Source organism: Ovis canadensis, chromosome 20 (genome assembly GCF_042477335.2).
Source record: "Ovis canadensis isolate MfBH-ARS-UI-01 breed Bighorn chromosome 20, ARS-UI_OviCan_v2, whole genome shotgun sequence".
Classification (NCBI taxonomy): Eukaryota; Metazoa; Chordata; class Mammalia; order Artiodactyla; family Bovidae; genus Ovis; species Ovis canadensis.
The window spans coordinates 43,460,041-43,532,129 of record NC_091264.1 but is presented as its reverse complement, the minus strand read 5'-3'; the positions used below and the strand labels follow the sequence as shown (position 1 = coordinate 43,532,129).

Here is a 72,089-nt window from a genome sequence, read left to right as displayed (position 1 = left end):
TCTAGATATCTGCTACTCCACGGTGACTCTGCCAAAGATGCTGGAGAACTTCCTGTCTACCCACAAAATAATTTCTTTCTTGGGATGCATAAGCCAGCTTCATTTCTTCCACTTCCTAGGCAGCACAGAAACCATGTTGTTGGCCGTGATGGGCTTTGACCGCTTTGTGGCTATCTGCAAACCACTTCGTTACACTCTCATCATGAATCATCAGGTCTGTACCCAGATGGCTGTCACTATCTGGATCACTGGGTTTTTCCATGCCCTACTGCACTCAGTAATGACCTCTCGCTTAAACTTCTGTGGCTCCAACCATATCCATCACTTCTTCTGTGATGTTAAGCCGTTGCTAGAGTTGGCCTGTGGAAACACTGACCTCAATGAATGGCTACTTCATTCTGTGACAGGGACCATTGCCATGCGCTCATTCTCTCTAACCCTTCTCTCCTATTTCTATATCATTATCTATCTTTTCTTCAAGACCCGTTCTTGCAGCATGCTTCATAAAGCAGTGTCTACATGTGCCTCCCACTTCATGGTAGTTGTTCTTTTCTATGCTCCTGTTATCTTCACTTACATTCCTCCTGCCACAGGTAGCTCCATGGACCAAGAACGGATCATTGCCATTATGTACAGTGTGATCACTCCTGTACTAAACCCACTGATCTATACTTTGAGGAACAAGGAAGTAGAGGGGGCTTTGAGGAGGGCGATCAGAAGGAGACTCTGACCCTAAGAAATCTAGAGAATTCTTCCAAGGCATCAGTAAAAAGGCTATGAGAAAGTTGAGATGTGAAATTATACTGCTTTTCTAATTGTTTACTGTTTGTGAAGCAGAAGGCATTATATAAAGAAAAATAAACGGGAAAGTCCAGTTTGGTTGTGTTAACAGTATGCGACTAGGTAATGTAAGGGAAACTTGAACAAATAGGACATTATCCACAAAACCTTTTTTTTTTTTTTTTTTTTGGCTGTGCTGAGTCTTCATTGCTGTGGCAGCCTTTCCTCTGGTTTCGGCAACTGGGAGCTTTCATTCATGGTGCTCAGGTGTCTCCGTGCAGTGGCTTCTCCTGTTGTGACAAGTGGGCTTAACCGCTCCATGGAATGTGGGATCTTCCCGGATCAGGGATCAAACTGGTGTCTCCTGCATTGGGAGGCAGATTCTTTACCACTGAGGCACTAGGGAAGCCCCCTTGGAATTTTAATGTTGAATTTGTGTGGGGGATATAAGTTGATAAAACTATTTGTTTACATATTCTTGTGTGTTCTTGAATAAAATCAGATACCGAAACTTGCCTCAAATATGCATATATTGTATAGTTGGATAATACTAAGGCTTGTTAATCTGCATGTTTCCCCGTAAATTAACATATTATAATGTGAACAATAAAGTTATTATGTTGTTTTATTTTAAGAATTTGAGTGTAGGGCTATGGTTACTTAAATAGAAAAACAAATGTTAACTCATATATGAGTTAAGGGAAATTTTTAAGCAGTGTATCATGACTTCTTTTTCTCCAAGCAAGGAAGCAAGTAAGTAATTAAAGCAAATAATGCTTTGAGTACTAATTAACAGAGATAAATTGTGAACTCTGATTCCAAAGATACTTCATAATTCAAATGGACAACCTGTCAAACATTACCTTAAAATATTGCTAAAAATGGAGGCAGAATGAAAAAAAAATCTCAGGAATATCGCTCTTGCTCGATATGTTATTTTCCCTTCAATTTCTGGTCATAGAAAATTGAGCTTCAAAATTCTTCCTTATTATTTATTTTGTTTTTTATTTCTATACTTATTTTCACAGATTGTACTGTGATATAATATGATATAATACCAGTGAAATATGAAGAATTCATCAAGTTTGTTTTCCTTACCTATCACCAAATTTATACTAAGTGAAAGCTATCAAATAGTAATTCAATTCAGTTCAGTCATTCACTCTTATCCGATTCTTTGCAACCTCATGAACTTCAGCACACCAGGCTTCCCTGTCCATCACCAATTCCCGAAGCCTACTCAAACTCATGTACGTGGATTCAGTGATGCCATCCAATCATCTCATCCACTGTCATCCCATCCTACTGGCTTCAATCTCTCCCAGCATCAGTAGGTTTTCCAGTGAGTCAGTTCTTTGCATCAGGTGGCCAAAGTATCGGACTTTCAGCTTTAACATCATTCCTTCCAATGAATATGCAGGACTGATTTCCTTTAGGATTGACTGGTTGGATTTCCTTGCATTCCAAGGTACTCTCAAGATTCTTCTCCAACATCACAGTTCAAAAGCATCAATTCTTCAGCACTCAGCTTTCTTTGCGGAAGTATTTTTGGAGCTAATAGACAAGAATTACTATGTTCCTCACTTTCTATGTTCTATGAAGTGTCACTGACCTGAAACAGCATTTCCAACTATTTAGAGATATAGGATTCCCTGGTGTCCAGTGGTTAGCATTCTGCACTTTTGCTGCCAAGGGCCTAGGTTCAACCCCTGGTTGGAGAACTAAGATCCCACAAGCCAGGCAGTGCAAACAACACATAAATAAATAAATAAGACTACTAAATAAACAATACAGATACAGACTGAAAAGTTATAAAAGGATATTTTGAGTTCATGAACAAACTATTCAAACTGTTTACGTCCACTTTTGTAAAGCAAAGAATTTGGTTTTAAACTAGCTCACATAGTTCTTCCATCTTCCTACTCTATCTTCTTTGGTCTCTTAATTCCAGTTTTGTTTATAAAAGAATGTATGGGGAGATGGCATTTTATACCCTGAATTATCTCAGACTAGAATTTCTATTGATCAGAATTTTTCCTGTAATCCAACATACATAGATATTGTCACCCTGCTTATTCAACTTATATGCAGAGTACATCATGCAAAATGCTGGGATGGATGAAGCACAAGCTGGAATCAAGATTTCTGGGAGAAATATCAATAACCTCAGATGCGTATATGACACCACCCTTATAGCAGAAAGTGAAGAACTAAAGAGCCTCTTGATGAAAGTGAAAGAGGAGAGTGGGAAACTTGGCTTAAAACTCAACATTCAAAAAACTAAGATCATGGCATCTGGTCCCATTGCTTCATGGCAAATAGATGGGGAAACAATGGAAACAGTAAAAGATTTTATTTTGAGGGCCTCCAAAATCACTGCACATGGTGACTGCAGCCATGAAGGTAAAAGACACTTGCTTCTTGGAAGAAAATCTATTACCAATCTAGGCAGCATATTAAAAATCACAGACACTACTTTGCCAACAAAGGTCTGTCTAGTCAAAGCTATGGTTTTTCCAGTAGTCATGTATGAATGTGAGAGTTGGACCATAAAGAAAGCTGAATGTCAAAGAATTGATGCTTTTAAACTGTGGTGTTGAAGAAGACCCTTGAGAGTCCCTGTGACTGCAGGGAGATCAAGCCTGTCAATACTAGAGGAAATCAGTCCTGAATATTCATTGGAAGGACTGATGCTGAAACTGAAATTCCGATACTTTGGCCACCTGATGCAAAGAATTGACTCATTGGGAAAGACCCTGATGGTGAGCAAGATTGAAGGCAGGAGGAGAAGGGGATGACAGAGGATGAAATGGTTGGAAGGCATCACAGACTGGATGGACATGAGTTTGAGTAAGCTCTGGGAGCTGGTGATGGACAGGGAAGCCTGGCGTCCTGCAGTGCATGGGGTTGCAAACAGTCGGACATGATAGAGCAACTGAACTGACTAACTGAACATACTTGGAGGCTGTAAATTATAGAAGAGTACACGGTTACCTATTGCTGCATGACACACTATAACACAGATGGTTAAACATTTATTTAATTAAATTGCATTATTCAGTGATTCAGAAATTGGCAAGAGTACAGCAGAGAAACACTGACGCTGTTTAATGTTTCAAGTCTCAACTGAGATGACTTTATCAACAGATGTATGAAACAATTCGTTAAATTTCAGTATATTTGTATGTCAAACGTTCTCAGAAAAATAAAAACAAAAGGACACACATAACATATTATGGATGGCTGTATGTTAGTCTTTGCAAACTATTCTCATATAAGGAGAAAGGGCAGTGACTAGACAAAATTGTGAGTTTTAAGTCAGCTTTCTAATTCCACGTCCAAATCAATGTTAGACTTCTGTTTAATTGTTGATTTCATTCCTCAACCCTATCTATAGGAAATTTTCTCAACAGAAAATTCCTACAGGTTTTTTTCTAATGAGTAACTTTGGGCACTGTCTCTAAGGCCAAAATGATTTCTTCTGCTGCTAAAATCTTTCTGATCCCAAAAGAGATAAATATTGATAACACTCAGCTTCTAAACTACGTTTTCTTTCCCTGGTCTCATCAATGTATGCCAAGGCCCTGGATTCTTTGTTCTTTCCCATCTACTCAGCAATATCACTGGATAGAATGAATATTTCTAAGGTCACCGTTTATAAAGATTAGGGAAGCCAGAAGCAGGAGCTGAAGACATCATTTGGCAAATGGAGTAATGGGATCAGCCTTCCAAGTGGACCATAAGTTCTGCACTTGATGGACTGCATAACGTTTTGTGTATCTGTTTCCAATGTGGTACATAAATCAAGCCATCTGTAAAATATATTAAAACGTTAAAGTGCTACTGTAGAACTGTGTAGTTGGGAGTTAAATATGTAAGTCTAGAGTTAGGAAAATAAGTTGAAATTAAAGGTATAATTAGAGAATTATATCTTTATATATCTATAAACAAAAGAAGAACTAGAAGACAGAGAAGAGGAGATGCACAAAAGTGGATAATAAGGAGGAAGAGCAGTAACCAGCCAAGGAGATTGGAAAGGAGTCAACATGGTGGGTCTCCTGAATGCAGATTTTTTAAAATTAAAATATAATTGCTTTAAATGTGTTTTAATTAGAATATAATTGCTTTACAATGGACTTCCCTGGTGGCTCAGAGAGTAAAGCGTCTGCCTGCAATGTAGCAGACCCGGGTTCAATCCCTGGGTTGGGAAGATCCCCTGGAGAAGGAAAGGGCAACACACTCCACTATTCTTGCCTGGAACTCCGATGGATGGAGGAGCCTGGTAGGCTACAGTCCATGGGGTCACAAAGAGTCAGACATGACTGAGCAACTTCACTTTCACTTTCTTTCACAATGTTGTGTTAGTTTCTGCTGTACACAAATGTGAATAAGCTATATGTATGCACATATCCCCTCAAAATTTGTTTCAGATGCTGATGGCATGGATGCCAGTGGCGTGGATTTTAGTTACTAGAGAATAGGAACAGTGAAGCATGTTAAGCTGCTGATGAAACGTGAAACTAACCGGAAGTGAGTTGATTAGAGAAATCTCAAAAAGGATAACAATTTAAAAGGTGAGAAAGGGTCTGAAATGAAGGACATTTTATAGGAAATAAAATTTCTAGCCATGGGTCTAAAGTTGATGGATGAAGGAATTAGATGGATCAATGTTTCCAACCCATGTTGCTAGGACAATATTTTGTTGGTAAAAAGTTTTATTCTTAAAATGGAGAGGACTTCTGGGGGAAGACAATGTATCGTCCTCTCCTGCCTTCACTTGTCATTAACCAACTTATTCATTTTCTGACAAATACCGTATTTAGCATTCCAAGTACTAGAGATACATAAGAGAGGAAAACATTGTTAGGGAGACCAACATTAACTAAATAATTTAAATATTTAAACAAAATAAATGTGATTACATCCTCCATATTACAACTTCAGCAATTGACCAAGGTGCCATGAGAGCCTAGAAAGGAAGGGTTGTCTTTGTCAAAGAGGCTATGGAAGACTTTCCTAAGAAAGTCACCAATACAGCCAAGGTTAGAAGGATGAGCAAGAGCTGACTCAGCGATGAGAAGGAACATGGTCCATACGTGGCAATGCAGTGCAGACAGTGTTGCTGGGAGCAGATGATAACGGACTGTGGTGTGAGATGGAGCTGGTGACATGAAGCTCAAAACCAAATGAGCTTTGTCAGACATGGTAGGGTTTTTCATGTATAAGTGATATGATATGGTATTTATCTCTTTCTGATTTACTTCACTTTTTTTGCTGTTTAGTCACTCAGTCGTGTCTGACTCTTTTCAACCCCATGAACTGCAGCATGCCAGGCTTCCCTGTCCTTCACTATCTCCCAGAGTCCACTCATACTTATGTCCATTGTGTCGGTGATGCCATCCAACCATCTCATCCTTGCTTCACCTAGTATGATAATATATATAAGTTTATATAACACATCTTCTTTATCCATTCATCTGTCCGTGGACTTTTAGGTTGTGTCTATATTTTGACTGTTGTAAATAGCGCTGCTGCTATGAACATAGGGGTGCATGTATCTTTTTGAATCAGAGTTTTGTCTGAGTATATGCCCAGGAGTGGAAATGCTGAATCATACATGCTATAGCAGCTCTATTTTTAGTTTTTTGAGAAACCTTCATACGGTTTTTCATAGTGGTTATACCAGCTTACGTTCCCATCTACAATGTAGGACAATTCTCTTTTCCCCATACCCTCCTCAGAATTTGTTATTTGTAGATTTTTTAGTGATGGTCATTCTGACCAGTGTGAGGTGATACCTCATTGTAGTTTTAATCTACATTCCTCTAACAATTATAGTGGTTTCAAGTGTACAGCAGTGTAATTGAGTATTTTTACAGATTATGCTTCATTAAAAGTTATTTCAGGATAATGTAATTCTTTGTTGCTACACAATATATCCTTGTTGCTTATCTATTTTATTTTCTTCATTTTCTTTTTTAAACTTTTTATTTTATGTTGCACTAAGAAATGGCAACCCACTCCAGTATTCTTGCCTGGAAAATCCCATGGACGGAGGAGCTTGGTGGGCTACAGTTCACAGGTTGCAAAGAGTCAGACACGACTGAGCGACTTCACTTTATAGCCTATAAACAATGTAGTAGTAGTAAAAATGGACAGTAAACAGACTCAGCCATAAATACCCTTGTGTCCATTCTTCCCCAGACTCTCATCACATCCAGGCTGCCACATATTGAACAGAGTTCCATGGGTAGAAACCATTTTTTAAATAAAGAAGTGACATGATGAGATTTTATTTATTATAAAAAAAAGATCACTCTGACCGCAGTATGGAGAACGTATTGGATGGGGCAAGATCCATGTTAAAATAGTTAGGAGGATAACATTTCTCCAACCAATCACAAACCTTGAACTAGAATAGTCACTGTGAGGGTGGGTGGGAGTATTTATTGAGCCCTTTTTTTGTGCCAGGCACTGAGCTAAGTACTGAAATGTTGTTTCTGCCTTGAAAGACTCGTGGTCTTGAGAAGAAAACAGATTCACAAGCAAGTAGTTAAGTACCAATCACACAAAATTTTATTAAAGAAACTTGTTTATGCCACATAACTACAGGACGTCTCTGTTGTTTCTTTCATTCTCTTACCTAGATGTCTCCTTAATTGGACCATCTTTGTGAGGTACAACCTTGTCCTCCCCATTGCTATTTTAGTTGTTTATCCATTCCTCACATTGGTAGTATAAGTAAAGCCCATTGCCAAGAGAAAGGATGCAAGGTTCTAGCTAACTGTAGTGAATCCTCTTCATGCTGATTCTTTTCCTGTAGCCCATCAAGACCTGAAATGAACTGCAGCAAGAACCCTGACTTTGTCCTCTCAGGACTGTCCAGTGACCTGACAAGCCACAGCTCCTCTTTGGTCTCTTCCTGGCCCTCTACTTGCTGTGTCTCTTAGGAAACTTGCTACTGCTGCTGGCTATTGGTGCTGACATCCACCTCCACACCTCCATGTACTTCTTCCTCAGCCAGTTCTCCCTGGTCAACCTCTGCTCACTACCACCACAGCCCCCAAAATGCTGGAGACTTTGTGGGCCAGCAACAGATTGACCTCCTTCTCTGAGTGTCTGGCCCAATTAAATTTCTTTGCAGTTTTTGCTGATATGGACAACCTGTTTTTGACGGCCGTAGCTATCGACTGCTATGCTGCCACCTGCCATCCCCTGCACTATGGACTCCTAATGACTCCTTGCAGATGTGCACTGCTGGTGGGTGGGGCATGGGGAGTGGCCCACTCTGTCTCTCTTGTCCATGCCGTGTTGCTATCCCAGCTCTCATTCTATAATAATCAAGAAATTCCCCACTTTTTCTGTGCTTTTGGACCACTCTTTAGACTTTTCTGCTCTGATACCCACCTCAGTGAGGACCTGATGATGGTTCTGACAGGACTCTTAGGAATTGTTCCTCTCCTCTGCATCATAAGCTCCTATGCCCATATTTTCCTTGCTATAGCTCAGGTTCCATCAGCACAGGGCAAACAGAAATCCCTGGCCACATGCAGCTCCCACCTCTCCACTGTCATCCTCTTCTACAGCTCAGTCTTTGCCACCTACCTGAAGTCCCTGTTAGCTTCTCATGCCTCTGGGGAGCTGGTGCTGCTATCATGTATGCCCTGGTAACCCCCACTCTCAATCCTTTCATTTATAGTCTAAGAAATAAGGATGTGGAGAGTTCCCTGAAAAAGGTTCTGGGCATAGAGTTCATGGCATTAGGAATAATTCCAAGAAACAAGTGTTTTGGGGAAAAAAAAATCACACTCTTCACCACCACACTGTTAAATGAGTCAATTAACACCAAGGCTATTGCACAGTACAGATATGCTATAGCATAAAGAACACTAAATAGAAATAGGAGAACTACTTTTTAGAACCCACTTCAACTGTTAGCTCTAGGTTTATATATTATGTATTATCTATATTACTATATCAAAATATATCAGTAGTATCTCAAAGTGAAATTGTTAGTCACTCAGTCATGGCCAACTCTTTGACCCATGGACTGTAGCCCATCAAGCTCCTCTTGTTCATGGAATTCTCCAGGCAAGAATACTGGAGTGAGTTGCCATTCCCTTCTCCAGAGGATCTTTCTGACTCAAGAATCCAATCTGGGTCTCCTGCATTTGCAGGCAGTCTGATCCACTAGGGAAGCCCACTTCAGGTTGTGGTGGTTTAGTCACTAAGTCGTGCAGGACTGTTGCAACCCCATGGACTGTAGCCCTCCAGACTTCTCTGTCTGTGATATTCTTCAGGCAAGAATACTGGAGTGGGGTGCCATTTCCTTCTCATATATACAAATATATACATATATATATATATGAATACCATAAACATTATATATAATTAGGTATTAGCTAAAAATAGTATGCTTAAGAGTGGATTGGATGAGCTGTTCTTTAAAGTTGACTTATAACACTAATAGTATTGAAACTTAGTCATCTGTTCTCATCACTACCACCATTTTGACCATCATTTCCATGGCTATCACTGGTTTAATAATGAAGATTCTCACCATCAGCTTTACTATAGTCAGTATCATCTTTTTGTCATTAGAATTATGTTACAAATTTCTATCTGCAGCTCTTTCCCCATCAATACTGCCAGTATCATCACCATGAATAAGAGAGTGGAAACTGGTTCTATGCATTTTTTCATTTTTAATGCCTCATTTTTCAGAATCTTCTATTTATTTGTGTTTTTGTGCTATGTTGATAATTATGGGAAGTATCATAATAGCATGGTGGATATGTTTTATAAAAATGTCTTCATAAATTTGAGAGCATAATAAATATTTACATTTGAAATAAATGATTGCATAGTTTATATAACACAATACATACACAATGTCTAAAACTTTCTTTAAATTATTCCAGAAAAAAAGGAATTATAGATATTTGGCACAATATTGGCAAAATGTTGATGTCAAAGCAGGGTGATAGCTACAAGAGGGTTTTTACACCACTGTCTGCAATTTTCTGAATATTTAAAAATTTTCTACATTAAACATTAAAATAAAAAAGTAAAGTATGTTCAGCTTTAAATATTTTTTAAAATATCAATGTCTTTAGGCACAGCAATCAATCCATAAAGAATGTATAAAGGTAAATTCTGAATATAAATAATGCTTTTAAAGAAAAAAATTAAATACAACTAAAAATTCCCAATGATAAATGTTTATTTATTTGTAATTCTCCAGACCACACTATTGGAGTGGGTAAGCTTTCCCTTCTCCAGGGTATCTTCCCAACCCAAGGATCAAACCCAGGTCTCCCACATTGCAGGTGGATTCTTTACCAGCTGAGGACACTAATTTAATAATACATTACAATATCAAACAACAATGCAAAAACCACAATTATTTTGGCACCAAAGATACAGCAGAGTTTCCCCAATGGCCCAGCAGGTAAGGAAACTGCCTGCAAAGCAGGAAATGCAGGTTTGATCCCTAGGTTGGAAAGACCCCTGGAGGAGGGCATGACAACACACTCCAGTGTTCTTGCTGGGAAAATCCCATGGACAGAGGAGACTGCTGGGTCCATTGGGGCCTAAAGGGCCAGACGTGACTTGAGCAACTGAACACAAATGATACAGCAAGAAGCGAAGATACTTTGGAGAGGCAAGTCTCATTCTCTTCGAGAGAAGTATGAATTTTTGGGACCCCAAAATTAAAAAAATATTTTGACGTTATTACTAACTGTGAAGAGTCAGATTTAGAAAGAACAAAAGCAATACTACTTCTCCCTCTTCCTTTTTTTTTGTTTTCCATAGAACCACAGTAATAAATTAGTAGAATATTTAAAAGATGATCATCTTTCTGTATGGATCCATGGGATATGACTGGCCCTCATTCCTTAACTGTCATTGCCCAATTTCCTAGCATTTTATACAAAGTTTTTCCAGGGATTTCCCCAAGATGAGTAAGTATATCCATATCTCTGTCCCAGGAAATGAAAGGTAATTTAAGAATTCCTGAGGCCCTTGAAACTGTACTGTCTATGGTTCTGAAACTGAGAAAGAAACAAAATAAGGAAAGAAAATAGGACCAATGAAAAAAACAGAACTCAAGATAGGAATTCTCCAAGGAGAATTATCTTACATTGCAAGTATAGAAAGGTAAATTGTTTATTCTTTCAATAATCCTCCCAAACCCCAGGGACACTCTCTCACAGGGTTTGAGTATCTAAAGACCTGTGGATCATGAAAGACAGGCAAAATTTTAGAAAGAAGAGGTTTCAGCAGATGAAGACCTTATACTGTAATTCCAATATAAACTATCGTGTCAAATACTTTTCTACTCTATTCATTCAAAGTTTTTTCTACTATTTACTTTTCAGAAATGTCAACCTGAGAAGCCTTCTTAACTGTGGATTTGAACAATCAGGCAGGAGAATAAACCAGGAGACAGGCTGGAGAGTTGCCCATATTTTCCGTTTTCCTGCCTATATTAAATTTACATGCCAAGGATTTAGAGCTGAATTCCTATCTTATGATGGATATTGTGTTTGTGGATTATGAAGACTTTTTCCTAGCTACATTTTTATTGCTATATCTCTAGATACTTTTCAAAGTAAATATATAGTTGATAAATATTCAGGATGCAGTGGGATAAGTATTTAGTACAGAAAGTCTCATTGCTCTTTTCTTTAAATGTTAGGAAAAATTTTTTTACCCCAAGTGAATTTTTGGTACAATTTTGTTTTGTAAGTAGAGAACCAAAAGCAGTGCTTGTCATATGTGTATCATAAGCAAGAATGATTAAGTTTAACTATATACAATATATACATGGCTATCAAGGAAAGTTACTCTTAATTCCTTAAAGCCAGCCTTCAATAAACATGCATTAACATTAAATAATTGGGATTTCTAGAAATGTTCCCTACTAAATTCACTTTTTTATTCTAGTCACAGCATATCTTTGTCTTCTTCTTTCATGAGTTTCCCAAATATTGAATGATTTCTTTTAATAGCAAGCACTCTAATGTTAACATCTCCATTCAGAATTCTTTATAGCTTTTATTATTCCCTCACTGTCCATTTTTCTTAGGTTAAAAACCCTTCAAATGATTTTGTACTAACTCAAGAGACAGTAGTGTGGTGGAGAGCTTAATAATTTACCCTCTGTTAGATCTTAGGATGATAAAAGATAAGTCTTTATCAGAGAAGGTGGTAAGCTGGCAATTTGTTCTGAATCCCTGGAAAAAAGAAAAGATTTTCTCTTGAAAAGATGTATATATATATGTATATATATACATATATATATACATTTGAAAAGATACGTCAAATAAAAAACAAAAGTGTTTGAGTAACAGTCCATAAATAGCATACAATGTTAATATTTAATAATCTAGTGGTCCAACTATTGTATAAACTGCGCTTCTGAGACTATTTAAAATGTGACTGCTCTTCCTCTAAATTGTCTAGATGGGAAATCCTCAGCTGCAGGACACTGGTTCCCATCAGAGATAGCATTCCATATGTTGTTTTCTCTCTTTCAAGTGATGCTGAATCAAACTTCAGTCACTGAATTTCTCCTTCTGGGAGTGACAGACATCCAAGAACTGCAGCCTGTTCTCTTTGTGGTTTTCCTTGCAACTTACATTGTCAGCTTGGCTGGAAATGGAGCCATCCTGATGGTTGTCATCTCTGATTCAAGACTCCATTCTCCTATGTATTTTTTCCTGGGAAACCTGTCATGTCTAGATATCTGCTATTCCACAGTGACTCTGCCAAAGATGCTGGAGAACTTCCTCTCTACCCACAAAACAATTTCTTTCTCGGGATGCATAAGCCAGCTTCATTTCTTCCATTTCCTGGGCAGCACTGAGTCCATGTTGCTAGCCATGATGGGCTTTGACTGCTTTGTGGCTATCTGCAAACCATTTTATTATACTCTTATCATGAGTCATCAGTTCTGTATCCAGATGGCTGTCACTATCTGGATCATTGGTTTTTTCCATGCCCTGCTGCACTCAGTAATGACCTCTCGCTTAAACTTCTGTGGTTCCAACCGTATTCATCAATTCTTCTGTGACGTTAAGCGTTGCTGGAGTTGGCCTGTGGGAACACTGAGCTCAATGAGTGGCTGCTCAATACTGTCACAGGCACCATTGCCACGGGTTCATGCTTTCTAACATTCCTGTCCTATTTCTATATTATTATCTATCTTTTCCTTAAGATCCACTCTTGCAGCATGCTTCATAAAGCACTGTCTACATGTGCCTCCTACTTCTTGGCAGTTATTCTTTTCCACATCCCTGGTATTTTTGTTTACATTCATCCTGCCTCAAGTAGCTCCATGGACCAGGATCAGATCAGTGCCATTATGTACAGTGTGGTCACTCCAGTACTAAATCCACTGATCTATACTTTGAGGAACAAAGAAGTAAAAGGGGCCTTGAGGAGGGTGATGTGAAGGAGGCTCTGATTTGAAGATATCTGAAGAACTCTTCAGAGGCATAAACAAATAGGTAAAGAGAAACTGGAGATAGCGAGTTTATACTTCTCAAATAGTTTACTCTTTGTGAAACAGAGTGTGTGTGTGCTAAGTTGCTTCAGTTGTGTCTGACTCTTTGCAATGCTTAGACTGTACCTTACTGGGCTCCTTTGTCCATGGGATTCTCCAGGCAAGAATACTGGAGTGGGTAGCCATTTCTTCCTCTAGGGGGTCTCCTGACTCAGGGATTGAACCCACGTCTCTTATGTCTTCTGCATTAGCAAGTGGGTTCTTTACCACTAGTCCCACCTGAGAAGCCTATAAAACAGAAGGAATAGTATAAAGAAAAAATAAATGAAAAAGCTCAGTAAGTTGTGTTCAACAGTGCATTTCTAGGGAATATAAGGGAAACTTGAATAAATGTACACTATTCATGGAATCTTAAAGTTGAATTTGTTTGGGACATATTGGTTGATACAACTGATCTGTCATGTTTGTGCTCTTCAATAAAATCAGGTACAGAAATTTGGCTCAGTTGCTCATACATTGTATAGCTGGAAAGTGCTTAGGCCAGTTTATCTGTGTGTTTCCTGCAAGTTAACATATTATAATGTGAACAATAAAATTATTATGCCATTATATTTTAAGGATTTGAATTTAGGATCATGGGCACAAATGGAAAAGTAAATATTAACTCACACATGAGTGAAAGGACATTTTTAATCAGTATGTCATGATTTCTTTTTCTCTCAGCAGGGAGGCAAGTAATTAAAACAAATATTGCTGTTAGTTCTAGTTAACAGAGGTAAAGTAACCAATGGTTTATCTAAAGAGTTTTGTGAACTCTACTGCAAAGATGTATTATAAGTCAACTGACAACCTGTCAAAGATTCCTGTAAAATATTGTCAAAAGTAGAGTCACTTTGAAAAAAATCTCAGGAATACATTTTTAGCTTTTAGCATGTTATTTTCCCCTCAATTTCAGGTCATTAATATTGAGTTTCTAAACTTTCCCTATCATTTATTTTGTTCTTTGATTTCTATACTTATTTTCAAAGTGTAACGTGATATAATATGATGAAATTCCAGTGAAATATAAAGAGTTCATCAAAACTTTGTCTTTCTTTCCTTACCTGTCACCAAGCTATACTAAGTGAAAGTTATTAAATAATAATTGCTGAAGTATGTTTGGAGGCTAATAGACAAGAATTACTATGTTCCTCACTTTCTAAGTTCCTAGATGTGCCGCTGAATATGAAACCATGGTGGCTGCCAATACTTACAACTATTTAGAGATACAGAATTCCCCGCCATCCAGTGTTTAGGACTCCATATATTCCCTGCCGAAAGCACAAGTTCAGTTCCTGGTTGGGGAACTAAGATCCCACAAAACAGGTAACACAGTCAATAAATTAAAAACAGGAATAATAAATAAAATAGAGATACAGACAGATAAGACAAGACTATAAAATGATGTTTTGAGGTCATGCACGGACTGCTCAAATTTTTTACATTCACTTTTGTAAACCCAAGAAATTTGATTCTAACCTTACTCACATGGTTTTTCCATCTTCCAACTCTACCTTCTTTGGTCTCTTGATTCCAATTTTGTTTATAAAAGAATGTGTGTGGGAGAAGGCATCTTACATCCTGCACTATCTCAGACAGAATTTCTATTGAACAGAATTTTTGACATAATCCAAGCTTCATAGAGGCTGTAAACTATAGAGGAGCACATGATTACCTATTGCTTTATGACACGCTGTCACTCTAAACACAGATGGTTAAACACCTATTTAACTGAACTGCATTTTTCGGTGATTCAGAAATTGGGGAAAGTACAACAGAAAAGCAATGACTCTATTTAACGTTTCAGGTCTCAACTGAGATGACTTTATCAACAGATGAATGAAATAATTTGTTAAAATTCAAAGTATTTGTATGGCAAATGTTCTCAGAATAATAAAAATAAAAAGACACATATAATGTGTTATGACTGTATGGCAGTCTCTTTGAGCTATTCTTATATTAGGAGGCAGGGCAGTGACAAACAGGAATTGTGAGTTTTAAGTAATCTTCCCGATTTTATGTTCAAATCAGTGATAGACTTCTGTTTACTGATATTATTCCTCAGCCCTATTTATAGGAAATTTTCTCAAGAAAAAATTCCTCCAGGTTTTTCTCTAATGAGTAACTCTGGGAACTGACCTCTAAGGCCAAAATGATTTCTTCCTCAAAATCCTTCTGGTCACAAGACAGATAAAGATTGATAATGCTCAGCTTCTAAAGCTCGTTATTTTTACCTGGTCTCATCAGTGTATTCCAAGGCCCTGGCTTCTTTGCTCTTTCCCATCTACTCACCAATATCACTGGATAGAATGGATAATTCCAAGGTCACTGTTTATAGAGATTGGGGTAGCCAAAGGCAAGTGTTGAAGATGTCATTTGGCAAATGGAGTAATGAGATCAGCTTTCAAAGTGGACGATAGAGAGTTCAAGTTCTGCACTTGGTGGACTGTATAAGGTTGACAGTCTATTTGATTTGTGTATCTCTTTCCAATGCAGTATGTAAACTAAGCCAGCTGAAAGAAAATATCTAAATGGTTAAGACAGCTACTGTAGAACTGTCTAGTTGGAAGTTAAATATATAAGCCAGAGTTAGGAAAATAAGTTGAAATTAAAAGTATAATTTGAGAGTTATCTGTTTATAGATATATAAAGCACAGAACTAGAAGACAGAGAAGAGGAGATGCACAAAAGTGGATAACAAGGAGGAAGAGCACTAACCAGCCAAGGAGACAGGAAAGGAGTCAACATGGTGGCTCTCCTGAATGCAGTTTATTTTTTTAATTGGAGTATAATTGCTTTACAATGTTGTGTTAGTTTCTGCTGTACAGCAACATGAATCAGCTACATGTATACACTTATCTTTTCAAAATTTGTTTCAGATGCTGATGGCATGGAAGCTGATGGCATGGACATTAGTAATAGAGGGTAGACACAGTGAGCCTGCTAAGCTGCTGATGAAATTAATAATTAAGAAATTTTTAATGTGATAAATATATTATGAACTTTGGCAAAATGAAACACAGTTGAAAGGTGGACAAAGTAGATTGCATTGTAATGGTAATTAGAAAGCTTGGATAGATGTTGGATTGCATATAGATATCCCTTGGATGAAGCAGATACAATACTACTACTAAAGCAGAGAGCAAGAAGTGAAGAAGACACACACTGGAGATATTGGAGATATCAGCCTCATTCTCCTAGAGAGAAGTGTGAGGTCTGGGATACCAAAATAAAAGAAAATATTTGAGTGTTAATACCAACAGTAGGAGAGTCCTGGTGGTCCAGTGGTAAGAATCTGCCTGCCAATGCAGGGGACACAGGTTTGATTACTGGTCTGGGAAGATCTTATATGCAGCTGAGCAGCTAATCCCGTGCACCGCAACTCTTGATCCCAAGCTCTAGAGCCTGCGAACCACAACTACTAAAGCCCCCATCCTCTAGAGTCCATGCTCTGCAACCTGAGACACCACGACAGTGAGGAGCCCGTGCACCACAATTAGGGAGTAGCCTGGGCTCACCACAGCTGGAGAAAGGCCATGCATAGCAGTGAAGACTCACTTCAGCCAAAAATAAACAAATAAAATTTTTTTAAAAAACACCAACAGTGAAATGTCAGACTCAGAAGGAACAAAAGCAATACCGCTTCTCGTCATTCCTCTCTTTTGTATTCCATAGAACCACTGTAATAAATGAGTAGAATACCGAAATGATAATCATCTCTCTGTGCAGATCAATAGCATGTGACCGGCGCTCATTCCTTAACTGTCATTGCCCAATTTCCTTCCATTTTATATAGAATTCTCCCAGAGCAGTCCCCAAGATGAGAAAGTGTATCCATAGCTCTGTCACAGGAAGTGAAAGATAATTTTAGAGAGTGCAATACTAAGGGAAGCAAGTCAGAGAAGGAGAAATATCACATGACATCCTTTGTATGTGGACTCTCAAAGGAAATGATACACATGAACTTAATTGTGGGACAGAAAAAGACCCACAAACCTAGAAAGTGAACTTAAAGTTACCAGGGGAAGGGATAGTTAAGGACTTTGGTATGGTCATGTACACACTGCTATATTTAAAATGTATAACAACAAGAACCCATTGTATAGCACATGGAACTCTCTCAGTGTTATGTGCTGGCCAGGATGCAAGGGGAATTTGGAAGGGAAGAAGGGATACATTTCCATGTATGACCTGAGTCTCTTCACTCTTCATGTGAAACTACCACAACATTGTTAATTGGCTATATGCCAATTAAAAATAGAAGGTTTAAAGTTTGGGGGAAAAAAAGAAAATGTAGGCCATTGAGACCTATACTGTCTGTGATTCTTAAATTAAGAAAGAAGTACAGTATGGAAAGAAAATAGGAATGATGGGAAAAACAAAAATAGAACTCAAGATAGGACTTCCCCAAGGAGAATTCTGTCATACTGCAGGTATAGAAAGATCCTCCCAAACCCCAGGGACATTCTCTCTCGGGTTTGTCTGAAGATCTGTGGAACATAAAAGACAGGCAGAATTTCAGAAAGAAGAGGTTTGGGAAGATGAAGAGCTTATATACTCAGTCTCAATATAAGTTGTCACTTCAAATATATTTTTACTCTTTATTTTTCTTAATGTTTTTTGATTATTTACTCTATAGGAGTGTCCACCTGGTAAGCTTTCTTAGCAGTGAATTTGAACACTCAAACAGGTAGGAGAATGAGCCAGGAGACAAGCTCGAGAGTTGCACTTATTGTCTATCTTCTTGCGAGTATTCAAGTTGAATGCCCAGGATTCAAGGCTAGTTTCCTATTTTATGATGGACTCCCCAATGTGTTTGTGGAATATGAAGGCTCTTTACTACGTACATTTTTATTGCCTTTCTCTAAGTGTTCTCCAGAGTAAATATGTGATTTTTAAATATTCAGGATGCAGTGAAATAAATCATTTGGTATATAAAGTCTGTTTACTATTATCTTTAGATGTTAGGAAACAGTTCTCTTCCCCAAGGATTTTTTAAACAGTTGTGTTTTGAGGGTAGAGAACCAAAAATGATGTTTGGCATATCATGCCTCTCTTAACCAGGAGTGATAAAGTTTAATAATATACAAAACATACATGGTTATCCAGGAAAGCTACTCTGAACACCTGGAAGCCAGCCTTCAATAAAGGTGAATTAATGGTTAGATATTTACTCAAAATTTTTTCTAGCTATAATGGTGAGAATCCCAGGGGATTGCTAGAAATGTTCCCTACTCAATTCACTTTTTAATTCTAGTCACATCAAATATTCTCAGAATAATAAAAATAAAAAGACACACATAATGTATTATGACTGTATGGCTGTCTCTTCGAGCTATTCTCATATAAGGAGAAAGGGCAGTGATGAAACAGAAATTGTGAGTTTTAAGTAATCTTCCTGATTTTATGTCCAAATCAGTGATAGATTTCTGTTTATTGATTTTTATTCCTCAGCCCTATCTATAGAAAATTTTCTCAAGAAAAAATTCCTCCAGGTTTTCAGCTAATGAGTAACTCTGGAAACTAATCTCTAAGGCCAAACCGATTTCTTCCTCAAAATCTTTCTGGTCACAAGACAGATAAAGATTGATAATGCTACATTATTTTCACCTGGTCTCATCAGTGTATTCCAAGGCCCTGGCTTCTTTGATCTTTCCCATCTACTCACCAATATCACTGGATAGAATGGATAATTCCAAGGTCATTGTTTATAGAGATTAGGGTAGCCAGAAGCAAGTGTTGAAGATGTCATTTGGCAAATGGAGTAATGAGATCAGCTTTCAAAGTGGACGATAGAGAGTTCAAGTTCTGCACTTGGTGGACTGCATAAGGTTGACAGTCTATTTGATTTGTGTATCTCTTTCCAGTGTAGTATGTAAATCAAGCCAGCTGAAAGAAAATATCTAAATGGTTAAGACAGCTACTGTAGAACTGTCTAGTTGGAAGTTAAATATATAAGCCAGAGTTAGGAAAATAAGTTGAAATTAAAAGTATAATTTGAGAGTTATCTGTTTATAGATATATAAAGCACAGAACTAGAAGACAGAGAAGAGGAGATGCACAAAAGTGGATAATAAGGAGGAAAAGCACTAACCAGCCAAGGAGACAGGAAAGGAGTCAACATGGTGGCTCTCCTGAATGCAGATTTTTTCTTTTTTTTGGAGTATAATTTCTTTACAATGTTGTGTTAGTTTCTGCTGTACAGCAACATGAATCAGCTACATGTATACACTTATCTTTTCAAAATTTGTTTCAGATGCTGATGGCATGGATGCTGATGGCATGGACATTAGTAATAGAGGTAGACACAGTGAGCCTGTTAAGCTGCTGATGAAATTAATAATTAAGAAATTATTAATGTGATGGATATATTATGAACTTCAGTAAAAATGAAACACAATTGAAAGGTGGACAAAGTAGATTGCATTTGTAATGGTAATTAGAAAGCTTGGATAGATGTTGGATTGCATATACATATCCCTTGGATGAAGCAGATACAATACTACTACTAAAGCAGAGAGCAAGAAGTGAAGAAGACACACACTGGAGATATCAGCCTCATTCTCCTAGGGAGAAGTGTGAGGTCTGGGATACCAAAATAAAAGAAAATATTTGAGTGTTAATACCAACAGTAGGAGAGTCCTGGTGGTCCAGTGGTTAAGAATCTGCCTGCCAATGCAGGGGACACAGGTTTGATTACTGGTCCAGGAAGATCTTATATGCTGCTGAGCAGCTAATCCCGTGCACCGCGACTCTTGATCCCAAGCTCTAGAGCCTGTGAACCACAACTACTGAAGGCCCCATCCTCTAGAGTCCATGCTCTACAACCCGAAATGCCACCACAATGAGAAGCCCATGCACCACAATTAGGGAGTGGCCTGGGCTCACCACAGCTGGAGAAAGGCCCTGCATAGCAGTGAAGACTCAGTGCGGCCAAACATAAACAAATAAAATAAAATAAAATAAAATAAAGAAACCAACAGTGAAGAGTCAGACTCAGAAGGAACAAAAGCAATACCACTTCTCCTCATTCCTCTTTTTTGCATTCAATAGAACCACAGTACTAAATGAGTAGAATACCTAAACAATAGTCATCTTTCTGTGCAGATCAATAGGATGTGACTGGCGCTCATTCCTTAACTGTCATTGCCCAATTTCCTTCCATTTTATATAGAATTCTCCCAGAGCAGTCTCCAAGGTGAGATAGTGTATCCATAGCTCTGTCACAGGAAGTGAAAGATAATTTTAGAGAGTGCAATTCTAAGGGAAGTAAGTCAGAGAAGGAGCACTATCATATGACGTCCTTTGTATGTGGACTCTCAAAGGAAATTATACACATGAACTTACATGTGAGACAGAAAAAGACTCACAGACTTAGAAAATGAACTTATGGGTGCCAGGGGAAGGGATAGTTAGGGACTTTGGTATGGTCGTGTACACACTGCTATATTTAAAATGTATAACAACAAGAACCCATTGTATAGCACATGGAACTCTCTCAGTGTTATGTGCTGGCCAGGATGCAAGGGGAATTTGGAAGGGAAGAATGGATACATTTCCATGTATGACCTGAGTCTCTTCACTCTTCATGTGAAACTACCACAACATTGTTAATTAGCTATACTCCAATTAAAAATAGAAAGTTTAAAGTTTGGGGGAAAATAAGAAAATGTAGGCCATTGAGACCTATACAGTCTGTGATTCTTAAACTAATAAAGAAGTACAGTATGGAAAGAAAATAGGAATGATGGGAAAAACAAAAATAGAACTCAAGATAGGACTTCCCCAAGGAGAATTCTGTCATACTGCAGGTATAGAAAGATCCTCCCAAACCCCAGGGACATTCTCTCTCAGGGTTTGTCTGAAGATCTGTGGAACATAAAAGACAGGCAGAATTTCAGAAAGAAGAAGTTTTGGAAGATGAAGAGCATATATACTTGGTCCCAATATAAGTTGTCACTTCAAATATATTTTTACTCTTTATTTTTCTTAATGTTTTTCTGTTATTTACTTTACAGGACTGTCAACCTGGTAAGCTTTCTTAGAGGTGAATTTGAACACTCAAACAGGAAGGAGAATGAGCCAGGAGAAAAGCTGGGGTGTTGCACTTATTGTCTATCTTCTTGTGAGTATTCAAGTTGATTGCCCAGGATTCAAGGCTAGTTTCCTATTTTATGATGGACTCCCCATTGAGTTTGTAGATTATGAAGGCTCTTTACTATGTACATTTTTATTGCCTTTCTCTAATGTTCTCCAGAGTAAATATGTGATTTTTAAATATTCAGGATGCAGTGAAATAAATCATTTGGTACTATAAAGCTTGATTACTATTATCTTTAGATGTTAGGAAACAGTTCTCTTCCCCCAGGATTTTTTAAACAGTTGTGTTTTGAGGGTAGAGAACCAAAAATGATGTTTGGCATATCATGCCTCTCTTAACCAGGAGTGATAAAGTTTAATAATATACAAAACATACATGGTTATCCAGGAAAGCTACTCTGAATACCTGGAAGCTAGCCTTCAATAAAGGTGAAATAATGGTTAGATATTTACTCAAAATTTATTCTAGCTATAAGGATGAGAATCCCAGGGGATTGCTAGAAATGTTCGCTACTCAATTCACTTTTGAATTCTAGTCACATCAAATCGTTTTCTTCTCCTTTCAAGGATTTCCCACACTTAAAATGTTTCCTTTTTATAGAAAGCATTCCACGGTTTGCATCTCTATTTCAATTTCCTTAGAGCTCTTACTGTTCTCTCCTTGTTGATTGCTCTTAAGTAAATCAAATGAGTTCTTACTTTGTTAAGAAAAAGCAGCGAAGTGGAGTATTTAAAAATTTACCCTCTGTTAGATCTTAGGATGATAAAACCAGTGTTATTAGAGAAGATGGTAGGCTGGCAACATGCCCTGAATCCCTGGAAGAAAGAAAAATATTGATAAATCTAGTTTTTAAAAAGTGTTTGAGTAACGATCCACAAACACCATGTAACTTTAATATTTAATAATCTAGTGGTGTAAAACTCTCACTCTTTGCAGATGACATGATCCTCTACATAGAAAACCCTAAAGACTCCACCAGAAAATTACTACAGCTAATCAATGAATATAGTAAAGTTGCAGGATATAAAATCAACACACAGAAATCCCTTGCATTCCTATACACTAATAATGAGAAAGCAGAAAAAGAAATTAAGGAAACAATTCCATTCACCATTGCAATGAAAAGAATAAAATACTTAGGAATATATCTACCTAAAGAAACTAAAGACCTATATATAGAAAACTATAAAACACTGATGAAAGTAATCAAAGAGGACACTAATAGATGGAGAAATATACCATGTTCATGGATTGGAAGAATCAATATAGTGAAAATGAGTATACTACCCAAAGCAATCTACAGATTCAATGCAATCCCTATCAAGCTACCAGCCACATTTTTCACAGAACTAGAACAAATAATTTCAAGATTTGTATGGAAATACCAAAAACTCGAATAGCCTAAGCAATCTTGAGAAAGAAGAATGGAACTGGAGGAATCAACTTGCCTGACTTCAGGCTCTACTACAAAGCCACAGTCATCAAGACAGTATGGTGCTGGCACAAAGACAGACATATAGATCAATGGAACAAAACAGAAAGCCCAGAGATAAATCCACGCACCTATGGACACCTTATCTTCAACAAAGGAGGCAAGAATATACAATGGAATAAAGACAATCTCTTTAACAAGTGGTGCTGGGAAAACTGGTCAACCACTTGTAAAAGAATGAAACTAGATCACTTTCTAACACCGCACACAAAAATAAACTCAAAATGGATTAAAGATCTAAACGTAAGACCAGAAACAATAACACTCCTACAGGAGAACATAGGCAAAACACTCTCCGACATAAATCACAGCAGGATCCTCTATGATCCACCTCCCAGAATACTGGAAATAAAAGCAAAAATAAACAAATGGGATCTAATTAAAATTAAAAGTTTCTGCACAACAAAGGAAACTGTAAGCAAGGTGAAAAGACAGCCTTCTGAATGGGAGAAAACAATAGCAAATGAAGCAACTGACAAACAACTAGTCTCAAAAATATACAAGCAACTTATGCAGCTCAACTCCAGAAAAATAAATGACCCAATCAAAAAATGGGGTCAAAGAACTAAATAGACATTTCTCCAAAGAAGACATATGGATGGCTAACAAACACATGAAAAGATGCTCAACGTCACTCATGATCAGAGAAATGCAAATCAAGACCACAATGAGGTACCATTACACACCAATCAGAATGGCTGCGATCCAAAAGTCTACAAGCAATAAATGCTGGAGAGGGTGTGGAGGAAAGGGAACCATCTTTCACTGTTGGTGGGAATGAAAACTAGTACAACCACTATGGAGAACAGTGTGGAGATTCCTTTAAAAATTGCAAATAAAACTGTCTTATGACCCAGCAATCCCACTGCTGGGAAACCAGAATTGAAAGAGACACATGTACCCTGATGTTCATTCCAGCACTGTTTATAATAGCCAGGACATAGAAGCAACCTAGATGTCCATCAGCAGATGAATGGATAAGAAAGCGGTGGTACATATACACAATGGAATATTACTCAGCCATTAAAAAGAATACATTTAAATCAGTTCTGAGATGGATGAAACTGGAGCCGATTATACAGAGTGAAGTAACCCAGAAAGAAAAACACCAATACAGTATACTAACATATATGGAATTTAGAAAGATGGTAATTATGACCCTGTAAGCGAGACAGCAAAAGAGACACAGGTGTATAGAACGGACTTTTGGACTCTGAGGGAGAGGGAGGGGGTGGGATGATTTGGGAGAATGGCATTGAAACATGTATACCATCATGTAAGAAACGAATTGCCAGTCTATGTTCAATACAGGATACAGATGCTTGGGGCTGGTGCACGGGGATGATCCAGAGAGATGAAATGGGGTGGGAGGTGGGAGGGGGGTTCATGTTTGGGAACTCATGTACACCCATGGCGGATTCATGTCGATGTATGGCAAAACCAAAACAGTATTGTAAAGTAAAATAAAGGAAAAATAAAAATTTTTTAAAGAAAAAATAATAATATTTAATAATCTAGAGTCCAAATATTGTACAACCTGTGATGCTGGGACTATTTAAATAGCAATGCTCTCTCAAAATATTATTGTCTGGGTGAGAAAATTCTCAGCAGGAGGACTCTGGTTCCCATCAGAGATCGCATTCCATATGTTATTTTGTCTTTTCTTTCAAGTGATGCTGAATTGAACATCAGTCACTGAATTTCTCCTCCTGCCAGTGACAGACATCCAAGTATTGCAGCCTGTTCTCTTTGTGGTTTTCCTTGCAATTTACATTGTCAATCTGGATGCGAATGGAGCCATCCTGAGGGTTGTCATCTCTGATCCAAGACTCCATTCTCCTATGTATTTTGTCCTGGGAAACCTGTCATGTCTGGATATCTGCTTCTCCACAGCGAGTCTACCAAAGATGATGGAGAACATCCTCTCTACACACAAAGCAATTTCTTTCTTGGGATGCATAAGCCAGCTTCATTTCTTCCACTTCATGGGCAGCACAGAGGCCATGTTGCTGGCCGTGATGGGCTTTGACCGCTTTGTAGCTATCTGCAAACCACTTCATTATACTCTGATCATGAATCCTCAAGTCTGTATCCAGATGGCTCTCACTGTCTGGATCATTGGTTTTTTCCATGCCCTGCTGCACTCAGTAATGATCTCTCACTTAAAATTCTGTGGTTCCAACCGTATCCATCACTTCATCTGTGATATGAAGCCATTGCTGGAGTTGGCCTGTGGGAACACTGAGCTCAACCAGTGGCTGGTCAATACTGTCACAGGCACCATTGCCACGGGTTCATGCTTTCTAACATTCCTGTCCTATTTCTATATTATTATCTATCTTTTCTTCAAGACCCATTCTTGTAGCACACTACATAAAGCAGTCTCTACATGTGCCTCCCACTTCTTGGTAGTTGTTCTTTTCCTCGTCCCTGGTGTTTTTGTTTACATTCATCCTGCTTCAAGTAGCTCCATGGACCAGGATCAGATCAGTGCCATTATGTACAATGTGGTCACTCCTGTGCTAAATCCACTGATCTATACTTTGAGGAACAAGGAAGTAAAGAGGGCCTTGAGGGTGATTTCAAGGAGTCAATGACTTGAAGAAGTCTAGAGAACTCTTCTCAGGCATAAATCAACAGGCAATGAGGAACTGGAGACATGGAATTATACTGCTTGTCAGAGTGTTTACTATCTGTGAAACAAAAGGAACTGTATTAAAGAATAATAACTGGAAAAGTCCAGTAAGTCATGTTAAACAATGCATTCCTACATAATATAAGGAAAACTTGAATAAATCAGACACTGTCCATTTAATTTTATTGTTCAATTTGTTTTGGACATATCAGTTGATAAAAATGACTTGTTATCTATTTTTTGTGTTCTTGAATAAAATCAGATATAGAAATTTGCCTCAAGTACTCATACACTGTATAGTTGGATAGTACTTAAGTATGTTTACCTATGTGTTCCCTGCAAGTTATCATATCATAATGTGAATAATATAATTATACTGTTTTAGGGACTTCTCTAGTGGCCCAGTGGTTAAGACTCCAAGCTTCTAGTGCAGAAGATACAGGTTCAGTCCCTAGTCAGGAAAATATGATCCCACATGTTGCACGGCACAGCCAAAAAATAAATAATTTTTTAAAATTATTACACTTTAAATTAAACTGTTTTCTTAAACTGCTACACTTAAAGGATTTTAATTTAGGGCATGAACTCCACAAGAAAGTCAATGTAAAGTCACATATGAGTTAAAGGACATTTTTAAGCAATATGTCATTATTTCTTTTTTCTCTAAGCAGAGAGGCAAGTAATTAAAATAAATAGTAGTCTGAGTTCTAATTAATACAGATAGTGTAACTAATGGTTTAGCTAAAGAGTTTTATGAACTCTGACTCCAAAGATATTTAATAATTCAATTGAAGTAACTCAAAGATTACTGTAAAATATTGTTCAAAGTGGAGTCCGCTTGAAAAAAATCCAGGAATATCTTTCTAGTTCATTATTAAGTTATTTTCCCATCAATTCCTGGTCATGGAAAATTGAGTTTCAAAATTCTTCCTTTTTATTTAGTTTTTTTTATCTCTAAACTTATTTTCACAGACTGTAACATGATATATTATGATGTAATACCAATGAAATATGCTGATGCTGCTGATGCTAAGTCACTTCAGTCGTGTCTGACTCTGTGCAACCCCATAGACGGTGACCCACCAGGATCCCCCATCCCTGGGATTCTCCAGGCAAGAACGCTGGAGTGGGTTGCCATTTCCTTCTCCAATGCACGAAAGGGAAAAGGGAAAATGAAGCCACTCTGTCGGGTTCAACTCTTAGTGACCCCAAGGACTGCAGCCTACCAGGCTCCTCCATCCATGGGATTTTCGAGGCAGGAGTACTGGAGTGGGTTGCCATTGCCTCCTCTGATGAAATATGAAGAATTCATAAACATTTTTTGTCTTGTTTTTCTCATCTGTCACCAAACTTACACCAAGTGAAAACTATTAAATAGTAATTGCAGAAGTATTTTTGGAGCTAATTGACAAGAATTACTATGTTCCTCCCTTTGTAAATTCCTAGCAATGCCACTGGACCTAAACCATGGTGGGGCAACGCCTAAAACTACTGAGAGATGCAGAATGATGCAGCAGTTCAGCGGTGAGGAGCCTGCACTTTCCCTCTCGAGGGTCCAGGCTCAGTCACTGGTTGGGAAACTAAGATCCCACAAGCCAGGCAGCACAGGAAATAAGTAAATACTGTAAATAGAGTACAGACAAATAAGACTGTAAAAGAATATTTTGAGCTGATAGACAGACTATTCAAATTGTTTACATTCACTTTTGTAAATCCAAAGGATTTGGTTCTGATCTTACTCACATGTTTCTTCTATCTTCCAACTCTACCTTCTTTGGCCTCTTAATTTCAGTTTTATTAATAAAAGAATAAAAGCAATAAAAATGAAAGGACATATGCAACAGTTTACACCTGTATGTCAGTCTCTTCCAACTATTCTTACTTAAGGAGACAGGGCAGTAATTAGGCAGAAATTGTGAAGTTTTAAGGAATCTTTCTAACCTTATTTCCAAATCAATATTCAGCTTCTGCTTAATTGTTGATTTTATTCCTCAACCCTATCTATAGGAAATTTTCTCAAGAAAAATTTTCTCCAGGTTTTTCTCTAATGAGTAACTGTGGGAACAACTGAGATCTAGTTTCTTAGCAAGCTTAATAACTTTTATCTTTTTTAAATTGAATTATGGTTTATTTACAATATTATCCTACTATCAAGCGTACAGCATACTCATTCATTATTTTTACAGATCATGCTCCATTAAAAGTTATTACAGGATAATGGCTATAATTCTTTCTGCTACACAGTGTATCCTTGTTGCTTATCTCTCTTCTTTTTTAATGGATAAGCAATAAAGATACATTATGTAGCTAAAGAATTATATTATTATATGCCTTTCCTTTTTCTTTTTATTTATTTCTATTTATTTATCATTTTTTTAAGGCTTCCTTCATAGCTCAGTTGGTAAAGAATGCACCTGCAATGCAGGAGACCCTGGTTTTACCCTTTGGTTGGGAAGATCTGCTGGAGAAGGGAAAGGCTACCCACTCCAGTATTCTGGCCTGGAGAATTCCATGGACTATATAGTCCACGGGGTTGCAAAGAGTCTGACACGACTGAGCAACTTTCACTTTTTTTTAAAAAGTTTTATTTTTGTTGGAGTATAGCCGACTAACAATGTTATGTAGGTTTCAGGTAGACAGCAAAGGGACTCAGCCATACATATATCTGTATTCATTCTTCCCCAAACTCTCCTCCCATTCAGGCTACCACATAACACTGAGCAGCAATCCATGCGGTAGAGACCAGTCTCTCTCTCTGTCTGGCCCGGTTATATTTCTTTGCAGTTTGCTGACATGGACAACCTGCTTTTGACTGCCATGGCTATTTACTGCTACACTTCCATCTGCCATCCTCTGCACTATACACTCCTAACAACTCTTTGCAGCTGTGGACTGCTGGTGGACGGATCATGGAGAGAGGCCCACTCTGACTCTTTGACCCATACCTTGATGCTAACTTATCATTCTATACTAATCTAGAGATGCTTCACTTTCTGTGTGATTTTAAACCTCTCTTAAGGGTTTCCTGCTCTGATGCCCACCTCAGTGAAGACCTAATGATGGTTCTGACAGGACTCTGAGGAATTGGCCTTCTCCTCTGCATCATAAGCTCTTATGCCCATATTTCCCTTGCTGTAGCTCAGCTCCCATCAGCACAGGGAAAAAAGAAAGCCCCCACCTCTCCACCATCATCCTCTTCTACAGCTCGGTCTTTGCCACCTACCTGAAGTCCCCATGCCACTGGGGAGTGGAAGAAATGAAGCTGGCTTATGCATCTGAAGAAACTTTGTGAGTAGAGAGGGAGTCTTCCGGCAATTTTGACATCCCTTTCAACATGTAGAGATTGTCAAGGAAGGACAGAAATACGAACATGTGAAATCAGAACAATAACTTAAATAATGAGTACACAATAATTATTTATTTATATTATATTCATGGCATACTATAACAAGCAATTATTGTGATGAATATATAATGAACTGCAATGCAACAAAAATGAACTGTAATAGATGGACAAAGTACATGGCATTTACAACAATAATTAGAATGCTTGGATCCATGTCAGATTGCATATAGGTATTCCTTGGATGAAGCAGAAAGAATATTGTTACCTAAAGGGTACAGCAATAAGTGAGCATACCCATTGGGGAGACCAGCCTCAGTCTCCTAGAGATAAATGTGAGCTTTGGGGATCCCCGAATTAAAGAAAATTTTTAAATGTTACTACCAGCAGCAAATAGTGAGATTTAGAAGGCACCAAAGCAATACTACTTCTTCCTAGTCCTCTTTTTTGTTTTCCATAGAATCACAGCAATAAATGAGTATAATATTCTAATGATGATCAATTTTCTGTATGGATCAATGGGATATGACTGGCCCTCATTCCATAACTGCCATTGCCTGATTTCCTTCCATTTTTCCATGCAAGTTCTCAACGTGAGAAAGTGTATCCAAATCTCTGTCCCAGGAAATGAAAGGTAATTAAAGAAATCTTGAGGCCCTTGAGAACTGTACTGTCTGTGGTTATGAAACTAAGAAAGAAACAGAGTAAGGAAGGAAAATAAAGGAAAACCTGGAACTCAAGATAGAAATTCCCCAAGGAGAATTCTCTTATATTGCAGGTATAGAAAGGTAACTTGTTTATTCTTTCAATAATCCTCCCAAACCCCAGGGACACTCTCTCTCAGGCTTTGAATATCTAAAGATCTGTGGATCATAAAAGACAGGCAGAATTTCAGAAAGAAGAGGTTTCAGAAGATGAAGAGCTTATGCTGTAATTCCAGTATAAACTATCACATCAAATATTTTTCTACTCTTTATTTTTCAAAAATTTTTCTATTTACTTTTCAGAAGTGTCAATCTGATAAGTTTTCTTAGCTATGAATTTGAACACTCAATAATCAGGTAGGAGAATGAACCAGGAGACAGGCTGGGGAGTTGCCCATATCCTCTGTCTTCTTGCCTGTATTCAATGTACAAGTCAAGGATTTAGACCTGTTTCCTATCTTACCATGAACCTTGTCTTTGTGGATAATGAAGACTGTTTGTTGCCTACATTTTTATTGCCATATCTCTAGATAGTCTCCAAAGTAAATAAGTAATCAATAAATATTCAAGATGCAATGAAATAAATATTTGGTACAGAAAATCTCATTGTTATTTTCTTTAGATGTTAGAGAAAGATTTTGTCCCCAAGTAAATGTTTTTAATGTAATTTTGTTTTGCAAGTGAAGGACCAAAAACGATGTTTGATATATGTGTATCTTGATCAGGAGTGATAAAATTTAACAGTATACAAAATAGACATGGCTATCAAGGAAGGCAACTCTGAATTCCTGAAGCCATATTTACAAAAAAGATGTGCAGCGTCGAGCACAGCCGGTGAGAAAGACCTGAAACCTGGGGGTTGAGGGGGGCGTGTAATGAAATATAGATATACATAATTTGGCAAGCGAGAAGTCAGGGGACCTTCTTGCTCGCCATGGCAGGAAGACAAAATGGCTCCTTTCAGCCCTCACTTTTATTGGCAGAAGTCACATGAGCTCATTCAGTTCAGTTCAGTTCGGTTCGGTTGCTCAGTCGTGTCCGACTCTTTGCGACCCCATGAAACGCAGCACGCCAGGCTTTCCTGTCCATCACCAACTCCCTGAGTTCACTCAGACTCATGTCCATCGAGTCAGTGATGCCATCCAGCCATCTCATCCTCTGTCGTCCCCTTCTCCTCCTGCCCCCAATCCCTCCCAGCATCAGAGTCTTTGCCAATGAGTCAACTCTTCGCATGAGGTGGCCAAAGTACTGGAGTTTCAGCTTCAGCATCATTTCCTCCAAAGAAATCCCAGGGCTGATCTCCTTCAGAATGGACTGATTGGATCTCCTTGCAGTCCATGCAATCATTAGGAAATAGCTATACTGGGGAGTTTGATCAGCGCACCATCCAGAAGGAGTAAAATTAAGGCTCTGTTGTTAATCAGGAATATCTTGCTTTGTTTCCATGAGGACGGACACAGGGGCAGCCAGTGAAGCTGACAGACAGCAAGTTCAGCTCCATGTATGCCCTTTGGCCACGCTTACTAGGACAATCTCGGGGGGGGGGGGGGGGGGGGCCGGGGGGGCGCGGTTTGCCGCACACTCCTGTCATGGGGCAGGTTCTGATCCCTGCCTTGCCAGGCTGTAACAAAGATGTAATCAAGGTTAGATAATTTCTCAAAATTTTTCTAGCTACAAGAGTGATAATCCCATGGGATCTCTGGAAATGTTCCCTAGACATTTTCTGGGAATGTTCCCTGGGAATCTGGAAATGATTCACTTTTTTATTCTAGTCAAATCAAATCTTTCTCCTTTCATAGATTTCCCAGACTTTGAATGATTCCTTTTTATAGCAAGTGCTCCAATGTCTGCATCTCTATTCAGATTTCCTTATAGCTCTTATTATTCTCTCATTATCTATTTTTCTTAAGTAAAAACTTCAGATGGTTTCTTCCTAGGTCAAGAGATAGCACTGTGGTGGAGTGCTTAAAAATTTCCCTGCTTTTGGAGTTGATTTAGGATGATAAAGGGCAACTTGTATCAGAGAAGATGATAATCTGGCTAAATCCTAGATGAAAGACAAATATTAATGATAAATCTAATTCTTAAAATATTTCAGTAACAGTCCATAACCAACACGTGACCTTATTTAAATAGCAATGTTCCTCAAAATATTATTGTCTAGATGGAAAAATCCTCAGCTGTGGGACTCTGTTCCCATCAGAGATTGCATTCCATATGTTCTTTTGTCTTTTCTTTCAAGTGATGCTGAATCAAACCCCAGTCACTGAATTTCTCCTCCTGGGAGTGACAGACATCCAAGTACTGCAGCCTGTTCTCTTTGTGGTTTTCCTTGCAACTTACATTGTCAGTGTGGCTGGGAATGCAGCCGTCCTGATGGTTGTCGTCTCTGATCCAAGACTCCATTCTCCTATGTATTTTTTCCTGGGAAACCTGTCATGTCTAGATATCTGCTACTCCACGGTGACTCTGCCAAAGATGCTGGAGAACTTCCTCTCTACACACAAAGCAATTTCTTTCTCGGGATGCATAAGCCAGCTTCATTTCTTCCACTTCATGGGCAGCACTGAGTCCATGTTGCTGGCCGTGATGGGCTTTGACCGCTTTGTGGCTATCTGCAAACCACTTCATTACCCTCTTATCATGAGTCATCAGGTCTGTTTCCAGATGGCTACCACTGTCTGGATTATTGGGTTTTTCCATGCCCTGTTGCACTCAGTAATGACCTCTCGCTTAAACTTCTGTGGTTCCAACCATATCCAACACTTCTTCTGTGATGTTAAGCCATTGCTGGAGTTGGCCTGTGGGAGCACTGACCTCAATGAGTGGCTGCTCAATACTGTCACGGGGACGTTTGCCATTGGCCCATTTTTTCTAACACTTCTATCCTATGCCTACGTTATTATCTATCTTTTGTTCAAGACCCACTCTTGCAGCATGCTCCATAAAGCACTGTCTACTTGTGTCTCCCATTTCATGGTAGTTGTTCTTTTCTACGCTCCCGTAGTTTTCACTTATATTCGTCCTGCCACAGGTAGCTCTGTGGAGCAGGAACGGATCATTGCCATTATGTACAGCGTGGTCACCCCTGTACTAAATCCACTGATCTATACTTTGAGGAACAAGGAAGTGAAGGGGGCCTTGAGGAGAGGGATCAGGAGAAGACTCTGACCTGAAGTCAAGAGAATTCTTCTGAGGCATAAAGGGGCAAAGAGAAAATTGACATGTGCAGTCATACTGCTTTTCTAATCGTTTACCATTTGTAAAAACAGAAGGAAGTGTATAAAGGAAATGTAAGTGGGTAAGTCCAGTATATTTTGTTAAATAATGCATTTCTAGTAATATAATGGAAACTTAAACAAACAGACGTGGAATCTTAATGCTGAATCTGTTGCGGGATATCAATTGATGAAACTGATTTGTTATGTATTCTTTTGTGTTCTTGAATAAAATTAGATACAGAAATTTGTCTTAGTTACCCATGTACTCTGTAATTGAATAGTATTTAGGTCTGTTTACGTGTGTGTTCCCTGTAAGTTTATATATCAAAATATGAACTATAAAATCTTATGCTGTAATATTTTAAGGTATTGAATTAATGGCCCTGATTACTCAACTGGAAAAATAAATGGTAACTCACTTATGAGCTAAAGGATATTTTTAAGGGATAAATAATATATGTCATGATTTGTTTTTCTCCAATCTGGAAGCAAGTAAGTAATTAAAGCAAAAAATATTTTGAGTATTAATTAACAGAGATAAAATAACCAATGGTTTATCTAAAGAATTTTGTGAACTCTGACTCCAAATACGTTTTATAAGTCAATTGGACCACCTGTCAAAGATAGTTGTAAAATATTGTTATAAGTGGAGGCAGCTTAAAAAAAATCTCAGGAATAACTTTCTTGCCCATTGGTATATTTCATCCTCAATTTTGGGTCTCTTGAAAATTCAGTTTCAAGACTTTTCCTTTTAATATATTTTCTTTTTTATTTCTATATTTACTTTCACAGATAACAGTGTGATATAATATCATGTAATATCAGTGAAATATGAAGAACTCATCCAAAATTCCTCTTGTTTTCCTTACCTGTCATCAAGCTTATACTAAGTGAAAACTATTACACAGTAACTGCTCAAGTATTTTTGGAGGTAATAGACAAGAATTACTATGTTCCTCACTTTCTAAGTTCTTAGAAGTGTCACTGGACCTGAAACCATGGGGAGTGCCAGCACGTACAACTATTAGAGATATAGGATTCCCTGGTGTCCCTGCAGTGGTTAGGAGTATGCACTTCCACTGCCAAGGGCTGGGGTTCAATCCCTGCTTAGGGAACTAAGATTCCACAAGCTGGGCAGCACAACCACAGATAAATAATAGTAATAATAAATAAGTAAAAGAGAGATATATACAGGTAAGAATATAGGAGGATATTTTGAGGTTATGGACTGATCATTCACACTATTTACATTCACTTTTGTAGATCCAAAGAATTTGGTCCTAATCTTACTCACATGGTTTGGTCCAGTTTTGTTCTAGTGACAAAACAGTGACAATTCCAGTTTTGTTTATAAAAGAAAGTGTATGGGAGAAGGCATCTTAACCCTGAACTACCTCAGACCAGAATTTCTATGGATCAGAATTTTTTACATAATCTAACCTTCATGGAGACTAAACTATAGAGGAGCACATGGTTACCTACCACTGCATGACACACTGTTACCCAAAACACAGACGTTTAGACACATTTAATTAAGCTGCATTATTCTGTGGTTCAGAAATTGGGAAGAGTACAGTAGGGAGGCACTAACTCCATTTAATATATTTCAGGTCTCAACTGAGATGACTTTATCAATAGATGTATGAAAATAATTTTATAAACTTCAATATGTTTTATGACAAAAGTTCAGAGTACTGAAAATAAAAGGACACATATGACATATTGTAGCTGTATATCAGTCTCTTCAAGTTACTCTTACATAAGGAGACAGACCAGTGAATAGTAAAAGTTTTGCGTTTTAAATAATTTTTCTAAGTTACTTCCAAATCAATGTTAGGCTTCTGTTTAATTGTTAATTTCCATCCTCAACCCTATCTATAGGAAACTTTCTCAACAGAAAATTCCTCAAGGTTTTTCACTAATGAGTAACTTTGGGAACTGAGTCTCTAAGGCCAGAAAGATTTCTTTTGAGGCCAAACACTTTTTGGTCCCAAGAGAAATGAAGATTGATAATGCTCAGCTCCTAAATGCATTGTCTTTAGCTGGTACATCAGAATATTCCAAGGCCCTCAAATTCTTTGTTCTTTCCCATCCACCTACCAATAACATTGGATAGAATGAATATTTCTAAGGTCATCACTTACGGAGTAAAGATTAGAGAAACTAGAGGCAGGGGTTGAAGATGTCATGTGGCAAATGGAGTAATGGGACTTTCAAAGTGGACCATAGAGAGGTCAAGTTCTGTACTTGGTGGGCTACATAACGTAGAAAGTCTCTTTTGATTTGTGTATCTGTTTCTAGGGCAGTATATAAATCAAACCAGCTGAAAGAGCATATCTTAAATGGTAAAACTGCTATGGTAGAAATGTTTAGTTGGAAATTAAATATATATGTCTAGAGTTAGAAATATAAGTTGAAATTAAAGGTATAATTTGAGAGCTATGTGTTTATAGATATATAAGCACAGAAGACAGAAAGGAGGAGAGGTACAAAAGTGAGTAAGAAGAAGGAGGAGCAGCAAGCAGCCAGTGAGGCTGAAAACAAGTCTGCACTGGAAAGTGAGAGCTGGGTGGGTATTCTGAAAGCCAGGTTTTTTTGTTTTGGGTTTTTTTTTTTTTTAACGTTTGAGGTAAGAAAAAAAAAGCATCAAGTCTGTTAAGTGTTACTGAGAGGTCAAGTAATTTAAAGACTGAGAATTGAACTTTGACATTGACAAGAGTGAATTCAGTGGAATGGTGAGACCAAACGTTTGATTGAACTCAGTTCAAGAGAAGATTAAAGGCAAACGGTTTGAAAAGTAATTGGCAATAAGCAGTGGAGACCTGGCGTGCTGCGATTCATGGGGTCGCAAAGAGGTGGACACGACTGAGCGACTGAACTGAACTGAGTGGAGACACTGAGTTTTTTGACGACTTTGCTCTAAAATCAGAGAACAGGGCCATCATCTGGAGAAGGCTACAGGAACTCACCAGGTTTCGGGTATGCTCTATCTGAGGCTAAACTTTTAAAGATGGTTAGAAAACCCTCATTACTTTGAGGTGTTAAAACAGTATTTAGGTAATTTCAATATTGAGCCACACTTATCTTGAGACCTAAGGTAAACCATATATTCTCTAGAGTTCTAAGTATATGTACATATATATAATAGTATAATTCTATCATTTATACTATAATTGAGAGATGGATATAAAATATAAACCTAGAGGTGGGTATAGTAACAGTGAGGCTATTCAGTAATAGTCAAGAAGGCATAACCTGAGAGATTTGGAATGTGAGAATTACAGCCCTGTCTGAGCTGAAGAAGTAATATTCTAAAGCGGTAAGTGGAGAAGGAAATGGCAACCCACTCCTGTATTCTTGCCTGGAAAATCCCATGGACAGAGGAACCTTGTGGGCTAGAGTCCATGGGGTCCCAAAGAGTGGGACACAACTGAGTGAATGAACTGAAAGAGATAAAGGAGTACATGAAGACTTAATCTTGTAAAAAGTGGGAAATCTTTCAGTTCTCAATGAAAAAGGATAGAGAAAATGAAAGCAAAAAAGAGCAATACAGATGATAAAAGAATATATTTTGCTATATTTGAATTCTACACAGCACATTAATGATATCCACATCATCTGATGTTGGAGAATGATGGAAAAGCAAATTCTCATGTCCCACCTCAGAACTCTTCAATCAGAACCTCTGGGTGGATCCTAGGAATCTGGGACTTCCCTGACTCAGTAAATGATCCTTAAGCATGCTAAGGTTTCAGAATCTCTGTTCTCACGTATTTAAAAATGCTTGGCTTGAAGAAGAAAAGTGTTAAGTCTCTTTATCCTGAGTCAGTTAACACTGGAACATTTAAAGTTTGTTAGAAAAAAGGGAGAAATGATACTATCAGTGGAAAAGAAAATGTAACTGTGCCTATCACAAGATTCCTTATAAGGCTTTGATTATGGATGCCACAGACTGCAAAAATGTTGAAGAGCATCTGCCTTACACAACTTATTATTAGCAGACACAAATAAAACTTTTATTCAGGTGTAATTGATTATTTCCAAGAAGCAGAATATAGTTCATCTCTTCACAGTAGTTGACACAAAGGGCATTTTCTCCTCTACTCACACATGAGAAATACATAGATGTCTTCATGTTTTGAGAGCAACTACTGAACAATAATCCTTGGAAACAACCATATACTCATGACCTAGGTGGTGCTTAAAATAGTTTAAAGAACCATCATCCCTACTGGGCTTCCCAGGGGACACTAGTAGTAAAGAACCTGCCTGCAAATGCAGAAGATATAATGTATCTTCAATCCCTAGGTCAGGAAGACGTCCTGGAGGAGGGCATGACAACCCACTCTGGTATTCTTGCCTGGAGAATCCCATGGACAGAGGAGCCTGGCAGGCTGCAATCCATAGGATGCAAAGAGTCAGACATGACTGAGCGACTTAGCATGCATGCATTCATGCATGGTCCCTACTCCCAGGAATTTATACTATAATTGAGAAAAGGAGAATGAATGCTGCTGAGTAATGGAAAATCCTATCTTACTGATAGGAGGATGCAGATGCAGAAGTTCTTGATATAGAGGCACCAGTGGATATGTGATGCAACACGAAAAAAGATATTAGAAAAATGTAAACCAGGGAGAACCAGGCCCAAAGAAGAAAGCCCTAAAATTTATGGCAGATGCTGATAGCTTGGAACTTAGCAACTAGAGGTAGAGACAGTGAAGCCTGTTAGCTGCTGATGAAACTAACTGGGAATGAGTTGACTAGAGAAAGTTCAAAAAGAATGACAATTTAAAAAGCAGGATACAGCATGCTTGGGGCTGGTGCATGGGGATGACCCACAGAGGTGTTACGGGGAGGGAGGTGGGAGGGGGGTTCATGTTTGGGAACACATGTAAGAATTAAAGATTTTAAAATTAAAAAAATAAAAAATAAAATAAAAAAATAAAAAGTGAGAAAGAGTCTGAAGTGAAGGACATTTCATAGGAAATAAAACTCACCGTACTTGGTCTCAACTTGAAGGAATTAGATGAATCAATCTTTCCAACCCATGTTACCAGGACAGTTTTTGTAGGAAAGAAATTTTATTCTTGAAATGGAGAAATACTTTTGGGGGAAGACAACCCATCATCCTCTCCTACCTTCACTTACCATTTATTTCATTATCTGACATATATCATACTTTGATTTCCAAGCACTGGAGAGGAAAACCTGATCCAATCTCAACCATAATGATCATAGCATTTTGTTAGGGAGACCAACATTAACTAAATAACTTCAGTATTTGAATAAATGTGATTACATCCTCCATATTACAATTGCAGTAAACTACCAAGGTGCCATGAGAACACAGAAAAGGAAGCATTGTCTTAGACAAAGAGGCAATGGAGGACTTTCCTAAGAAAGTTAGAGGTTAGAAGGATGAGCAAGAACTGACTTGAAGCAGAGAATGAACGTGCTATATGTAAGGTGGCACAGTGCAGCCAGTGTTGCTGGGGAACAGACGATGAGTGGACAGTGAGACACCTCGAGGTCAAAACCAAATGAGCTTTCTAGACGTGACAAGGTATTTTTCATAACAGCAATGGTTCTCTGGAGATTCATTTTTTAAAATTTAATTGAAGTACAGTTGATTTACAGTATTGTTTTAATTTCTGCTGTACAAAATAGTGACTCAGTTATACATCTTTTATTTTTCATGTTCTTTTCCATTATGGTTTATCAGAGAATATTGAATATGTTCAGTGTGCCATATAAGTAGGATCTTGCTGTTTATCCATCCTATACATAATACTTTGCTTTGCTAATCCTAAATGCCCGATACTTACCTCCTCCACCTGTTTCCTCCTCTTCCCCCTCCCCCTTGGCAACCACAAGTCTGCTCTTTTTACTTCCCTGACCAGGGATTGATCCCCAGCCATGGCAGGCAGTGAGAGCAATGAGTCCTAACTACTGGGCTGCCAGGGAACTCCCACAAGCCTGTTCTCTAGTTCTGTGAGTCTGTTTCTGTTTCATAGATACGTTCATTTGTGCCATTTTTTAGATTCCACATATAACTGATATCATATGGTATTCATCTTTCCCTTTCTGATTTACTTCACTTAGTATGATCATCTCTAGGTCAATCTATGTTGCTGCAAATAGCATTATTTCTTTTTTTAATGACTGAGTAATATTCCATTGCAATAACCTCAGATATGCAGATGACACCACCCTTATGGCAGAAAGGGAAGAGGAACTAGAAAGCCTCTTAAGGAAAGTGAAAGAGGAGAGTGAAAAAGTTGGCTTAAAGCTAAACATTGAGAAAATGAAGATCATGGCATCTGGTCCCATCACTTCATGGGAAATAGATGGGGAAACAGTGGCAGACTTTATTTTGGGGGGCTCCAAAATCACTGCAGATGGTGACTGCAGCCATGAAATTAAAAGATGCTTACTCCTTGGAAGAAAAGTTATGACCAACCTAGATAGCGTATTCAAAAGCAGAGACATTACTTTGCCGACAAAGGTCCATCTAGTCAAGGCTACGGTTTTTCCAGTGGTCATGTATGGATGTGAGAGTTGGACTGTGAAGAAAGCTGAGCACCAAAGAATTGATGCTTTTGAACTGTGGTGTTGGAGAAGACTCTTGAGAGTCCCTTGGACTGCAAGGAGATCCAACCAGTCCATTCTAAAGGAGACCAGTCCTGGGTGTTCAGTGGAAGGGCTGATGCTAAAGCTGAAACTCCAATACTTTGGCCACCTCATGCGAAGAGTTGACTCATTGGAAAAGACCCTGATGCTGGGAGGGATTGGAGACAGGAGGAGAAGGGGATGACAGAGGATGAGATGGCTGGATGGCATCACTGACTCGATGGACATGAGTTTGAGTAAATTCCGGGAGTTGGTGATGGACAGGGAGTCCTGGCGTGCTACGATTCATGGGGTCACAAAAAGTCAGACACAACTGAGCGACTGAACTGGACTGAGCGACTGAACTGAACTGAACTGAATATTCCATTGTGTTCCGTGTTTACATCTTCTTTCCCCATTCATCTGTCAATAAGTATTTAGGTTTTTCCATGTCTTTGTTATTGTAAATAGTGTTGCTATGAACATAAGGGTACATGTGACTTTTTTAATCATAGTTTTGTCTGGGTATATGCCCAGAAGTGCTGAGAAGGCAATGGCACCCCACTCCAGTACTCTTGCCTGGAAAATCCCATGGATGGAGGAGCCTAGTAGGCTGCAGTCCAAGGGGTCGCTAAGAGTAGGACATGACTGAGCGACTTCACTTTCACTTTTCACTTTCATGCATTGGAGAAGGAAATGGCACCCGACTCCAGTGTTCTTGCCTGGAGAATCCCAGGGACGGGGGAGCCTGGTGGGCTGCCGTCTATGGGGTTGCACAGAGTCAGACACAACTGAAGTGACTTAGCAGCATGCCCAGAAGTGAAACTGCTGGGTCATATGGCAACTCTACTTTTAGTTTTTGGAGGAACCTCCATACTTTTTTCCACAGTGGATGCAAAAATTTACATTCCCACCAACAGTGTAAGAGGGTTGCTTTTGCTCCATGTTCTATCCAGCACTTATCATTTTGTATACTTTTTAATGGTGGGCATTCTTACTCATGTAAGGTGGTACCTCATTGTAGTTTTGATTTGCATTTCTCTAATAATTAGCAATGCTGAGCATCTTTACATGCACCTACTGGCCATTTGTATGTAGAGACCCATTTTTTAAACAATGAAGTGACATGATGAGATCTTCTGTTTTGAAAAGACCATAGTATGGAGAATGTATGGGATGGGGGCATGATCCTTGTGAAAACAGTTAGGAGGATACTGACTGTGTAGGTGGGTAGGTATTTATTGAGCCCCTTCTATGTGCCAGGCATTAAGCTAAGTACTGAAACACAGCCTGTGCCTTGAAAGACTCACTGTCTTGTGAAGAAAACAGATTAACAAGCAAGTAGTTAAATCACCAATTATACAAAGTATCATTAAGAAAACTCTTTACACTTTAAGACCTCCAGGAAATCTCTGTTGTTTCTCTCATTCTCTTCCCTTGATGTTTCCTTAATTTGACCATCTTTTGTGAGGTACACCTGTTGTCTTCCCCACTGGTATTTTGTTTATCCATTCTTCCGATTGGTGGTATAAGTAAAACCCATTGCCAAGGGAAAGGATCCAAGGTTTTATCCATCTGTAGCTAACTAAGTGAATCCTCTTTATGCTGATTCTTTTCCTGTAGCCCATCAAGACCTGAAATGAACTGCAGCAAAAACCCTGACTTTGTCCTCTCAGGACTGTCCCCTGACCCAGACAAGCCACAGCTCCTCTTTGGTCTCTTCCTGACCCTCTACTTGCTGAGTCTCTTAGGAAACTCGCTACTGCTGCTGGCTATTGGTGCTGACATCCACCTCCACACTCCCATGTACTTCTTCCTCAGCCAGCTCTCCCTGGTCGACCTCTGCTCCACTACCACCACAGCCTCCAAAATGCTGGAGACTTTGTGGACCAGCAACGGATCGATCTCCTTCTCTGAGTGTCTAGCCCAATTATAGTTCTTCGCAGTTTTTGCTAACATGGACAACCTGCTTTTGACTGCCATGGCTATCGACCTCTATGCTGCCATCTGCCATCCCCTGCACGATGCACTCCTAATGACTCCTTGCAGATGTGCACTGCTGGTGGGTGGGGCATGGGGAGTGGCCCACTCCAACTCTTTGATCCAAACCTTGATGTTAACTCGACTATCATTCCATACTAATCTAGAGATTCCTCACTTTTTTTGTGATTTCAAACCACTCTTAAGGTTTTCCTGCTCTGATACCCACCTCAATGAGGACCTGATGATGGTTCTGACAGGACTCTTAGGAATCGGCCCTCTCCTCTGCATTATAAACTCCTATGACCATATTTTCCTTGCTGTATCTCGGGTCCCATCAGCACAGGGGAAAAAGAAAGCCCTGGCCACATGCAGCTCCCACCTTTCCACAGTCATCCTCTTCTACAGCTCAGTCTTTTCCCTGTCAGCTTCTCATGCCTCTGGGGAGCTGGGTGCTGCTGTCATGTATGCCCTGGTAACCCCCACTCTCAATCCTTTCATTTATAGTCTAAGAAATAAGGAAGTGAAGAGTTCCCTGAAAAGGATTCTGAGTATGAAAAGTTCTTGGGATTAAGGATAATCTCCATAAAAAAGCATTTGGAAAAAATCTCTCCCCACTTCACCACCACATTTACAAAGTGCGTCAGTTAACATCAAGATTCACACAGAGTGTTACATAGACAACTGGAAATAAAACTGATATAGAAACCAGGACAACTTCCATATTTAGGGAATATTTCACCCAGGGAATTCCCAAGGTTGTGAATCAACACATGAGCAATCCCACTCACCAAGAAATCAGAAATCAAGAGTTTGAAACATGGGGCACCTCAAGCAACTGAAAGTTGTAGGATAAGGCACAAGAGAAGAGGGATCTTTGTAGAAGATATCCAAAAATAGTTTGGGGGAAACAGATGCTGTGGCTGACTTCAAGGTATGAATGGAAAGACCATTTTAGACTTATCAGAAAGAAGCTGCTATAGGATTGAAATAAAACACACAAAAAGTGGAGCAGGGCTTGGAGAAGAGCAGTACCAGGAAAGTGGGCTGCTCTGCACACCTTATCAATACCCTTGTTATCAAACTATCACTCTTAAAGTCCAAGTCTTAAGAGTAAAAACCACATCCTTGAGTACACTAGACCTGACTGAACACAGGCTAAATCCAAAACCCTGACCATGCTACCAGGAAGAGAGAATTTGGAGGCTGAGTCATATCACAAAAGAGAGTGACACCTTGGGCTTTCCACAAATCCATACTCCCAGAGCATAAAACCAAGCCTACTTGATTCAAGATGATCTTCAAGGTCAAGACGACCTTCCATGAACTGACATGTCTGCTAGAACAAAAACCAATCTTCTTCTAAAGCAAGTAAGAGAATCCAGAGTTTCCTCAACAACCTATATTCAATCAAAAAATTATCAGTCATACAAATAATTGGTAAAATCTGATCAATATTCAAGAGAAAAGGAAGTGAATAAAAACTAAATTTGATGTGGCCCAGATATAGAAATCCATAGACAAATGTTTTACAACAGCTACAGATACATTCAAAACATTAAAAGAAAATATATGCTCAAATAATTAAATCACTTTGGCATTAATCAGCAACTTTTATCAACTTTTATCCCCTAAAGATATTAGGTGAAAATCTGATTGAAAACTGAATAATACACAGACCAGACAGATGCCACCTGAACCCTCTGGTCAATAATATAAATAGCATCACTAAAAATGGGACAACCAATCATTGTGCACCTCATGATATGGTGCAGTAGAAATCACAGGAGCTCTATGATATTCTGCTAAAAAGCTAACCCAGATCCAATCAAGCTTCTATCTTAATATTAGCTTTGTAGTTTAAGTGCCTGATAATTACACTTTTTATTGTAATGTAAGTGTTTGACATTAAGCTTCTGATTGCCAGGCATTTATTTCAAACACATTTATCTCAAATAAATGTATAGTCAACTACACATCTAGATAAATAGCTGGGCCACCCCACCCATGAAGTTCTTCTTTTAGAAAACCCTGGATGACCTCCATTAACTGACCACTTGAGTTACTCTGCTTTTCCCGCTCATGCTTTAATTCCTGCTCTCATGTTTTATATTCACCTATAAAGAGTGAACCTATGAAACCCTAGGCAACCCCCACCCTTGACCCTAATAGAAGCAGAGCCTCCGTCTCTCTTTCTCTCTCCCTAAATTCTCTTTGTGTGGCCCCAGATGTGCCATGTAACTTCCAAGACCTATGAATAACAAACCTTATTTTTTTCAGGGCTTTCCTGGTGGCTCAGATAGCAAAGAATCTGCCTACAATGCAGAAGACCTGGGTTTGATCTCTGGATTGGGAAGATCCCCTGCAGAGGGGAACAGCTACCTACTCCAGTATTCTGCCCTGGAGAATTCCATGGACAGAGGAACCTGGCAGTCTACAGTGAGCCTGGCAGTCTACAGAACTTTGAAAAAATAAGGTTTGTTTTTTCAAAGTTCTATCATGATTGTTGCTGAGGAGCATCCTGCAATCATAATAAGAACCACAAGGGTCAGCCCAGCCACAGCATTGACCTTGATCAGAGAAATGTCTGTGGGGTCAGCCCAAGCGAGTGCCCGAGGCATTCTTAACTGATGGCATCGCAACACCATCAACAGGCTGAGACCGACACAAAACAATTTTATGTAAAATACAAGATATAGTGGTAGACACCAAACAAAACCATAAGTCAGCAGAAAGTTTAATGTAGAATATAAACTGTTCTACAGATAAAGAGATCTCTCCAATAATTCAAAGGTTTTAAAAAAAAAGAGAGAGAGAGAGAAGAAGGACTGCTGTGAAATAAGGGACTAAGAAATACAAGATACATTGTGTGAACTTTGTTTACATCTTAATTATAAGAATTTACTTAAAGATAATTAGAGAAATTTGAACCCGGCCTGTATATTAGATGCCATTGAAGTAGTATTTTTAAATATTGTGGCATCAGGTTTGGCACTTTTTTTTCTTTAAATGTCTTTATCAGTCAGCGAGCATACCAAATACAGTAGACCCTTGAACAACACCAAGGTTAAGGGCAATGAACCACTGAGAAGGTGAAGATCCACCCATAACTTTGAGTTGATCCTCCATACACATGGTTCCTCTGTACATATGAAGTTCCCTATCCACAGATTCAACCAGCCACAAATCCTGTACTGCTGCAGTTTTTACTATTGCAAATGTCTGCCTTTCAGTGGACCTATGCAGTTCAAACCCATGTTGTTCAAGGATCAAATGTACTTGCACACAGGATACAATTTATACAAACACACACAACACAATACTTATACAACTGAAATTTGCTCTAGAATTTTCCAGAAAAAGAAAAAAGAAGAAGCTTTAAGCAGTAGAAATAGGATTGGCAAATGTTGATATTGATGCTAGATGATGGCTATATGGGGTTCATTTTAATGTTTTATCTACTTTTGCGTACATTTGAAATTTTCTATAACAAAATAGCTAAACAATTAAAATGCATTCAGCTTTAAATTTATTTTAATATGTTTTTCCTTAAACCCAGAAATTCAACTCCTAAGAATTTATTGTAGGAAAATCTAAAAACTATATTTGTATGGTGAACTAAGAGCTTTCACAATAGATTACTAAATCATGTTTAGCTATGCTAAAAATCTCACAAGAATAAATAAGTACATATTGGTCAAAATAAAAAGAGGTTCAAGACATAGTCATCAATGAAAAACCACATTACAAACTTCCATGATTCAACTTGTTTTATATATATAATACAGGTAGCCAAGATCTCTAGATTTGTTTTGTGTTGCTATTTTTGTATAGCTATTTACTATAGGAAATATTGACAGCCTATTTAATAAAGAAATAATAAAATATTAAAGTAAAATGTTTTAAGTAAGCACTTTAAAGTTATTGTTCTACAATACCCATTTTTAGTATAACTATTAAACTTATCACAGAGGGAAATGTCAAAACGGAACAGTTATTCCTACCCAACCAATCCTGGAAGACATCCCAAAGTCCAAATTACATCTTTACCACCATCCTCCTTCAATCAATGGTTTCAGTTTGCTTAACATACAGAAGCCTCCATAGTGCCTGTTGAACTTCCTTATTCCTCAGGGTATAAATCACAGGATTGAAAAGAGGAGTGACCACAGTGTAGAGCAAGGCAAAGACCTTAGAGAGGAGCTGGGAGTGGACAGCCGAGGGTGCAATGTACAAAACCATGAGAGAGCCGTAGAATGTGGACACTACAGCTAGGTGGGAGGAGCACGTGGAGAAAGCCTTCCTTCTACTGGCTCCAGCAGGAACTCTCAGCACAGCCACCACGATCCGGCCATAAGATGTCAGAATCAGTCCAAAGGGAACAGTGAGGCAGACCACAGACAGAATGAATGTTGTCATCTGGGCTACACTGGGATCTGAGCAGGCCAGGCTCATCAAAGGCATGAAGTCACAGTAAAAGTGGTCAATGTGGTTGGGGCCACAGAATCTCAGTTGGGCCATGAGGGCTACAACCAATCCATCTACCAGAAAGCCAGAGAGCCAGGCTATGACCACCAGCCCCAAACACCACCTGGGTCCCATCAGGAGAGGGTAGCGGAGGGGGTAGCAGATGGCCAGGTAGCAATCATATGCCATGACAGCCAGTAGGAAGCACTCAGCAGTGGCTAAAGAACCAAAGATAAAGAACTGGAGCAAGCAACCAGCCACAGAGATGGCTGCCTCCTGCAAGAAGCCCTCCAACATTTTGGGCACCACTGAGGAAGTGTAGAGGATCTCCAGGAAGGACAGATTAGCCAGGAAGAAATACATGGGTGTGTGCAGTCTCTGAGAGCTAACCACCGCCACAATGATTAGCATGTTCCCTAGGATGATGGATGCGTAGATGACAGTGAACACAATAAAGAGAAGGAGATGCAGCTCAGCTCTGACATAGAAACCAAGAAGGACAAATTCAGTAATAGTTTGGTTTCCTATGGAGACCATTTCCATGAAGATCATCCAAGTTTCTGCAGTGATTAAGTGACAGATTCTAGTGCATCTTTGCATCTTCTACACCAAGCCTGAGATAAGTAGAGCTAAAATGAAAAAGATAAAGGTCAGTCTCAAAAACAAGAATCTTTAACACATGTTGTCCTCTTCTCTCCCCTTTTTAGTTGCTTACTGCTTTTCCAACTCCTGTCCTCCACTGCATTCCTTAACTGTGCACATATTCAAGACTCAAGAAAGTTGATCCAAACTCACATTCCAGTCTTTGGAAACCTTAACCTATTAGTTCAATCTAATATTTTTATGATATAATACATTCTACCTTCTCAATCTCTATAACCAGTCACAGAGCCTTCCTCGTGAGCAACAGTATAATGCCATTCAAATGTCTGCTTTGTGTCCTATCACAGCTTACAATCAGCGTGATTTTTTTTTAATCTCTTTTGTCTTTCCTGAGCACAATCAGCTCCATTGTGAGTGGTTTGAAAATTCTGTCTGATACTCAAGTTTGCTGTATTGTAGTCATCTTTTTCTTAACGCTGTCTCTTATTCCTCTAGCACCTTATCAATTGTTGCTTGGGAAATTCTTATATAGTCCCTCTTCGCTATCCCACCATTAGTGTCATGACCTCTTTAGCACAATTTTGGCCTCGCAGTCTCTAGATTCCCCTCTCCCTTACCAAAATAATCTTCTTTACATTCTAATTTCATACAAGATTTTATACTACAAACATGACAAATAATAAGACTGAGGAATGTACAGATGCCACGTGAGTAGAGAGAAACTCAACCCAGACTAGGATCTGAGGGAGTGTAATAATCAAAGTCAGAGAGGTTCCCTGAGGAAGTAATTGTAGGTAAAAAGTCTTGAAGAACAAGAGTCAGCCAGGCAAAGGATAGGAGAGTGAGTTCAGCATTCTAGGCAGGAGAGACACAATGGAAAGCAAAGACATGTAACTGAGTGAAGAGCTGAAAATGCACCTGAGTACCTGCAAGGAAGATCTCATATGCTATCCAAAGGGATGTGTGTGTGTTTATTAAAAATGAGAATGTATCAGATGATTGGAAGCAGAGGGGAAAAATATAGGAAAAATGCAGCTATTCCTGTGTGTGTGTGTGTTATCACAGAATCAGCTAGCAGAGTCTGTGAAAATATGGTTGTCATACACAAGACGGTTCTTGGGAATGTTTTAAAAATTTACTCAGGTACTTCCATAGAGGTCCAGTGGTTAAGACTGTGCACTTCCACCACAGGGGCACGGGTTTGATCCCTGGTCAGGGAACTAAGATCCTGCCTGCTATGCAGCCAAAAACTCTCAGAGGGAGAGGGTGGGATGATTTGGGAGAATGGCATTGAGACATGTATACTATCATGTAAGAATCGAATCACCAGTCTATGTCCGATGCAGGATACAGCATGCTTGGGGCTGGTGCATGGGGATGACCCAGAGGGATGTTGTGGGGAGGGAGGTGGGAGGGGGGTTCATGTCTGGGATCATGTCAATGTATGGCAAAACCAATACAGTATTGTAAAGTAAAATAAATAAAAAAAATAAAAATTCACTCACATGAAAACTATTTTCAAGTCATAGCACAATCCTGGCTTTTCAGATCACCACATTTCACTCTATTTTTCAAGGGGTTGGGGAAGTGGGGAGAAAGAAGGAAAACAGAAGATAAAAGGAAGTGAAGATTATAGAGAAATGGGAAAGTTTTAGTGGAAGACGTTGCAACACTGGAATTCCAGAGGGCAACTGGGATTTCTTCAAATCCCTTTGAAAAACAGACTTTTGACTCTCTGAGTTAAAGAAAATGTGTTTATGATCAGAGGAGAAAATTCCATAAATACCAATTCTTTACTTATATTTTAAAGAATCTGTGAATTAAGCTGTGAACAATTATACAAAAATAAGAAACTCACCTGCAAGCACTTCCAAAGGAAAAAAATTGTGAAAAGCAGACTATGTGCTAAGATCTTCCAAAGAGTTCAGATTATTGAAGTTTCCCAACTTCAACTCCTCCCTTCTTGAGCTCAACCTGAAATAATGTAGGACATTGAATAGAAATGTCACACCTGTCACCTTCCACTCCCCAGAGCCATTCTCTCTTCCATCCATGTCCTTTTCTAGGTCCCCAATTCCTTTGGCTTTTCCTTGTTGTAGGTCCTTCCCTTTATCACAAAAGAGGGCTGATGATTGCCAAGAGGAGAGGGGCCCCTGAGAACCAATTACAGATTGACTGGAGAGCAACCTTAAATGAAAAGGAAATATCAGCCCCCTGAGGTACTTGTCTTTCTCCAGAGGAGGTTCCTGAACTGTTGGCTTGACCAAAAGTAGAGCAGAAACCAAGGGTTATATGGAAACCCACCTTTCCATCTCCATGGGGGCTAATGCTCTCTGCTAAGCTCTCAATCCTTCTACCCTACACCCAGCTTTCATATCTTTCACCATCCCAGAAAAGTATTTCAGTTGAGACAGCCCTTGAGGAGTAGTTTATGTGGCTTATCAAGGCCTTGCCAATGCTGGGCCTGATTCAAGGGGAAGGAAGCTGGCATATTATTACAAAGTAACGTCTACATGATTATATGGCCTTTCAGTGTCCTCCGTGCCCAAATGCCTGCCTGACAGCTCATCTCCTACTATTCCCTTCTGCAAATTCTCCACAGATACCAGGCTGATCTATTGACTTTTCATCCCCAGCATTGTGTTCAGTCACTTCACTGTCATCCATCTGAGTCAAACCCTTGCTTCATTCCCATTGCTTTTCTAACAGACCAACAAGGAAAGCCCCCTTCTTTGAACTCCTGTAAGGTCCACTGTCTACAGCCAACAGTAAATGCCACCTACATTTTTTTTTAATTCTATAGCTTAAATCATAACTATAATACACCCTAACTGTAACAATTCAAATAAAATAGTAATCTCAAAAAAAAAAAAAGAAGATTCTCTCTTTCTTCCCCTCAAACACTCCACACAACTGAGGAAATCATTGTGAAATGTTGGTATCTGTATTTAAATACCTTTCCATTTACTTATAAAAACATATGCAGACATAATGTGGGTGCTCAGTTGCTCAGTCATGTCTGACCCTCTGTGACCCCATGGACTATCTGTAGCCCACTTGTTTCCTCTACCCTTGAAATTTTCCAGGCAAGAATGCTAGATCAGGTTGACATTTCCTACCTCAGAGGATCTTCCCAACCCAAAGCTCAAATCCATGTCTGTTGTGTCTCCTAAACTGACAGGTGGATTCTTTACCAAAGTGCCACTTGGTTAGCCGTAGTATCCAATGATTATTTCCGATGGTGCCAAAGAATTCCATGATATTTGTCAAACAGAAAAATTAAAGTACAAAACAGTATGCTTAGTATGTTTCCATTTGTGTAAAATGCATAAAATAAACCACTCATACCTGTTTATATGGGCATAGTCAAGAAACTGAGACAGGCCTAGTAGCTGGGACCTTTTGCTCTAGTGCTGCAAAGCTTGCACCTTGACACACCTCTCTTCCAGCTACAAAACACAAAGAAACTATATGAAACTAAAGATAACTGTGGGCCTGGGCGAGTTCTGGACCAAAAGATACAAAAGACTAAAGACCCAACTGCCATTTCTGAAGAGCTAGGAGCAAAAACTGGGTGTTGGTAGCAAAAGCAGGGTACTGAGGATGCCCCCCTGCCCTTAACAATACAAAATGGTACGCAAACCATCTAAGCCACCCCTCTGGCCCCATCCCTCTTCCCACCCTCAGCCTCACCTCATGTAAGGAAAGAGCTCACCCTTCCTCTGTAGCAAGCAATTGAATCTGTTACTTGTTTTCACTCCTTCATGCAGGGAGTGAAGGAGCCCCAGTAAAGTCTTGCCTGAATTTCTTGTCTGGCTTCTAGTCAATTTCTATTGACTGGGGAAAGTCAAGAACCCTGGTGGGTATCAAAACTACTCTATCTGTACCTGGATTCTAGGTAAGGGTATCAGTGGTTTCGGGTGATAGGAAGATATTATATTCATTGCGTACATTTTTTTAAAAATTGCTGTGTAAAAACTTTACTAAGTTTAAATTTTTACATTTACCAGTTATCCTATAAACAGCTCTTTAAATTTATTTTTTATTTATCAAATTCCAAAAGTAATAGATTCATATTGTAACAAATGAAAACATGATGGGTCCTCCATGTCACTAGGCTATTTCACAAACCAGAGCCCAGTTCTCTTATCTGGTTATTGTTAATAGTTCCCCGATCCCTTCCCTTGCCTCTTAAGAAATTTGCACCCAAGGAGTCTTTAACAACAGGATTTCATGGACCTAACTGGAAATATTGTTTTATCCCATATGTTTCAACACTTCTTGAGGATCAGAGATTCAATCTGGTATTCTATCCAGCCAGATTTTAGCAAGACAAATCATAGTCTTTTGTGGTTTCTATTAGAAATTTAGCCTTCTTCTTCACAAGACTCAAGCTAGAAATAAGTAATACTCAGGGCAAGTGGTGTATCCTATTCATCTTTGTTCCAGAGGTACATTGTAGTTGTTACATAAATGGGTAGCAAAACAATGAATAGAAATGCCTTCATGGATGCCTAAATGAAAAACATGGGTATTTGACTCATAATCCTTGGCCTTCTGAAAATGTCTTAAAGTTTCAGCTGGGAAGAAAACACCAAAGATTGCAAGAGAAGATTAGAATAGTCAATATTCATAATTTCTGTATTCAGTATTTGTCAAAATGCTTGCTCTCTAAAATTTATCTGTAATCCCAAAATCAATATTTTCAGTACTTTTCTACTTATGCACATGGCGAAAAATTGAGTCAGCTGATAGACCTGTTGCCAGCTTAGGTTGAACAAGATAAAGTTTTGCCCTCTTGTTTCAGTTCTATGCTATAAATAAGTGGCCTATTCATGGTATATTTAGTGCCATGTTTTTCACAGTTTGGGGTGTTTTTTGGTGATCTCACTGGTCCCCAAGTGTAGTACTAAAGTGCTGTCTAATTTCCCAAGGGCAAAAAGACTGTGATGGGCCTTACAGAGAAAAATGCATGTATCAGATAAGCTCTTTTCAGCCATGAGTTACAGTGCCATTGGCTGTGAGTTCAGGGTTAATGAATGACATATATGTAGTGTCTTTAAGCAGAAGCACACTTAAAACAAGACTATACGTTGATCAGTTGACAAAAAGGTGACCAAGAGCTTGTAAGAATATAACCCTGAATTTCCCCTAGAGCAAAAATAAGCATTTGATACTCACAAACGTGTTCAAGGAAATTTTATATAAAAAGCATAACTATTGCAAATAGCAAGAAATTGTTGCATCTCACTTTTTTAAATTAAGTCTTTATTGAACTTGTGACAAAATGGCTTCTGTTTTCTGTTTTGGTTTTTTGGCCAGGAGGCATGTGGGATCTTAGCTCCTGGACCAGGAATCAAACCCACACCCCCTTCACTGGAAGGCAAAGTCTTAACCACTGGACTACCAAAGAAGTCCCTGTAATCTCATTTAAAAATGAGAAATCTAAACACCTATCCTACTCAAACTATTCCAGAAAATTGCAGAGGAAGGTAAACTCCCAAACTCATTCTATGAGGCCACATCACCCTAATACCAAAACCAGACAAAGATGCCACAAAAAAAGAAAACTACAGGCCAATATCAGTTATGAAAATAGATGCAAAAATTCACAACAAAATTCTAGCAAACAGAATCCAACAACATCATACATGATGACCAAGTGGGCTTTATCCGGGGATGCAAGGATTCTTCAGTATTTGCAAATCAATCAATGTGATACACCACATTAACAAACTGAAAAATAAAAACCACATATTATCTCAATAGATGCAGAGAAAGCCTTTGATAAAAGTCAACACCCATTTACGATAAAAACTCTCCAGAAAGCAGGCATAGAAGGAACATATCTCAACACAATAAAAGCCATACTTGATAAACCCACAGCAAACATTATCCTCAATGGTAAAAAATTGAAAGCATTTCCCCTAAAGTCAAGAGCAAGACAAGGATGCTCACTCTCACCACTACTATTCAACATAGTTTTGGAAGTTTTAGCCACAGCAATCATAGAAGAAAAAGAAACAAAAGAAAATCAGATTGGGAAAAAAAGAATAAAACTCCCACTGTTTGCAGATGACATGATCCTTTACATAGAAAACCCTAAAGACACCACCAGAAAATTACTAGCACTAATTAATTTTCAGGATATAAAATTAATACACAGAAATCCCTTGCATTCCTATACACTAACAATGAGAAAACAGAAAGAGAAATTAAGGAAACAATACCATTCACCATTGCAATGATAAGAATAAAATACTTAAGAGTAAATCTACCTAAAGAAACAAAAGACCTATATATAGAAAACTATAAAACACTAATGAAAGAAATCAAAGACAACGCAAATAGTTGGAGAAATATACCATGTTCATGGATTGGAAGAATCATATAGCAAAAATGAGTATACTACCCAAAACAGTCTATAGATTCAATGCAATTCCTATCAAGCTACCAATGGCATTTTTCACAGAACTAAAACAAATAATTTCACAATCTGTACGGAATTACAAAAAACCTCAAATAACCAAAGCAATCTTGAGAAAGAAGAATGGGACTGGAGGAATCAACCTGCCTGACTTCAGACGATACTACAAAGCTACAGTCATCAAGACAATATGGTACTAGCACAAGACAGAAATATAGATCAATGGAACAAAATAGAAAGCCCAGAGATAAATCCACGCATCTATGGACACCTTATCTTTGACAAAGGAGGCAAAAATATACAATGGAGAAAAGACAATCTCTTTAACAAGTGGTGCTGGGAAAACTGGTCAACCACTTGTAAAAGAATGAAACTAGAACACTTTCTAACACCATACACAAAAAATAAACTCAAAATGGATTAAAGATCTAAATGTAAGACCAAAAATTATAAAACTCCTAGGGGAAAATATAGGCAAAACACTCTGACATAAATCATAGCAAGATCCTCTATGATCCACCCCCCAGTGTAATGGAAATAAACAAATGGGATCTAATTAAACTTAAGAGCTTTTGCACAACAAAGGAAACTATAAGCAAGGTAAAAAGACAGCCTTCAGAATGGGAGAAAACAATAGCAAATGAAGCAACTGACAAAGAGTTAATCTCAAAAATATACAAGCAGCTCATGCAACTCAATACCAGAAAAATAAACAACCCAATCAAAAAATGGGCCAAAGAACTAAACAGACATTTCTCCAAAGACATACAGATGCCTAACAAACACATGAAAAAATGCTCAACATCACTCATTATCAGAGAAATGCAAATCAAAACCACAATGAGGTACCATCTCACGCCAGTCAGAATGGCTGCTGTCAAAAAGTCTACAGACAATAAATGCTGGAGAGGGTGTTGAGAAAAGGGAACTTTCTTACACTGTTGGTGGGAATGCATATTAGTACAACCACTGTGGAGAACAGTGTGGAGATTCCTTAAAAAACTGGAAATAGAACTGCCATACAACCCAGCAATCCCACAGCTAGGCATACACACTGAGGAAACCAGAATTGAAACAGACACATGTATCCCAATGTTCATTGCAGCACTGTTTACAATAGCTAGGACCTGGAAGCAACCTAGATGTCCATCAGCAGATGAATGGATAAGAAAGCTGTGGTACATATACACAATGGAATATTACTCAATTATTAAAAAGAATGCATTTGAGTCAGTTATAATGAGGTGGATGAAGCTGGAGCCTATTGTACAGAATGGAGCAAGTCAGAAAGAAAAGCACCAATACAGTATATTAACACATATGTATGGAATTTAGAAAGATGGTAATGATAACCCCATATGCAAGATAGCAAAGGAGACACAATAAGAAAACAAGAAACACATGGAAAGCAAGGAGGAGGACGACGCATCAAATAAGCTTTGGGGGACTTTCCAGTATTAAAAAGTTGTTGTTGTTGTCATTTAGGCACTAAGTCGTCCTCATGGACTGTATCTGCCAGGCTCCTCTTTCCATGGGATTTCCCAGGCAAGAATACTGAAGTGGGTTGCCATTTCCTTCTCCAGGGTATCAAACCCCACTCTCCTTGACAGGCAGATTCTTTAACACTAAGCCCCCTGGGAAACCCATGTCCAACAGGAAGAGAGAATTTGGAGTCTGAGTCATGTCACACAAGAGAGTGACACCTTAGTCCTTCCACAAACGCATACTACCAAAGCATGAAACCAAGCCCCCTTGATTCAAGATAATCATCTATTTCAAGATGATCCTCCCTGACTTGAAGCATCTCCTAGAACAAAAACCAATCTTCTTCCAGATGCAATTAAGCTTCTATCTTAATATTAGTTTGTAGTGTTAAGTGCCTGATAATTACCTTTTTTATTGTAATGCAAGTGCCTAACATTAAGCTTTTGATTGACAGGCATTTATTTCAAACACATTTACCTCAAATAAACATATAGTCAATTACACATTTAAATAAAGAGCTGGGCCACCCCACCCATGAATTCCCCTTTTAGAAAACCTTGGATGACCTCCATGAACTGAGCACTTGAGTGACCCTGCTTTTCCCTCCCATGCTTTAATTTCTCCTCTTGTGTTTTATTTTCATTGATAAAGAGTGAACCCATGACACCCTAGACATCCCACCCTTGATCCCAATAATGGCAGAGTCCCAGATCCATGCTCTCTCTCTCCCTAAATTCTTTTCGTGTGGCCCCAGGTGTTCATATAACCTCCAGGACCTATAAGTAATAAACCTTGTTTTTTCAAATTTCCATAATGATTTTTGCTGAGATGCATCCTGCAATCATAATAAGAATCACAAGGGTCAGCCCAGCCACAGCATTAGCCTTGGTCAGAGAAATGACTGTAGGGAGAGCCCAAGTGAGTGCCTCAGGCATTCTTAGCTGATGGCATCACTACACTATCAATAGACTGAGATTGACACAAAACAAGTTTATATAAAATACAAGATATAAGGGTAGACACCAAACAAAACCATAAGTCAGCAGAAAGTCTAATGTAAAATATAAACCATTCTACAGTGAGCTTAATTTCCCCAATAAGTCAAAAGTATGAAAAAAAAAAAAGAGAGAGAGAGAGAGAGGAGAAGGACTGCTATAAAATAAAGGACTTAAAAACACAAGAAGATACAGTGTGAACCTTGTTTACATCCTGATTTTACAAATTTACTTAAAGATAATTGGAGATATTTGAACATAGTCTGAGTATTAGATGCCATTGGGGAAGTATTTTTGAATATCATAACATCAAGGTTGGCATGTTTTTTTCTTTAAATGCCTTCATCAATAAAACACACTGAGTACACTTGATTCAACACCAAGGTCAGGGGTAATAACGCACTGAGAAATTGAAAATCCACCTATAACTTTGAGTTGGCTCTCTGTACACATGGTTCCCCTGTACATATGAGGTTCCCTATCTATGGATTCAACCAGTCATAAATCCTGTACTTCTGTATTTACTACTGAAAAAAAATAATGTCGGCCTTTAAGTGAAACTGTGCAGTTCAAACCCATGTTGTTCAAGGATTAAATGTATTTACACATGGAAAACATAGCTACACTACTCACATAACACAATACTTAACACATCTGAAATTTGCTCTAAAATGTTTCAGAGAAAAAGGAGCTATAGGCAGTAGAAATAGGATTGGCAAATATTGATATTGATGCTAGATGATGGCTGTATGGGACTCATTATAGTGTTCTATCTACTTTTGTGTATATTTGAAACTTTCTACAGTAAAGTAGTTAAACAATTAAATGCACTCAGCTTTAATTTTTAATATGCTTTCCCTTTAACCTAACAATTCAACTCCTAAGAATTTATTGCAGGAAAATCTAAATGTGAACTATATTTGCATGGTGAAAAAATTACAAATGACTATGAGCTTTCACAGAGACCACCTAATTCATGTTTAGCTATGCTGAAAATCTCTGAAGAATAAATACATACATATTGGTTAAAATAAAAAGAGGATCAAGACATAGTCATCAATGAAAAACCACATTACAAACTTCCATGATTCAACTTATCTCCAGGTTTATTTTGCATTGTTGTTTTTGTGTATTTATTTCCTATAGGAAGTATTCAAAGCCTATTTGGTAAAGAAATTATAAAATATTAAAGTAAAAAATTTAAAGCACTTAAAAATTATTGCTCTACAATATTCATTTTTAGTATGAGTACAGTAACTATAAAACTTTTCACAGAGAGAAATGTCAAAACAGGACAAAGTTACTTCTACCCAACCAATCCCAAAGTCCAATTAACATCTTTACCACCATCCTCCTTCAATCATTTCAGCTTGTTTAACATACAGAAGCATCCACAGTGCCTGCTGAACTTCCTTATTCCTCAGGGTATAAATCACAGGATTGAAGAAAGGGGTGATCACAGTGTAGAGCAGGGCAAAGACCTTGGTGAGGAGCTGGGAGTGGACAGCCGAGGGTGCAATGTACAAAACCATGAGAGTACCATAGTATGTGGACACTACAGCTAGGTGGGAGGAGCACGTGGAGAAAGCCTTCCTTCTGCTGGCCCCAGCAGGAACTCTCAGCACAGCCACCACGATCCGGCCATAAGATGTCAGAATCAGTCCAAAGGGAACAGTGAGGCAGACCACAGACAGAATGAATGTTGTCATCTGGGCTACACTGGGATCTGAGCAGGCCAGGCTCATCAAAGGCATGAAGTCACAGTAAAAGTGGTCAATGTGGTTGGGGCCACAGAATCTCAGTTGGGCCATGAGGGCTACAACCAATCCATCTACCAGAAAGCCAGAGAGCCAGGCTATGACCACCAGCCCCAAACACCACCTGGGTCCCATCAGGAGAGGGTAGCGGAGGGGGTAGCAGATGGCCAGGTAGCGATCATATGCCATGACAGCCAGTAGGAAGCACTCAGCAGTGGCTAAAGAACCAAAGATAAAGAACTGGAGCAAGCAACCAGCCACAGAGATGGCTGCCTCCTGCAAGAAGCCCTCCAACATTTTGGGCACCACTGAGGAAGTGTAGAGGATCTCCAGGAAGGACAGATTAGCCAGGAAGAAATACATGGGTGTGTGCAGTCTCTGAGAGCTAACCACCGCCACAATGATTAGCATGTTCCCTAGGATGATGGATGCGTAGATGACAGTGAACACAATAAAGAGAAGGAGATGCAGCTCAGCTCTGACATAGAAACCAAGAAGGACAAATTCAGTAATAGTTTGGTTTCCTATGGAGGCCATTTCCATGAAGATCATCCAAGTTTCTGCAGTGATTAAGCGAGAGATTCTAATGCATCTTTGCATCTTCTACACCAAGCCTGAGATAAGTAGAGCTAAAATGAAAAAGATAAAGGTGAGTCTCAAAAACAAGAATCATTTACACACGTCCTTGTCTGTCTCCTTTTTAGTTGCTTTTCCAACTCCTGTCCTCTGCTGTATTCCTTAATTGTGCACATATTCAAGACTCAAGAAGTTTGATCAATGATTCAGACTCACAATTTCCAGTCTTCAGAGACCTTAACCTATTAGTTCAATCTAATATTTTTATTAGAGAAGGAAATCCCAACCCATTCCAGTATACTTGTCTAGAGAATCCCATGGACAGAGAAACCTGGCAGGCTACAGTCCACAGGGTCACAAGAGTCGAACACGACTTAGCAACTAAAGCACCACCAATGTTTTTATGATTCACTAAATTCTACCTTCCCAATCTCTGTAACCAGTCATAGAGCCTTCCTCATGAGCAACAGTGTAATGTCCTTCAAATGCCTGCTTTGTGTCCTATCACAGCTTACAATCAGCTTGTTATAGGAAAAGAAAAAAAAAAACCTGTTTTATCTTCCTTGATCACAACCAACTTCACTGTGAGTGGTTTGGAAATTCTTCCTGATACCCAAGCATACTATATTGCAGTCATCTTTATCTTAACACTGTCTCTTCATTCCTCAAGCACCTTATCAATTTTTACTTGTAAAATTCCTATGTATTCTCTCTTCATTAGTCTTACAACCTCTTTATCTTAGCACAATTATAACCTTATAGTCTCTAGATTGCCCTCTCCCTTAAAAATAATGTTCTTTTAATTCTAATTTCATACAAGATTTTACAAATGTAATAAATAATATGATTGATGAAAGTATAGGTGCTGTGTGAATAGAGAGAAAACCAACTCAAACTAGGAACTGAGAGAGTGTGAGAATCAAGGTCAGAGAGGCTCCCTGAGGAAGTAATTATAGGTAAAATGTCTTGAAGAACAAGAGTCAGCCAGGCAAAGGATAGGAGAGTGAGCATAGCATTCTAGGCAGGAGAGACATAATGGAAAGCAAAGACGTATAACTGAGTGAAAAGCTGAAAATGCACCTGAGTACCTGCAAGGAAGATCTCATATGCTATCCAAAGGGATGTGTGTGTGTTTATTAAAAATGAGAATGCATCAAATGATTGGAAGCAGAGGGAAATGGTACAGCAAAAATGCAGATATTTGTTCGCGCATGTGTGTGTGTTTGTGTGTGTGTGTCTGTGTCATAGAATCTGCTAGCAGAAGGTATGAAAAATATGATTGTCAACTCCACAATAAGACTGTTATTGGGAGTGTTTTAAAAGTTCAGTCAGGATCTTCCCTGGTGGTCCAGTGATTAAGATTCCAAGCTTCCACTGTTTGGAGGAGAGTGGACACTGGGGACACAGGTTGAATCCCTGGTTGGAGAACTAAGGTCCCACATGCTGTCTGGGGAAAAATAATAATAATAAAATTAAGCTTAAAAAAATTCACTCACATGAAAACTATTTTCAAGTCATAATATAATCCTAGCTTTTCAGATCACCGCATTCCCACTCTGTTTTTCAAGGGGTTGGGGAAGTGGGGAGAAAGAAGAAGGAAAAGAGAAGGTAGAAGGATGTGAGGATTATAGACAAATGGGAAAGTTTTAGTGGAAGATGTTGCAACACTAGGATTCCAGAGGAAGATTGTGGGATTTCTTCAAATGACTTTGAAAAACTGACTTTTTGACTCTCTGGGTTAAATGAAATGTGTTACTGATCAGAGGAAACAACTCCATAAATATCAATTCTTTAGCTTTTTATAAAAAGTCTGTGAACTAAGCTGTGAACAATTATACAAAATAGGAAACTCACCTGCAATAGCCCTTCTAAAGGTAAAAATTGTGAAAAGCAGAATATGTGCTAAGATCTTCCGAAGAGTTCAGATTATTGAAGTTTCCCAATTTCAACTCCTCCCTTGAACTCAACCTGAAATAATGTAGGACATTGAATAGAAATGTCACACTTTTTACCCTCCACTCCCCAGAGTCATTGTCTCTTCCACTCTCCATCTCCTTTAAGTTCCCTGATTCCTTTGGCTTTTCATTGTAGATCCTTCCCTTTATCACAAAAGAGGGCTGACAATTGCCACGAGGGGAGGGGCCCCTGAGAACCAATTACAACCTGACTGGAGAACAACCTTAAATAAAAATGAAATATCAGTCCCCTGAGATATTTGTCTTTCTCCAGAGGAGGTTCCTGAACTGTTGGCTTGACCAAAAGTAGAGCAGAAACCAAGGGTTATATGGAAACCCACCTTTCCATCTCCATGGGGGCTAGTGCTCTCCACTAAGCATCCCATCCCCCATTCCCAGGCTCTTTCCCCAGAACTTATCACAAAACTCTAAGTTCTCTACAGCATCCCTAAACCACCATGCCCAAGAGTGGTCCTCCCAGAAGACTGCTCTCAACCCTTCCACCCCACACCCAGCCTTCAGACCTTTCACCATCCCAAAAAGTATTTCAATTGAGAGAGCCCTGAGGAGTATTTCATGTGGATTTTCAAAGCCTTGCCAATATTGGGCCTGATTTAAGGGGAAGGAAGCTGACATGTTATTACAAAGTAACATCTACATGATTTAAAGGCCCTTCAGTGTCCTCCATGTCCAAATGCCTACCTGACAGCTCCTCTCCCATTGTTCCCTTCTGTGAATTCTCCACAGATACCAGGCTGATCTATTGACTTCTCATCCCTAGCAGTGTGTTCAGTCACTTCACTGTCATCCATCTGAGTCAAACCCTTACTTCAGTCCCATTTTTTTCCTAACAGACCAACAGAGAAAGCCCCTTTCTCTGAACTACTGTATGGTCCACTATCTACAGCCAACAGTAAATGCCGCTACTTTTTTTAATTCAATAGCTTAAATCATAGATATAATGCACCCTAACTAAAACAATTCAAATAAAATAGCAATCTCTAAAGAAAATGAATATTCTCTCTTTCTCCCCCCAGAACACTCCACCTATCTTGATGAGACCATTGTTTAAATATTGGCATCTGTCTTTACATACTTTTCCCTTTACTTATAAACACATTTGCAAACATAATGCCTCAGCACTCAGATTCTTTGCCATTGCATCACCTGGGAAGCCCTAATATCCTATGATTATTTCCAACGGTGTCAAAGAGCTCTACGATATTTGTTAAACAGAAAAAATCAAGTACAAAATAGTATGCTTAGTGTGTTCCGTTCCAACTTGTACAAAAAAGTAAAATAAACCACTCACATCTGTTTCTGTGGACATAATTAAGAAATTGAGACAGCGCTGAGACCTGGGATCCTTTGCTGCAATACTGCAAAGCTTACACCTGGACACATCTCTCTTCCCGCTACAAAATACAAAGAAACTATATGGGACTAAATATAACTGTGTGCATGCGCAGTTGGGGCAAATTCTAGACCAAAAGGTACAAAAGTCCCGACTGCCATTTTTGAAGAGGTGGAAGCAAAAACTAGGTATTGGGAGCAAAAACAGGGTACTCCAACCCAAGCCCTGGACACACTCCTTGTTGTTCAGTCACTATATAGTGTCCAGCTCTTTGCGGCCCCCTGCACTGTGGCACACCAGGCTCCTACACTATCTTCTAACATTTTCTCAAATTCATGTCCATTGAGATGATCCATTAGTTAATTAGCATCAACTAACTAAGATGATTAGATGAGATCTAACCATCTCATCCTATGCTGTTCCCTCTCCTTTTGTCTTCAATCTTTCCCAGCATCAGGATCTTTTCCAATGAGCCGGCTCTTCGCATCAGGTGGCCAAAGTACTGGAGCTTCAGCTTCAGCAAGAGTCCTTCCAATGAATAATCAGGGCTAATTTCCTTTAAGATTGACTGGCTTGATTTCCTGGCAGTATAAGGGACTCTCAAGTTTCTCCAGCAACACTGCTTGAAAGAATCAATTCTTCAGTGCTCAACCTTCCTTATGGACCAACTCTTGCATCCGTACATGACTATTGGGAAAACACTCCTACCCTCACCCATGTAAGGAATGAGCTCGCCCCTCCACTGGAACAAGCAAGGGAACGTGTTACTTGCTTTCTCTCCCTCCTGCAGCTGGCACAGGAGCCCCAATAAAGCCTTGCCTGAATTTCTTGTCTGGTCTGTAGTCAGTTTCTATTGACTGTGGAAGGCCAAGAACCTGGTTAGCGTCAAAACTACTAGTTCTTCCTATTGGGGATTTGGGGTGATAGACATGATTTTCATTTCATACATTTTTTGGTTTTTTCCGTATAAAAACTTTACCATGTTTAAATTTTTTATGTGTTTGCCAGTTACCATACAAATTGCTCTTTATTTTCTATTTATTACCTTCAACAGCCAAGATCAAAACCCTGGCCTGGTCACTGCTCTCTCTGCTATATGCTTGCTTCCTACAACACAATAGGAAAAGAAAAAACACACAAGGGAAATCAGGAGGAGGACAAGGCATCAGACAAGCTTTGGGGGATTTTCCAATACCAAAAACTGTTGACCCTAATGCAGCAGTGAATTGAAAACCCTATAGAATGAAATAACAGCATATTCACTGTAATGATTATTCAAACTTGATGGGACTTTTCCTGTTCTGTCACAAACTGTACTTGGGAAAACTTCCTCAAGCCCTCATTAGTGAATTCAGGCAAGTTGCTGTTACCTTTCCCCTCCTTAACTCTCTTTACTCCCACAGAGGAAGGTCTTCCCTAAATCCTGAAAAGAAATGTTTGTGTTCAACAAAAGCACAAGAACTGGGCATTGGGGACTTCCCTGGTGATCCAGTGACTAAGACTCCAGGCTCCCAGTGCAGAGGGTCCGGGTTCTATTCCTGGTCAGGGAAAAAGAACCTACATGCTGCAACTAAGAACCAGTGCAGCCAAATAAATATATTGTTGCTGTTGTTTGGTCATTCAGTCATGTCTGACTCTTTGAGGCCCCATAGACTGTGGCTCACCAGGCTCCTCTGTCTATGAGATTTCCCAGTCAAGAATACTGGAGGGGGTTGCCATTCCTTCTCCAGGGGATCTTCCTGACCCAGTGCTCGAACCTGCATCTCCTGCATTGCAGGAAGTTTCTTTACCATTGAGCCACCAGGGAAGCCCAAATAAATAAACAAACATAAAAAAATTATAACCTTAAAAAAAAAGAGGTGGGCATTGGACACACTCCCAATTACTAATGGTCATTACTGACCGTACAGGACTCTGTGTGGGGAGTGATCTTCTTCAGTGACTCTAGATCGAACAATATGACATCAAGAAATTCTGGAACTAACAGCCTCAGCGATGACATTCCAGAGAGCAGAAGAGGAAACCTGGTCCCCATCAGCCTGGTCCGTACAGAGAGAGGCAGATGTGGTCCTTCTACAGGGAATTGTCTGCACTGGCAGGGCTTTCTGACTCTAAGAGAACAGTGTGACCGCTGGGCTCCTGACACCAATCATTTCTGTGAGTCACCCTGGGGTGTGTGGGTCTCAGGGAGTACAGTTCCCCTGAGGAAAAGAGACACACACCAACAACACTACAGGGCAATCACCTCAGAGCATGGAGGCTCAAAAACTGGAAAATAAACTGAAGGTGCTTCTGAAGATTCCATGGTTTTCCAGAGACCCTGATCCCCTAAGGAAGACATGCTTCTGAAAAGGGAGCTGGGAGAAGAGGACACGGGGAGCTCCTCTCCAACACCTCCTCTCTCAGTTGGACTTTGTTACTGTTTTTCCTGAGACAAAAGCTGCACCCTACCTCTTTGTCCCACAGAACCAGCGGGACAGCTTTCTGGTCCTCTTTCCCATCATTGGTGAGTGCTATGAACTCCTGCCCTGATGCCTAAGGTAGTGGGGGTCAGTGTCTTTATTCATGTAAAAAGAATTAGGAAAGGAAAGTTAGAATGTAATTAATGATAGTGAGTCAGATCTGCTCTCTTAGTCAGAATTCAGTTGCATTATCCCTATTTTAAAGGCTTCCGCAGTGGCTGACAGAATCTGCCTGCAATGCAGAAGCTGCAAGAGGCTCGAGTTCCATCCCTAGATGGGGAAGATCCCCTGGAGGAGGGCATGGCAACCCACTCCAGTGTTCTTGCCTGGAGAATGGACAGAAGAGCCTGGAGGGCTACAGTCCATGGGGTCGCAAAGAGTCGGACAGGACTGAAGTGACTTAGCAAGAAAAAGGATAGGGGAAGGAAGGAAGGAAAACCTAAACTGAAAATAGCCAGGATAGGACATTCCAAAAGTAACCTGGAGCTTCACTGAATAGCAGAATGGTGCAGAGTATTTCTCCCCCTCTTTAGAACTAGAGAATAAATGTCCAGAGTGATGGATGGAGGCGAGAAAAGTATTCTTTATCAGCTGCTGAAGTAGGGAGAGAGATAGAGAAGGTGGAGCACCTAGAGTTGTTCATTTCTGAATCATACTCGGCTTCTCAGGGACAGCTGAACAACCCACTGTTTGACCTCTACCTGATATTTTTTAAAGACTGACAGTTTTCATGTATATCCCTCTGACTCAACTTTGTCCATAACTTCAGAAAGGGCAGTCACACAGCCAGTGGCTCTCATTCAGTGATATCTGAACATTTATTTTCAATAAAATTATATATTTGCCTGTTTTTGAAATTAATAAATGAAGGTAAGAAAAGGAAAATATTTATAATGGTTTTCAAGAGTTTTCGATGACATTTTTTGTGTCATTGAGTTTTCAATGACATTTTGAAAATGGTTTTCAAGACATTTTCCAAGAGTTCTTATAGTTAAGATTAAAGATGATTTGTCCAAAGTTTCAGAGGAAAATTTGACTCATAAAATTAAATGAATTCTTTAAGATAACCAAATGAGAGACGATAGATGCCATTTCTTAATTCCTGGACCAAATTCTAGGCATAAATATTGTGATACCAGCAACTACAAGCACAGCCTCTTGGTGGTGGGAGGAAGGGGACCACTACTTATTTGACCACAAAGTTTATGGAAGCATAGAGTCTGTTTTACTCCCCCTATACATTCTCACTCATTCCCATCCTGGAAAATAAAATATAGTAAGGAATATCATAGATTTATACAGGGAAAAACAATAGTATTGTGAACACTGGTTCCAGGGTACAAAGATAAAATATAAATATGCTGCCGTCAGTTCTGTTGTTCAGAATCCAGCATGGATGAAAAGAGATGAGATTGTTCCAAACCCCTTCCTCTCTGGGTTGCGGAACACTTATTGTAGGTGAAGTTTATTGCATCAGAATTTCCAGGTCCAGTTGCTATTCTTCTGAACTGTATAGCTCTCTAAACAGTAAGAATTCAGGATTATTTCACTAGTCCCTGGACTAGAACATTTGGCTGAGACTTCATAAATGAATCTAAAAGATTGGTTGCTGTTTCACAAAACACAGGAGAGGATGCCAAGCATGAGCAAAGGCACTGTGGCAGAAAAGAATCTAGGGTTTGGGGCAAAATAAGGAAAGCTGCCTAAAATGGCCCCCAACCTTTAGACTCTCTAAATGTTAAATGTGCATCAGTGATTGCTGATATATGTATATAGTACTAAGAAGACTCAATGTATGGATTGTAAGCGTACAGCAGTTGTATTTTCATGGTTACTGCCATACACCGGCCTCTGTTTACTGCCTCCCTTTCCACTGGGTCACCAACTGCCTAATGACCCCTGAGTTAGATTCCCTGATTTGTCGATCATGTTTATGTTTCAAAGTGTTCTCTGGCTATTAAGACATTTACTTTTCCTTTGCTTCTATTAGGGTGAAACTTGGCACACAAATCCCCGTTCGTTTTTGTTCCAATCACGTTTTCATATCAATGTGCCTTTTTAATAACCCCAGCCAACAGCCAGTCCTAGATTTGCTCTACTAGCTCTACTAGCAGTAAAAGGGAGAGAGCCCAGTCTGCTCACATGACCCCTCCCCCCGTATCTACTTTTTCTGGTCAGGCAGATAAGGAAGAAGAGGATCAATATGCTGGTAAGGCTGTATCCTCTTCTTGGTTGGAACTTTGGCTCAAGCCAAAGTAATTTAAATAGAAGTCGAGCCGCTCCCTTAAGCCTTGGCCTTCCACTCAGGTTCATCTTGCCAGTTGACTCCCAACTGAAAGCCTCATACGAAATTTCTGATGCCCCAAACTCTTTGCCCGATGACCCAGTATGAGCCCAAATGCATCAGCTCTCTATAACCCTGACTCTGGAGCCTGTACCTACACATGGATTCGTCTTCATTCCACTGGGAAATCAGTAATTCAAGGAAGCAAGATCTAGTTCTTCTCTGCCCAGAGGTCTCACCGCATCACCTCTCCCAAAGCTCCTCCCCTAGCCCCATCAGTATCTGCTGGTGGGTGAGCATCCACTGAGGAAATCAGAAGTCAGTGTCTTTTCTCTGCAGGTCTCACTTTCCCTTCAGGGAAAGAAGGGAGTTGACTTAGGAAAGAAGACTGTTGGAAGGTCAGAGATGGAGACAGCCTGTCCATGCAAGCAAGCCCTGCCTTCCCCACAAAAATGACCCACCCCTTCCTCCTAGCCCTCACCTTAAGCAAAGTGAAAGTGAAGTCGCTCAGTTCTGTCCGACTCTTTGCAACCCCATAGACTGTAGCCTATCAGGCTCCTCAGTCCATGGAATTTCCCAGTCAAGAGTACTGGAGTGGGGTGCCATTTCCTTCTCCATGGGATCGAACCCGGGTCTCCTGCATTGCGGGCAGAAGCTTTACAGTCTGAGCCACCAGGGAAGCTCCACCTTAACCAAAGCCCTAGGGAACTCCTCAGTGTTCAGTTCATGCCTCTGTGCATTTGCAAGCACCCTGCTCTTTGATACCTAAAAACTCCTTTGTATTCATAAAGACTGATGTTGAATTTGACCTTCTCTGTGAAACTTTTCTCTGCTTCTAAAAAGTCAGATCCTTCAACTGCGGTGGTTTCCTTAAGGTCCTTTGACTAGCCCATGTTTATAACACTTACCAAAATACTTCATGATACATCTGTTTATATCTAGATTTCTACTATTAGACATGAGCTCCTTGAAGTCAGAAGCTCAATGGTATTCATAGATAAGTAAAAATTTGGGGCTGGAGAGAGTAGAGAAGAAGAGTTCTTTCTTCTGACATAAGTCTCTCAGCAGTTCTTACTGGGAGAAAACAGACACAGAAAGTTTGTATTTAGAATGAGCTCTGGGGAAATAGGAAAAATCCTACCGGCAAACTTAAAAACACACTTTCTTAGACAGGTGGTATAGAACACATGTTACAGGGTCTGCAAAAGAATGCCAAGCCAAGGAATTGGAACCTGATATATAGTATTATAGAAATCACTGTGCCGTAGGCAAAAGAATGATGGAATGAAAACTGTGTCCAGAAAAATCCATCTGGCAAGGAATTCTGGACACTTTGGAATAGAAAGAAGCCGGGTAACAATTAGCAAGCAGCTTTGATCATGTATCTATTCATTCTTCTACCTGACATTTAGTTTTTACTGCTCTGTCTTCCATGCTGTATCCTAGGTTTTGAGAATAAAACCTTGAATAACGTAGAGCTCCCAACTTCAAGGAGCTGAGGTTTAATAGTAGAAAAATAGACATAAACAGATATATCACAAAGCACTTTAGTAAGTATTGACACGGGGGCAGAGAAAGAGAGAGGGGAAGAAGGGAGTCATTGAACATGAATCCATATTTGCAGCATGGGAAAGCTGATGGGTGGTAGCGTCATGAACAAAGGAGATGGTACTAAGCCTGAACCAGGAGATGGTAGTGGAAGAATGGAAAGTAAAGGATGAAGAGTTCAGAAGTTTCTTTTTATGGTTTCAAGTGTGCATTGATGTTTGCATGTGTGTGTTTGCGTATGTGTGTATAAATACATAAGTGAAAATAAAATATTTCAAAAGTTAACATTCCAATATAAATAATGTTTCTCACACTGAGTGGAAAATATTCTGATGATTCTTAATTTCTTTTTAATACTTATCAATTTTTTCTAGTTTTTCTTAACTAACTCAATGCATTTCTTTTTAATATTTATTTATTTATTCAGCTATGCCAGGACTTGGTTGCAGCCTGAAGGATCTTTATCAACTAACATTTCTGACATCAAAATAAAATAAATATTTTAATACCGAAATAAAATATCCCTCTTGATACTGAAAGTGTATTTATTATAAAGTGGTGACACAAAAATTTACATTTAAGAAGTCACTGGTAATCTGACATCTTGGGCATATATATCAGATCATATTGAATATTAGATTTTTGCATCATACCTTTACATTGTGTCAAAACAATTTTTCATGTATTTTTTATTTCATGTATTTTAATGTATAGCATAATTAATCTTACTCCTAATGTTGAATATATTTGATATTTCCATTTTTAGAGCACTTCAAATGAAGAAACCTGCAAGATGTGGAAAATATGTAAAACTCACGTCTCAATAATGTCAGTGCTATCACCTTCATCCATCCCAATGAACTTCAGCTATGCAAACCTGAGTATCCTCTGAGCCTTGCTTTTGTGATCAGTTTGGATTTAAGCACATATCTATAACAGTTGTTTCCTTTCAAGGATCTTAGTTCAGTTCAGTTCAGTTCAAGGATCTTAACCCATCCCCACATTCCCACCTGGGAATCCAAGCCTACATTTACTCTTCACGTTAAACTATATTCCACTCCTTACCCTTCTCTGAGCAAGAAGATCTCTCTTACTCTGCCTTTGATTCTCAGAATCAGAGTCTCCATGAAGGGCCTCTATCCAGTCTTGTGCTGGAATCTGTACAAAGGGAAACACACTCACTCCCCACCTTCTGAGATCTGATGGCAAGACAGCTACTGTCCAGAGCAGGCAGATAGAAGATCAGTAAAATCCCATATCTTCTGCAAGTCTGAAGGTTAAAGATTCTTGGGATCAGAGAGCTCAGGGCTACACACTAACCAATCCTTGGAAATATTAAGTTAAATAATATGAACTTCCTGGTCTGAAGTCCAAAAAAGTTGATATCTACAATTATATGCAATTCAACCTATGCTTGGGGACAGCGTGGCTCCACGTTCACTCTAGTTAGAGCCACAGCTGAGTCCGCTCCTCTAATCATTCTAAAGAGAATTCCTGGGAAATGTGGCATTTTAGGACCTATTTCAATGAGAAGAAAGAGAGAGCGTCTTGAATATTTAGTAAACCTACTTTTGAAGAAGTAGACTACTCTCTGCTTTGGAGAAGCTCTGAGGCAGTCAAAGAGTGAATTAAAAGGAATACTGGGAGTGTGTGGAGCCCAGATGGTGGGATAAAGCTGGAGAGAAAACCATGTAACTTAAGACATCTCAAGATCTTCATATGTCTTCTCCATGCCCAGCTGACCCACGAGGCTGAATGGAGATAGCCAACCGCACCTTGGTCACTCAATTTATCTTCATGAGATTTTCCAGCTCTCCACGTCTGCAGCTGCTCTTCTTCTCCCTCTTCCTCCTGGCCTACCTCTTATCCCTGGTGGGCAATGGGCTCATTGTGCTCATTGTGGCCCTGGACGGGAGCCTCCACACTCCCATGTACTTCTTTATCTGCAACCTCTCCTTGGTAGAGCTCTGGTACACCACAGTCACCGTGCCCAAAATGCTGGCCAACTTTCTCAGTTCCCAAGGGGTCATCTCAGTTCCCAGCTGCATCACCCAGTACTACTTCTTCTTCTCTTTGGCTGCCACAGAACTCTTCTTTCTCACCACCATGGCCTATGACCGCTATGTGGCCATCTGCAGACCGCTCCACTACCCACTGCTGCTCAGCCCTCAAACGTGTGGTACCCTGGCTTGCATCTGTTGGTGTGTGGGATTCCTCTGCCCCATGTTCCCTTCATTCCTCCTTACACAGATCTCCTTCTGCACCCCTAACCAGATCAACCACTTCTTCTGTGACGCTGACCAGATTTTCCGCCTTTCTTGCACAGACACATACGCCATCCAAGCTGTGGGCTATGCTTTTAGCACTGTCATTATCCTAGGGGCCCTGGTCTTTACCATGGCTTCCTATGCCCACATCCTGGCCACAGTTCTAGCCATGGCCTCAGCTGCTGCTCGGCGGAAGGCCTTTTCCACGTGCACAGCTCATCTTTCCGCGGACACCATCTACTTTGGCACTCTCATATTCATGTATGTCCGCCCCGCGGTTAAGTATGAGCCAAGTATCAACAAGATTGTGGCTATTTTCTACTCAGTCATCACTCCCCTTCTCAATCCTCTCATCTATACACTCCGTAACAAGGATGTCAAGGAAGCTCTGAAAGTCTTGGTGTCCCGGATGAAAAAGGTCTACTGCTCCAGCGGGGAGAAAAAGTGATGGAGCCACAGGAGAAGCAGAGAAAGCAAAGCTGGCGGGATGTCCAGCAGAAAATAACTCCTAGTCATTGACTTTCACCTGTGCAAGGCAGCTTTTTAAATCATTAAGCTTAGCTTTTTATTTATTTTTTAATTTTTGGTTGCACTGTGTTTGTTACTTCATGAAGCCTTTCTCTAATTGCAACAAGTAGGGGTTGCTCTTGCCAGCGCACTGGCTTCTCACGGCAGTGGCTTCTTTCATTCTGGAGCACAGGCTCTAGGCGCAGGGGCCTGAGTGGTTGCAGTGTATGGGCTCAGCAGTTGCTCGCAGGCTCTAGAGCTCAGGCTCAGTAGTTCTGCCACACTCACTTTAGTTGCCCCAACCATGAGGAATCTTCCCAGAACAGGGATTGAACAAGTGTCCCTGCATTTGTAGGCAGACTCCCATCCACTGTATGACCAGGGAAGTCCAATCGTTAAGTCTATATATTTGCTCTGGGAAGTTATCCGTGGCACATGTTAAGCAAAACAGTTGCTCTTTCTGCCAACCAGTGTGTCCATTTTTGCCTGTTCCTTCCATTTCTCAGCTTCTCCAGAGGAGTGAATACTCTCATGTTCATATAAGTGCTGGGAAATCGCACATGGTTTGTAGTCTGTACATCTGGGTTGGACATCCAGCTCCCTCACTTGCTATCAGGCAGGTAACCAAAGAACATCAAATCCTTTTTAGTTCTCTCAGAGAGAAGTTCTGATGTTCAGTAGACTTAATAACATGCAAAGCAGTGAATGAAGAAATGATGCAAAGCCGAAGAATTGATGCTTTTGAACTGTGGTGTTGGAGAAGACTCTTGAGAGTCCCTTGGACTGGAAAGAGATCCAACCAGTCCATCGTAAAGGAAATCAGTCCTGAATATTCATTGGAAGTACTGATGTTGAAGCTGAAACTCCAATACTCTGGCCACATGATGTGAACAACCGACTCATTGGAAAAGACCCTAAAGCTGGGAAAGATTGAAGGCGGGAGGAGAAGGGGACAACAGAGGATGAGATGGTTGGATGGCATCACTGACGCAATGGACATGAGTTTGAATAGGCTTCAGGAGTTGGTGATGGATAGGGAAGACTGGTGTGCTGCAGTCCATGGGGACTGCAACCATGGGGTTGCAAAGAATCAGACATGACTGAGTAACTGAACGGAAAGCAGTGAACAAATGCTGGTTTATTAGATTAGATTGGCATGTAGTTTTCTTTCCTTGTAGTGCTGTTATGCACTGGACTGTGTGTGACCACCTCTCTCACCCCCAGAAAAATTCATATGTTGAAGCCCTAATGACCAATGCCTCAGAATGAGGCTGTATCTGGAGACAGCACCTTTAAAGAGATGATTAAGGATAAATGAGGTACCTGGAATGGGGTCTAATCCAATATGACTACTAGTATCCTTTTAAGAAGAGGCAGCTAGAACACAGATACACAGAGGGAAAACCAGTGTCTTAATACATAGGAGAAGACAGACTTCTATAAGCAATGAGAGTAGACTCAAGAAACTAACCTTGCCAACACTTGGATCTCCAGACTCCAGAACTGTGAGATAATGAATCTCTTTCTTAATCCATCCCATCTGTGATACTTTGTTAGGGCACCCCAAATAAACTTTGCCTGTTATTTTCTTTTTTATTGAAGTTTAATTGATTCAAAATGTTATGTTAGTTTCAGGTGCACAGTAAAATGATTCATGTGTGTATATATATATATATATATATATATATATATATATATATATATATATTCTTTTTCAGATTCTTTTCCCTTCAAGGTTATTACAAAATAGTGAGTACAGTTTCTTGTGCTATACAATAGATTCTTTATAGGTTATCTATTTTACATAAAATAGTGGGTATCAGTTCAGTTCACTTCAGTTCAGTCGCTCAGTCGTGTCCGACTCTTTGCAACCCCATAAATCGCAACACGCCAGGCCTCGCTGTCCATCACCAACACCCAGAGTTCACTCAGACTCACGTCCATCCAGTCAGTGATGCCATCCAGCCATCTCATCTTCTGTCAT

The 72,089-nt window shown here is 39.3% G+C and overlaps 5 protein-coding genes and 5 pseudogenes across 5 annotated transcripts in view; 8 read left to right on the top strand and 2 right to left on the bottom strand.

Moving 5' to 3' along the window:
- LOC138425398 (olfactory receptor 12D1-like) overlaps positions 1-730 on the top strand; it is a 927-nt gene extending 197 nt beyond the window's left edge. Inside the window, exon 1 of the mRNA XM_069563209.1 lies at positions 1-730. This exon is cut by the window's left edge and continues 197 nt beyond it. Coding sequence (XP_069419310.1) covers positions 1-730 — 730 coding nt within the window.
- Positions 731-7,619: 6,889 nt separating this feature from the next.
- LOC138425163 (olfactory receptor 1f45-like) lies at positions 7,620-8,663 on the top strand (annotated as a pseudogene).
- A 3,639-nt stretch (positions 8,664-12,302) lies between these two features.
- On the top strand, positions 12,303-13,252 carry LOC138425393 (olfactory receptor 12D2-like; annotated as a pseudogene).
- An 11,317-nt stretch (positions 13,253-24,569) lies between these two features.
- LOC138425396 (olfactory receptor 12D2-like) lies at positions 24,570-25,520 on the top strand (annotated as a pseudogene).
- Positions 25,521-27,006: 1,486 nt separating this feature from the next.
- LOC138425162 (olfactory receptor 1F1-like) lies at positions 27,007-28,850 on the top strand (annotated as a pseudogene).
- Positions 28,851-31,822: 2,972 nt separating this feature from the next.
- LOC138425420 (olfactory receptor 12D2-like) lies at positions 31,823-32,776 on the top strand. The gene has a single exon (XM_069563295.1). It carries the CDS (start codon positions 31,823-31,825, stop codon positions 32,774-32,776), a length of 954 nt encoding a protein of 317 aa, XP_069419396.1.
- An 8,301-nt stretch (positions 32,777-41,077) lies between these two features.
- On the top strand, positions 41,078-41,992 carry LOC138425515 (olfactory receptor 1f45-like; annotated as a pseudogene).
- A 3,488-nt stretch (positions 41,993-45,480) lies between these two features.
- On the bottom strand, positions 45,481-46,428 carry LOC138425859 (olfactory receptor 11A1-like). Its single transcript, XM_069564266.1, has one exon. The coding sequence runs from the start codon at positions 46,426-46,428 to the stop codon at positions 45,481-45,483; it is 948 nt and encodes a 315-aa protein (XP_069420367.1).
- Positions 46,429-56,735: 10,307 nt separating this feature from the next.
- On the bottom strand, positions 56,736-57,695 carry LOC138425161 (olfactory receptor 11A1-like). Its single transcript, XM_069562770.1, has one exon. It carries the CDS (start codon positions 57,693-57,695, stop codon positions 56,736-56,738), a length of 960 nt encoding a protein of 319 aa, XP_069418871.1.
- An 11,391-nt stretch (positions 57,696-69,086) lies between these two features.
- LOC138425160 (olfactory receptor 6N2-like) lies at positions 69,087-70,046 on the top strand. The gene has a single exon (XM_069562769.1). The coding sequence runs from the start codon at positions 69,087-69,089 to the stop codon at positions 70,044-70,046; it is 960 nt and encodes a 319-aa protein (XP_069418870.1).
- Positions 70,047-72,089: the final 2,043 nt, after the last annotated feature.

Bases quoted from the DNA above. Each gene is read 5' to 3' on its own strand.
- LOC138425420 (XM_069563295.1), top strand. From the start codon at position 31,823: ATGTTCTTTTGTCTTTTCTTTCAAGTGATGCTGAATCAAACCCCAGTC.
- LOC138425859 (XM_069564266.1), bottom strand. From the start codon at position 46,428: ATGGAAATGGTCTCCATAGGAAACCAAACTATTACTGAATTTGTCCTT.
- LOC138425161 (XM_069562770.1), bottom strand. From the start codon at position 57,695: ATGGAAATGGCCTCCATAGGAAACCAAACTATTACTGAATTTGTCCTT.
- LOC138425160 (XM_069562769.1), top strand. From the start codon at position 69,087: ATGGAGATAGCCAACCGCACCTTGGTCACTCAATTTATCTTCATGAGA.